Genomic DNA, 60,152 nt, shown 5'->3' on the forward strand with positions numbered 1-60,152 from the left:
TTCTTTTTTAATTTATGTGACCCAAACAAAAAATAAAGTTCAAAAAAATAGATAGAAACGTCATCATTGAATTGAGTCAATATTAAACGACCCTGGTATGTTTGGAACCAAAGAGAGAAGAGGGAAAGATAGCTGCAAGGATAGAAAGTTTTTGGAAATTTGGGCTTCCATAGTTTGGATGCCATTATACTGTAGCAAGGAAAGAATGGTTTTGGTGGGGTCCATGCATAGATTTGTTTCCGCACCATTAGCTATGGAAAGGGTACAGAAAGCTGAAAGTCTAACATAACCTTACCATTTTCTATTTTTTTTAATGAATATGACCATACTTTGCTAACAACAAATCAAAAGCATTATGTTTTTAAATGGCAAATCAAAAACATGTATAAATTATATATTTATTTCTATTTATTAATATATTCGTTTATTTATGTAATAGGTATATTAAAACAAATATTATATTATTTAATCAATAATGAAATCTATATTCACATATTCCATGTTTTTACAGGGACAGTTTTGTAATTTAACAAATATACATCTTTCTTTCCTTTAACTTTCCTTTAACTTTCACTTTTACCAAACAACCCAACAAATCATCTCACTTTCCATTCACTTTCTACTCACTTTCATTCCTTCAACAATCTTTCCACTTACAATCTTTCCTTTCACTTTCTTTGATCTTCCAAACAAACCCTATGTATAATAATAAATATAAATATTTCAATCTAAAGTTTTTTTATTTAATTTTTAAAGCTATTTTTTTGTTTGTTTGTTGAGGAAGTTCAATCTAATTAATGACCTATATTTTAAACAATGGATGAAATAGTATTAATAAGAATGAAATCAAAAATTAAAATGACATCGAAATATTTTTCGGAAAGGCCAAATCAATCATTTTATGAAAGAGGCAAGGGAGCTCTTAGGGGTCAGAGAAGGCCAAATCTATGGACATGGATTCCCTGCTGTAGCTGCAACACGCTGTTTCACGCTGTGGTAAATCTCAGTCATAAAACATTGATCCAACAGCTCATATTTGTTCTACTAGTTTTCACACAGTTTGATCTCAACCACTTATTTATGATCGGACGGCTCACACGCCTTACAGCATCCTGCTGTTACAGCAGGAAATCTGCTTCCCAAATCTATTACTATCATTTTCAAAGTATTTGACAAATTGTAATTAATAATAGGGTTTAATAGTGTTTTACCCCATGTAATATAGGTCATTTCTGATTTTTCCCCTGTGAAATATTTTTTTTGAATTTCGTCCTTGTAATTTGAAGATTTTTTGATTTTGGACCTTCATGGCAAATTTCGCCCCTTGTGAGAAAATTTTGATTTACCCCTCTGTAATTTTGATCCACATGCTTTTCCCTATTTTTTTATTTTTAGTAGATAAAACACATATAGCACACACGCGCGGTAGCAACTGCAAGTGTTGAACATTTTTTTTCAGCTATGAAAGTTGTGAAGAGTAACCTATGTAATAAAATGAGTAATCAGTGGTTAAGAGATGCTCTATTAACAATTAACAATGATGTCATTTTATCTCATTTTCAACAAATGGATATGAGATGATTTTCATTGTAATGTATTGTATCAAACTTTAAGGTAATAATATTTGTCGATTAAAAAAAATTGTTTGTATTATTATTTATTTGAAATTTTAGCTCCACATGTACCTAAAGTCTGGATCCGCCCCTGGTTTACGCCCTTATTAATTTGAGAAAATTTTGGTTTACCCCCTGTCATATCTTCGATTTTGTACAGTCAAAATTCTTTAAGGTCCAAAACCAAAAATCTTCAAATTACAAGGACGAAATCCAAAAAAAATATTTTACAGGAGGGAAAATCGAAAATGACCTATATTGCAGGAGTAAAACACTATTATCCCTTTTTTATAATTAGCAGGATAAAACCCTGTTTTTCTTTTCAATTCCACTTGTCCTAATGTACCTCTATGGAGTTATCTTGAGACAAAAAGTAAGATCTCCTGAGAAAGCAACCTTCATCATACATGTAAGATATCTACAAAATGGTCCTTGTTAACCAATTTTTTTTTTTTTTTTTTAATATTGGGATATGGTGATAATTTCATTTATATATATTTGATTGGTCTACCTTTTGAATTAGTCGAAAGCCATTAGATATCTATATATTAAATTTTTTACAAATTTATGTTTTGCATTCGATATCATGTAAACATTTATAGAAGTATACGTGATACGTTAGCCAACATATAAGAAATGCTTGCTAATTAACTATCCACACTTTTTGTCATATACTATTTAATTTAATTTTATATTAAATCGTACCAAAACATTGTACATGAAAATACGTTATCTCCATTAAAAAAAATGTTTTAGCACTTAGCTTTCTTCATTTGTGTATCGTGTTATTTACTTATGAAGTGGTGATACGTGAATCGTCATAGATGGCACACACTTCTTCTATCATCATACATAAATGCATCACATAGTCATGTGACCCTCACCACCCCATCTAAGACTCTTTTTTACATAAAGTAAAATTACTAAAATATCTTTTCACATATGGTATATAATAAAGTAGAGAAAAAATAGTGTCAACATAACATATTAACATTATTATACTTATATTCTAGTTGACAACATCCAAGTCTAGGCACGGAACAACAATAGATAAATACTCATTTCATAGACTAAAAATAAAGAAAGATCACATACAAAGTTATTTCAGTTATTTATTAAATTTAATTTGTATATATATAATGTGAGTCTTAACCACTAGCAATTACTCCCTCCGGTCTCAAATATAAGAAAAGATTCCTTTTTTAGGTTCATTGAATAATTAATGTATTTGCTTTACAATGTAGACTAGATACATTAACTACTCAATGAACCTAAAAAATGAATCTTTTCTTATATTTGAGACCGGAGGGAGTACTTAACATTATTGATATATATCACATTATCATATCATTTTTATGGTGTGTGTGTGTGTATAAGGAGTCTACAATTGTCCACTAATCTTTTCCCTTTCTTCTTGTAAAATTAACCTTTGCAGATTGCAAAAGTAATGAACCAAATGGATCTTTCCCATAACTTTTTATCCCGTAGTTACCGACCTAAGTCAATGACTCCATGAACCGCTAGCCGCCACCGATATATCCGTAGTTACGTGGGACCCATGAATTTGATCATAACATCTGAGGGAGTATTTACACTATGACGTGGCGCCACCATTTCATGCAATCAATGAATAAAAATATGGATGGCTTCATGGTTTTTTCTAGATTACCCTCTCTTGTTTAGAGGGTATTTACCCCCTCATGATATCAACCAATCAAAATGTAATATACATTGGCAACATTAAATGTCAATAAATGAGTAATTTTTTTTCTATAAAAAAAATCAATTTTAGGCAACTTTTAATACTTTTAATTTTTATTTAATTATAGACAAGATTACATTATAGGTCCTTTATCTTATTTATTTGTAACACTTTGGTCCTTTATCTTTATTTTTTTCCGTTTAGGTCTTTTATCTCTCATAAAAGCACATATACATCCTTTTTTCTCATTTTTTTATTAAAAAAATACATAATTTTATTTTTTAAAATATATTTTTATGAAAAATGAAAAAAAAATCCAGAAATATGATGAAGGTGTACATCATCTCCATCTTCTTTCTTTGAATCTTCATCATCTTCATTGAATCAGAAAAATTATACACAAATATATCTCCAAATATCATGAATTAATGTTATGTTCACCTCAAATCTTCTTTTAAACACAAAAATCAAAACCCTATAGAAAAGAGATTTAGTTTCATCACAAAAAAAAAATTAGTTATATAAATTGTCACACCGTATATTATTATTATTTTCTAACTCAATATTCAAACCCGGCATAAAAATAACCCCAAAATTGAGAGCAGCTTTGCACATCAATTTTGTTGTTTCCAGAACAATCTTAACTTTTGTAAAGCCTAACCCTTCCGTCAGTGACTAAGCCTCCACTATCCTCCTTGCAACATTTGTGAAATTAAGGTTTTGATTTTTGTGTTTAAAAGAAGATTTGAGGTGAATATAACATTAATTCACGATATTTGGAGATATATTTTAGTAGAATTTTTTTTATTTAAAGAAGATGATGAAGATTCAAAGGAAGAAGATGAAGATGATGAACATCTTCATCATATTTCTGGATTTTTTTTTTCATTTTTAATGAAAATATATTTTTAAAAATAAAATTATGTATTTTTTAATAAAAAATGAGAAAAAAGATGTATATGTGCTTTTAAGAGAGATAAAGGACCTAAACGGGAAAAATAAAGATAAATGACCAAATTGTTACAAAAAAATAAGATAAAGGACCTCTAATGTAATCTTGCCTTAATTATATTTAGGTGTTCAATCTTAATTAATTTACACTACAACACTGGCTTAGAACAATTAAAATTTCACATCAAATTTCTTTCATCTGAATGTCCTTAAATTTATCGGTTACATTCATAAAATTTCTTCTTCCCATTTTGATTGTTCAATTTTGTTCTAAACTGCCGCATTTTTCAATTTTCGTGAGAATCATCGTCGTTCGTTTGATTCCAAATATCGTGAGAATTACTGTTATTTCCAGAACCACGTCAGGTATGGTGAGTTGATTTTTCTTTTTGATTTGATTTTTCTTGGTTGTGAGGTAGTTAATTATAACAATTGAGTAAGTCATCTGTTATACTTTAAGGATTGCTAGCAGGTGTTGCCGCTGTGATGTTTTGGGAGTTTGCTAGCATCTTTTTCGGTTGCTGCTGAAATGGTTATGTCATGAGGCTTTTGTTCTTTTGTTTGGACTTAAAGGCTTTGGCTGATAGGCAGGTCTATGCGTGTTAGCAGATTTTATTAGGTTGGCTGCTTAAATAAAAAAAGTCACGATACCTGACGCGGTTCTAGAAACAACGACAATTCTCACTATAATTTGAACCTGCAGCAGTTTGGAATGAAAAAATTGAACAATCAAAATGGGAAGATAACGGAAAAGAAACAAGAATTGATCGATAGGGAAGAATAAAGAAGAAATTTGAATGAAGGAGATGTTTTTGTTCTCACGTTCGGGGTTGTGGAATGGAAGAAATTTTATGAATGTAAGTGATGAATTTAAGGACATCCAGATGAAAGAAATTTGATGTAAAAATTTTATTTGTTATAAGTCTTGTAGTGTAAATTAATTAAGATTGAACACCTTAATATAATTAATAAAAGAGTAAATTACACTCTTCTCCCCTCAAAGATTCTTGAATTACACTCTCATCCCCTCTTATGTTAAAATATACACTCCTCTCCCCCCCTTATTCCAAACATATTAGAAAACATTTCATCCCCTCCCTTAAGAGAAGCTTGAATTACATTTCTCTCTTTTCTTATGTTAAAATCTACACTTTACTTCCTCAATATTTTTTTTTAATAATCTAGCAAAAAAAAATAAAATAATCTAACACACTTAAATAAATAAAAAAGTACTGGGGGTCTATTTTAACATAATCAAAATTTGAATACATATTTTTCGCTATTTTTTATTCACAATTACATTAACATATAGTTTTAAACCCTATTATAAAATATGAAACAACCAAAAAATAAAATTACAATAATTACTAAATACAGTAAAATATGGTTATTTAAAAATTAGTTTTATATTATAAATTATAAACTTAATAGCAAAATATTTAAGTTTAATTACCATTGATATTTAAATTATAAAGAAATGAATTTATTTTTCTTAAATGGTGGTTCAAAATTAGTATATATCATAAAAATATTTATTTATGTTAAAATAGATTAAAGTGTAGTACATATTTAATTATTAAGGGAGATGGTTGTAATTCAAGCATCTTATAGGGAGAGGAGTGTAGATTTTATTTTTAAAGGGAGGGAAGTGTATATTTTAACATAAGAGTGGAGGGGAGTGTAATTTACTCTAAATAAAAATTAAAAGTATTAAAAGTTACCTTATGATTAAGATTAACTTTTTTATTTTTAGAAAAAATTGATTTATTTATTTGACATTTAATGTTGTCTATACATATTACATTTTGATTGGTTGATATCATGAGAGGGTAAATTACCCCTTAAACAAGAGAGGGTAACGTAGTTCTCACCATGGCTTCATTCATCAATCATCATCACAACACACAAGTAGTCACAAACACAACAACCCTATAACCCCAATAATTAAGGATGTGGATTCCCTGCAGGCAAGGGAATCTCACATTCATTTTATTTATTTTTGGCCCCATGGCCATGGGTAATAAATAACACACTCAGCTACCCAAATATAGATACATTTTTACAGCATCAAATGATATCATCATGATACCATATGTATAAAAAGAGAATTAAATCACTTTCTCAACTGGCATCTAACTTGTTGTCAGGAATCAAAATGACTTTGGTGCATTCATTTATTCCTCTCTTCGTGCCTAGGAGACAACGAAAAAGAGGCTTCAAGAGAATGGAAACAGCATGAACCATTCAATTTACCTGCCACTTGATTCCTTTGCTTCAACTTAATTAACTTAACCCAGTGAAATCAATAACTTATGGAGTAATACTCACTCCTATCATGTAATGTATGTATCTTGCGTGGTCCTTGTATATATCTTTGCGTATTGTAACGTTATCTTACCAAGCGTGATAATAATAATAATTCTTATCCAAAATAAGTGTGCTACACATTTAATGAGAAATATTATTTTTAGGCACAACTCGACATCAAAAATGTTTTGGTACATATAAATAAATAACAAAAATGATATCAATAAATTATTTACGGTATTTTTTTTATTTAATTATGTTTGCAAGTAATTTTTATTTGAGATTGTGCACCTATGTAAAAATTGCTCTTGAAGAAAGTATTGTGTAGACACAACACTTAATTCACGTATAAAAAGGAAAAAGGAAAAAACAAGAAGTTGAATTTTCTTTATTTATTTCCATTCATGAACAAATTCAGTTCAATCAATTAAAGACTAAAAAAAAAAATACTTTGTTATTTCTGGAAGAAAGAAGAAATTTCTGGAAAACAAGCTACGCCCCTAAGTCCATCACTTTTTTAATCTAATTTTTAAATAAATATTCTAATATGCAGCCAACACAATTAATATTATTTAAAACACAGAACTGAAAAAATAAAATAAAATAAAATAAAAAATACGGCACGTTGATTTTGATCGCTAGAGCTGCTAGGTTCTTCCAGCGATCCTCTGTTTCACTTCCAATCCAATGAATCCAACCAACAATAATATCAAAAAATGAAAGAAAGTAAACAAGATAGTATCTTATGTTGACATTGATTAGCTAGCATGGATTTTGATCATGATGAGATGAAGCAATGAAAAGAGTAGAATCAAGTTTAGCTCTACAAACAGGACAAATAGGTTGTTTAGAAAGCCATGTATCAGCACATTCCAAATGAAAAGCATGGTTGCAACCTGGAATCACACGTGCAGTTTGTTCTTCTGTTATGTCATCGAGGCAAACTGCGCATTCGGGGCCGGCTGAAAGGTCTTTTCCGGTGATGGTAGGTAGTTTTTGAAGGTCGGATGGAGATAGGCCGGTGTTGATGACAGGTTTGAGAATGATGGTGATGGTGGAAGGGTGAGTTGTGGCGTACCAAAGAAGACACATGTAGACTAATAAGATGACACCCATGCCTATGCAAGGCAGGAATAGTGCCATCAGTATTGCATCTAACATCTCCAGTTTTGCGACCTAATGTCTTTGTTTTGTTGTTGCAGAATGAATGAATGAATTTGTGGTTTCTTCTTTTATGCTTCTTCTAAGTGTATTTGATGTGCAAGATGGTTTTTCTTGGTTTCTTGAGAAAGATTGATATTAATTAATTAATTAACTGATTGAGGTTTTTGGATTGTTATTGTTTATTGAGTGTGGAGAAGAAAAGAGAGGGTGTGCTGTGGTATGGTATGGGAAATGGGAATGATGGCTGGGATGGATTGGGTTTGTTTTTTCCTTTTGTTTTCTAGTAGTAACTTTGGTCTTCTTTTAAAAGCAATCATATACATATTCAACATCTCATTTTCCTTTTACCTCTCTTTTTTCTTTAGTGGTAAAATGGTTTTGGCTGATCAAGAATTATTTTCCTTCTTTTAATTTGTGTGTGTATGTATGTAATGTATCTGTGTGCGCTTTGAGTTTTGGCAATATCCTGTTTCTTATGGGACAAGGCCCTACACTCTGCCGCATGTTACTCTCCTTCTATAAGACCATTTACAATGGTCACCAACATTAAACACCCTTCAACACCCACTTTTTCAATTCCCAACACTCCACATCATCTTCTCTCTCTTAATTCAACACTCATTCAACTTTAACATCTCCAATGGTTTTTTTTCATTCAACACTCTACCCCACCACCTTTTATTTCTTATTCTTATTTAATTTTATATTTTTGTTTTTATAATTACATAAAATTACAATTATCGATTATAATTAAATTAAAATAAAGAAACACTTAACATTTTTTTTTTGTAAAAACAAAATTTATTTAAATAATTTATTTTTATTTTCTTAACTTAAAATGCAATACAACAAACTAAGCACGCAACACACAAATAACTTAAAATGCAAGAAAAAAAAAAGCACACAACACACAAGCAATTTATTTAGTACGATACAAATCATCTTCAATCACGAAACATTCCAAACTTTGTCCATATGTGCTTCACTAGATCTGCTTGCAATTCGTGATGAACATTTGGATCACGCAACTCGGATCTAGCACGCACATGATTTGCAAAAGTGGGTAACACCTCGGTTGAGTATGGTTGCGGTGTACTAGATCCACTTCCCTCAGATTGCTCAAAATCGGTCCAACGTTGAGCATATGTATCTCGTTCATCCTCAACAATCATATTATGTAATATGATGCATGACCTCATGATGATACCCAAATCAGCTATGTCCCACAAGCGAGCTGGTTCACGGATGATTTTAAATCGAGCTTGAAGCACTCCAAAAGCACGTTCGTTGTCCTTCCTACAGCTCTCCTGTTGTTTTGCAAATAACTTAACGGGTTCACTTTGAGGAAGTCTAATCGATTTGACGAAAGTTGGATAAGAAGGGTAGATACCATCAGCTAGATAGTATGCCATATTATAGGGACGTTGATTCACAAAGAAATTCACCCTTGGAGCCTTACCCTGTTCCACATCATCAAACACCGGTGACCGGTCTAGAACGTTAATATCGTTCAAAGTTCCTGGACATCCAAAAAAGGCATGCCAGATCCATAGATCATGAGATGCAACTGCTTCAAGAATAACTGTTGTGGTTCCCTTATCCCCCCTAGTAAATTGACCTTCCCATGCTTTAGGACAATTTTTCCACTCCCAGTGCATGCAGTCAATACTCCCGATCATCCTTGGGAACCCCCGCATTTCACTAACATGTAGTATTCTTTGAAGGTCATCTTGGGTTGGTGCTCTCAGGTACACTGCCTCATACAATCGTATGATTCCTTTACAGAATCTATACAGCTCACGCTCCAAGTTTTCCAACATTTCTTTTTTCCTGTCATTGAGATGCTCTTGGGAACTTAACTTTACGTACAATTTCATTTTCTTCAATCTATTTTTCTCTTGTTGCACTGCAGTGTACTCTTTCATTTCTGCAGTGTACTCTTTCAAGTGTTCAATCTCTTGCACCTTCATTTCTTTGAATTGAACCCACTCATCTTTCACCTCCTCCAAGGCAACGTCCTTGCTTTGCTTTTTTCCTTTTTTTTAGCTGCCTCCCTACCCATTGGACGAGCACTAGATCCTACAGAGTCCTTGTGAGATCTCTTAGATCCACTACTTCCTGAGCCAACATTTCCTCCTACTTGACTAACATAACGTGGTTGATCACGGAGAGCGCGACATTCTTCCTTTAAAGTAAATTGAACATTCTTCCCACATGCATATAATTCCTGGGCTTTTGCCTCCACATCATCTTCCGACCAACCGCTTCCTTGCAAACGCTTAGCGGCATCATAAGCACCAACCCATTTATTTATTACTTTGTTCATGTAATTAAAACGGTTTCGGCATGCAACTAGATCACGGGGTGAATCAAATGAGCAATACTCATTACAATACTCAGCAATTTTACCCCAATATGTTTCTCCTCTCTGGTTTCTCCCAACAACACTGCTTGTTCCATATTTAATCCATGCACTAATTAGCACCAAATTTTGTTGAGTGTTCCATGCTGGTTCCTTACTTTTCTTGCTCTTAGGAGTTGAATCTTCTGGAGTGCCTTCATCAGCAACTGCCATGCCACCAGGAGTTATTTGTGTTGAAAATTCAGGAAATTGAGATGCACTACCACTGGGAAAATTTTCATTCTCCATTGGCATATAACCATGAAATGGGGGTGTTTGAGATGGATGTCTCATCATAGATCCATAATATCCATGAAAGTTTGGAACAGAGGATGACTGGTTGAAATTTGGTGTAAAACCAAAATTAGGTACGTTTTGAGGTATGTTTTGAGGACGTTGGTTGAAAAATAGATTTGGATTTGGATGATTGTTGGGATTTTCATAGTTAAATGGGAAATTAGAATAATTTTGGCTGTTGAAAGGGTTATTATTGGGATCCATTTCACAAAAAAGAAGATTAAAACTTCACTTAGTTTGCTAATAGAAAGATAATAATAAGATGAAGATAGTGAAAAACTTGGTTTTTTTTCTGTGTCCAAATCAAATGAACCAAGTCTCTATTTATAGAGGAAAAAAAAATCATGAATTTTGGTAATTTTTTTTTTTTAAAAAAATTATTTTTCAACGAAATTGTTGAATTAAATAATTTTATAGAGGAAAAAAAAAATCATGAATTTTGGTAATTTTTTTTTTTTTAAAAAATTATTTTTCAACGAAATTGTTGAATTAAATAATTAAAAGGATAACAATCTTCCCGACCAATCAGAAAGCGCCACGTCTGCAACGTCATCCAAAAACCAGATTCTCTTTCAACTGGCCTGCAGCTCACACGCTGCTGTCTGCGCGTGTTCTACACGCGCCCGTTTGGTCCAATGCAAGCGCGCCACGTGGCATCGGATGGCAGGTTAAATTTTGTTTAACCGGTTCATCATCTCTCTCATCCAACAGCTCCTTCAACACAGGTTCAACACACCAGAGTGGTTTTTCTTGTTTAATGTCAGCTTCAACAAGCCCATTGCACATAGTCTAATACCTTAGCAACTCTGTTTTAAACTAATCATGCATCTTTGTATTTTAATCATGCTTTAACTTTATTTTTCTTTCAAAAATGAAAAGTTTTTACTTTATTTTTATATTTATAATTTTCTTGTCTCTTTATTATTTTATATTTTATTTTAGACTCTACTTCAAGTTAAAATTTATAAAGACTTTCTCTAATCAAGTAAGGTTGAATTTAGTGAAAGAAATTTGACTCTCAGTACGTAATTAACTAATATTTGAATTTCAACTAAAAAATGTGTCCTTATTAACTTTTTGATGGTGTTTAGAGTATGATTACCTTGATTGGATGGAATCTAAGAAAACTTAAAAGAAAAATAATCATTATAATAAAAAAATAAATATAAAGAGTTTAAGTCGAGCTATCAATTTTGACATAGTCAAAACTCAAATGAGTTGTTGTGTTGGTGATCCTTTAAGTTATAAGACAAGTACATAATTAGTGTTTTCTTTTCAATTCTCTTAAATATTGGCCAAATCAAAACTCAAATCGATTGTCGTGTTGTTGGTCCTTTAAGTTATAAAACATTTACGTTGTTAGTCTATTTTGTTCAACTCTCTTAAAAAATGCTTTTATATACGTGGTTATTTTGATGTTGAGGTGACAAGTCTAAATCATCAAATTACAATTTTTTATTAAATTTGTTAAAAAGTAAAATCCCAAATATAAAATCTTACTGTTCTTTATCTTCATAATCTATATCATCCTAATTAAATTCAAAATAAGAATTTTAAATTGGTTCCTCAATGGCTTAATCATTCAAGAGTTAAAGAATCCTACATTTTTTGTTAAAAAAAAGGAATTTGAACAGAAAATAACTGCAGATATAAACATTTTATGGCTTAATTGATCATTGGATTGCAATAAAAAAAATGAAATACTAATTTATTGATAAATCATTGCGTGAAAGTTTTTACCTCTAATATTTTATGGCTTAATTTTGTGAAAGTTTCTCCACAGAAATACTCCAAAATTTTACTTTAGCAATTGAGAATTATGCGGTATGAGTCAGCGTCGTGTTGGTCGTTGACTCAAAGGTCCCACTTTTTGAGTATTTTAAGTATGTGTTAAGTTCGTCACAATAAATCATACAAAGACATTAGTCGTCCATAAACCTTATAGATTATGTCCTTACATTACCTTTCCAAGATTCACAATTTAAAAAGACTGAAGTGTACGTTGCTTAGCATAAAGTACATACATACCGATTGTAGGCAGATGCTTTTTTCTCAAAATGAGTTGGCTTTTGTTGAACATCATCAATTATGCTTTCCTTCTTTCAAGTTGCAAGTTTGGAACCTAAGAGCACTTAGATGAGACGGTAAAGTCTCACAACTTAACAAGAGGTTCGAGTTCAATTTCAATTCTAAAAATACAACAGTGTTAAAGCCATTGCGGTCACTCAAAATAGTAGTCTCTACAGTTGCATGCAAATGATACCCGGTTCGCACTAAGCTGCAACACTAATGCATGCAACTGGTAATTTGTTTAGTTTATCCTTGCACTCGTGCGTTAATTCCTTGGAAATTATTAACCAATCAAGTATCACATTCACATGTTTCTATGTGAAAATGCTTTATAATGAATGATACTTTTTCTATGCATCTGGTTTCATTTACGCCAAATGCTACTTCCACTTGCCATTTTGATCCATCAATTGTTGCTAGGAGCCGATGATTTTGAATGACACTGTGTATGAACATGAAACTTGTGCTGTGGGTGTGCATTGATAATATACAGGGTTGGTTGATGAGGAATCTGTTGATTCATGGTGCTTTGAAATAACAATAGTTAAGTGGGATTGGAAAATGTATGCTAGAAGAGACATCTCAAAAGTTTTAGCTGCGTTGACTAACTTGAAAAGATTGATCTTCATCTTATAGTGGGTGGAATGACAAATCTTTATTCCCGCATATCACTAATTTTATTGCAAATACTCAAATTACCAATAAACTAATATTGTAATTGTACAATGATATTATATGTAAAGACAATGTATTCCTTTTAACTAAAATAGTACCCTTAACTAAAATTTATAAACTACTTGAGTTGAACCATTTATTAATACTTTAAAACTATAACAATGTAATAAACCAACACAAGAAAAGTAACTAAAGTAAATACGACTAGGAGGGCAGGAATCAGATGATCATCAGGACTCACTTGACAAGAATAATAGAAAGACATAAGTTATGCGGGAAATTGAAGCACCAGAACTAGTAATGTGTCTCAAAAGGGTTTAGTGCTCTGCTTATAAAATGTAAATAAATATCTACAATTAAATCTGAATTATGCTATGGGCTATATATGCAAAACAAAAACTAATATGAAAAAACTAAACTACATACATAAGAAAATAAAAAATACATGGCAAAAGTTTCTTCAAGGTTCCCAAGTCATCACTTTAACCACCATGCGGGCATCATCATCCTGAAAACAATCATGTTTTACTCCCAACAGAGAGTATGTGAGAGTTGTTCCATTTGAAAGCATGGGTTTAGCTAAAGTTTGGTGCTTACGGTGTTTATATAGGAGTGATCTACAGCTTCAAGGGGTAATAGTAATGCAAATGTTGAAAATAAGTGTTAAGAGTGTTTTGGTAGCACATTTTTTTCATGACCATTTTAAGAAATATTACAACCAAGTTGAAAGAAACGTAAGCTAACTAATATGCAGAGTAGCTATAATGGCATTTGGAATCCCCATAGCACCGTCTGGGCTGGTTTGGAGTTTTTGGCACACCAAATCAAGCATCACTAACTTGACAACAAAGTAAAATATCTACTTTCTAACTCTCATTTGCATTGGAAATTAGGAATATACAATAAGATATATCAAAGGATAGTGATCAAAATATTCAAGAAGGCTTTCATTTTTACAACCGTGGAAGTTACTTAAGCCCAAAAAAAACCACTAAGTACAAAAGTCAAACATGTTTTCAGCTTTTAGCCACCAGTGTAAAAGCATAACCTAGTCCGGCATAAGCAAAAATTTTCCTCAGTCCAACTATGATCATCATTGCAGTATCACCTTTTTTTCATTCGTCTGATTCACTACAGAAGTTAATATCTTGAGTTTCTGTTAAATCCTGTCTCATTATATTCACACCTGCCTTAGTGAAATCTCTTACATCTTCAAGAATATATGGCTCAACCAATTTCCAGAACCAAGTTGTATTGCTTCCCAGAATACCAATCCAGAATACCTTTCCCTTTCCCTTGACTTTACAATCAATGGACATGGCTTTGAACTTTTTGACAATGTTCTCCACACCCTCACGACTTCCCTTAATCTTCAGCAAAACATCCCCCGATGAATTTCGATGCCCTCCATACATGTACCAGTATGCAAGAACACAAGGTGACAACCACCTATGAACAAGTTTTGGAATTGTAGGTTGACCATTTGGCCAAAACTGATCGGCATAAAAGCCAAAATGAGAGCTTGCAATGGTGCAAAACTTATCTGGTATGTTCTTACTGTCACCACTTGGCTTAGAAGTAGGATGTAGCCACTCATAAAACTGGCGATGTATATGACTCTTCAAGACGTAATGACTCACAGAATTTCCATCAAAATTGAAATGGATAATATAGTTCTTATTTTTGTCATCAGAATCAATTTGCAAACCACCTAGAAGCATCCCAATCAGTATTTCTCTCTGTTCTTTATTTAACTTCAGGCTCATTGGCTTTTTAATAATTTTCCTTCTCAAACTCAGGATGTATTCAAGTTTTTCCATTAATGGGGCATCAATTTCATACTTATTTTGGCACATTAAGTCATAGATCTTCTCTGCCTTTAAGTGATTTCCTGAATATAGGTATCCATGTAAGATGATGTTACATGATCGGGCATTAACACCAATACTTGCATCACGAAACATTTGGCTAAAGATATCTCCAGCCTTGTCAATTTTACCAACTTTCACCAAAGAATCTAAATATATACTATATATAACACTATTAGGATGGCATTTCTCGAGGCATTGAGAGAACGCCTCTTCCAATTTATCATGTGATTCCATATTGAAGTACATGTTTAGTAAATAAACATATGATGGTGTAAGGGGCTTCAGACCACTCTTGACAAAATCTGTCATGATTGATTCTGCAAATTCGGATTCTTGTGCTTTGCATAGAATCTCAATTATTTTATTATATGCTGCAACACTTGTCTTACCTAATTTCAACTTCATTTCTCTAAATATCTCCAAGGACTTCATAGGCATACCAACCTTAGAGTGGACTTCCATTTTGTACACAAAAGCCTGTGATGGGGGGTTGCTTTCAAACTGCAAAAGTTTGGACCAAGTTTTCTCTGCTTCCTCCACCTCCCCCTCCCTTGCGCAGGCCCTCAAGATCGATACTAGCACCTCTTGATTTTCATCAATACCAGCGCGTAGCATCTCTTGCCTCAATGCTTCTATTCTTTCTTTGTCTATGGAATCCTGATAGCTATGCAGCCAAATTAGGCCACCATAAATATCTTTATGCACATCAAGGCCATTTGTAACCAAACGATGATATATAAACTCAGCTTGCTTAAGGTACTGCTTTGAAAAGTTCCCTGGTTCGCTTATAAGAGCTTTGAAGAGGGAATTATGCAAGCTAAGACGCGGCTGGTATCCACCCAATTGAATCATTCGGTGGAATATGTCAAATGCATCATCCAAACAACCTTGAACAGAAGAACTAAGGTAAGCCACAATCAATATATGGAACGTGGACTCGCTGGGAACACGGCCTTGATTGATAATATCATCAAATACCTCACGGCACTTTGTAAACTTGCGCTCTTTACCCATGTAATCTGCTAGCCTAGTAGAAAGAGCAAAATCAAACCGATACCAACTGCGTTGCATCATCCATTTGTATACCTTTAAGCAGGAAAAATAATTAAATTTGGGAACAAATTACAGCTTAAGGTAATACTTTCTAAGATGTTCAACTTAAGCAATCAAACAAACAAATAATAGCAGCCATATACTAATTCCAATCAGTAGAAGGAAACACATAATAATCAACTAATACCTGACCTGGAGGGACAAAAGACTGATTTCATAATAAATTCAAGGTTTCTTTTTAAAAAAAAAACATAATAGATACTGATGCAAGACTAGCAATAAGGAAGCTTTATACCAATTCTGAAAAAAGAAAGGCATGCTAACTATGAATCAACCGATATTAGTAACTAAAACCTTTCCCTAAAACTTAAATTCCTCCCTAAGCTTTGTAGCATAAAGAACTATAAACCAAGACTTGGTTTCAACAGCTGGAATTTCACTAAAATTGCCAATTTCTTTCTTGAATATCTAGCAATCATATTAAAATTCTCCCTAAAACAAATTGAATTGAAGAGTACAATTCCAATCAATTCCCACAAGCAAAAAGACTAAGTCTATGTTTGGTTCCACCTTTGGAGGAGCCAGAGGTGAGACTTGCTTTTGCCTTCAACTCAACTCAATTTTAGTCAGAATAGTCTCACATAATCAATTCACACAATCATTTATTCTCACTGCATAACCAAACATAGATACCAAAATGTAGAGAAATGAAAGTGAAGGGAAAAGAGAATACTGACCCTAAACGCGGTTTCGTTCTCGCGAATCCGCAAACAATGCATAATGATATAAGTAGCATCATCCTGCCTCAACCACTTCCTCTGCCCATTCAGAATCCTAATCAAAGTCCCCGCCTTATGCGCCGGTAACTCCCTACAAAGCCAGGCAACTCTGGACCTCCGCCATAGCTCCGGCACCTCACTCAACTCCTTCACCTCAACCTCCGGACGCGGCAGCCGCTTGTTTTCTTCAGCCTCCTCCACCCCTGCGAAACGGAAAATATCGTTGTTGTCAGGAAGGTCTTGATGGAGAAGCCATTGTTCGACGTTGCCAACGCAGTTGCGCGGAAAGTGGCGGAGGTGGAGGAGGGAAGGGAGGGTGCGAGGTAGGTGGAGAGTGGTGAGGGTAAGATTGCGGAAAAGTGTGAAGGTAGAACGCATTGAAGAGAGGTTAGGGTTTAAGGAAAATGTTATGACTGAAGTTGAAACTGAAGCAGAAGCAACAGGAAGAAGAAGTGGTGCTTGCAACATCAACATTATGTATCAACAACAATATCTTGTTTGTCAAGTTCCCATTCACAAGTTAGCTAGCTAGATAGAACCCTTCTTGTTTGCTGCTGTCTAGGGCTTTCTTCTAAAACCTTCATATTTCTTACACACACCCACACCCTATTTATTTATTTATTATTTTATTTGCTCGCACCTCGTCAGCTTAGCTCAGTTAGTATGGACAATGCATAACATATAACATATCATGATCATGGATGTATTAGTCTCTTAACCTTCATAGATATATAGTTTGTCATTTTATTTGCTCTTGCACAAAAAAATAAAATAAAAATGATGAACTATTAAACACATTAACAAGTTTTTTTTTTGGTACAAAACACATTAACAAGTTATATCAAACTGTAAAGTTACATCAAAATTTTAAAAAATTTAGACCATACTAAAAATATATATTTATTGAAGTAAAGTCGTGAGACTATTTTTAATAGAGTTGTGTTATTTGAACATCTATTTGTTTGACAACATAATGGACAACCATATTTTTACAAAGAAAAGTATGTATTGGCACGAAAACCAAAACAATAGAGAGAGAGAAAGTAAAAATATAATGTGAGTATGAGAGAGAAAGTTGTCACAAAAGTTGTTATAAAATGGTTGTGCAAATATCATTTATCTTTTTAATAAGATCTCCCCTTTCAACCATATTGTTTTTGTATCTACAATATTCAAAGTAAAAACCATAGTCTAGGGATCATATTCCAATATAGTAACTCAAAAGAACTAAATGCGTGTTTAATCTTTCAAATATTGTACGTATAAAGAAATGTGCAATACGAGGAAGAAACACATAGAAAATTATATTTTTTATCTTTTGAAAATGAAATAATGCAAACTCCAATGTTTTGATCTAGTGAGAAAAGGATAGAGTTTAGATCTAGAATTTGTGGGTTCAAGTCCTGCTAATTCATTTAAAAAGATGTTGGTGTAAATTTATAAGTTAAATAATGCAATGGAATTGTTGGGGGTAGATTTAACAATTAATTAGGGAGAAAGCCCAACATTAATTAGTGAAAAGCCCATTGGTTGTAGTTGCATTGGTCATAGACTTTAGTCTCTGTTTGTTTGACAAAAAACGCAGTGAACTGTTTCCATCGTCTTCGTATCCCACACACCATCGTATTAGGGTTCGAAGAAGAAGAAGAAGAAGAATGACTCAAGACGAAGAGATGAAAGATCGCCCAACACCTTCTCAATCTATTCCTACTCCTTCCACATTGCAACGTAGTAACTCTATCTTCACTCAAATCAATACCACTTTCTCTCACTTTCATTTATTTTATTTTACTGAAAATTCTTTTTTGCTTTCAGATTTGAAGGATATAACATCGATCATCGAAACTGGTTCCAACTTGAAGGAAGTTCGCAAAATATCTCGTGCAGTGCGCCTTACTATGGCGTTAAGGTCCAAACTCACCGCTCCTGTTCTCTCTTCTTTCCTTGATCATGTTCTTCCTCCTCATTCTACCTTATCTTCTTATCTTCCCATTTCAAAGGTAATTAATTATTCCTTTTCTCCAATTTATTACTCACAATGTTTCAAATACCTTATCAAATGTCCTTAACCTGGTTTCAGCTTACTTACGAAAACAGCTTGTATTGTAGGTTAGAAATATACATAAGTTTTGTGAGATTGTTTGGGAGAATTTATGAAAACAGCCCATGACCATTTTCATAAGCTTTTTCAACTTATTTTCATAAGTTCTCCAATTTGGATTATAAAACCAACTTGTACCATATACAAAAACATTTTAATGTTATTTTATCTTTTGATATAAAAATCAATTATGCATGCTTATACTTAAACGCTTATCATGTTAAGCGCTTGTGCTATAAGCTGCAAATAACCTGTTTATCTAAACCGGCGCATAAGCACTTAGATGATAAGCCTTTATGCTATACATGGTTATGATATACTCAGCTTATGTGGTTGCAGAGAGAAGATTTGTAGATTATGTAGTAAGGAGAGTAGATAACTATAAGAGATAGAGGAAAACCTAGGAAAACTATAAGAGAGAGACTAATAAGAAAATAACTTATTGTTTATATGAAAATAATTTGATCTGATTTTATGTTTTTGTTATAGGAATATATACACACATATACATATACACCCACTTATATGAGAAACACTTGTGCTATACACACCTATGGCCTGTTTTGGATTGGCTTATTGGACTGACATAATCATTTGTGAGACTCTTTGAGAGAACTTATGAAAACAGACATGCTCTCCGAGATAACTGATTAAGCCTATGTTTGGCTGTGCGGTGCCATTTCCACATCAAGCCAAAATCCCGGCAGGAACTCACATTTGCAGTGAAGCTACATATAGTAGCTTTTCCAAATCACGGCAAAAAGGCTTCAAAACATGCGGCAGCCATTGCAAAACTCTAAACCAAACACATACTAAAACAGCTTATAGCTTTTATGAATTTTTTTTAGCTTTATTTCATCTTTTGTTACAGAAACAACTTATAAGCGTTTATGGCATCAGTGGCAAATTAAGTGTATGTTTGGTTCTGCGGTGAGAAAAATTGATTGAGTGAATTGATTTTGGCAAAAATTGAGTTGAAGCTAATATAAAAGTGAGTTGAACAATAAACTTGAATGTAAAAATCAGTTCTAGAATTAGTAGCTTCAAGTAGAATCAATTCTACTTTTGAGGAACCAAACATGTCGAAATCAATTTTACACCCCTAGAATCAATTTTGACTCCTCCAGAAGTCGAACCAAACACACACCAACTTGTTTATCCAAACAGGGCCCCCAATTAAGTTATTTATACAGAGACACAGTTCCTATCAAAAACGCTACTGGAGAGTTGAGATACATTTTTACTCTAGTTTATAATTAACTGAATGTGTCACTCACTGCCTTTGACGAATGATACTTTTAATATAGCATTTTATTTTATAGTTTATAGTTTCGTCTTCAAGCTTTGTTCTTTTCTATTGGGTGTATAGGATGGTGATCATGAGATGGAAGTGGACACCGCAACATCTGCAGCTTTTCAAACTCCAGCCAAGCACTTGTTGCCAGAGCTAGAAATCTACTGTTACTTCCTCGTGCTTCTTTTTCTGATTGATCAGAAACGATACAATGAGGTTAGAATGGATACTGTTTTCAAATATGTTAATTGACCTCTGATGATGATTGATTATATGCTGAGGTTGCTTTAATTTTTCAATTTAGGCCAAAGCTTGTTCCTCAGCTAGCATTGATCGGCTCAAGAACTTGAATAGAAGAACTGTTGATGTTATTGCTTCGAGACTGTACTTTTATTACTCATATAGCTATGAGCTTACTGGAGATCTTGCTGAAATTCGAGGGTGAGTTGGGTGCTTGTTATGCAATTTAAAAATGAATTCAGAGCTGGATGGTTATGCATATGTGTTTAGCAGAATACACAGTGAGATTTGCAACTGAATGCGATTTGACATATTTCTAACCAAATAACATCTTTATTTTCAGCACCCTCTTTCAGTTGCACCGGATTGCTACCTTGCGCCATGATGAGCTTGGTCAGGTTGGTGTTGACTTGCTTGGTGGTGCTATTTATAAAGGTTTTGGAACATATACTTACCTGGTGATGTCATGCAGGAAACACTTCTTAATTTGTTACTTCGTAACTACCTCCACTACAACCTATATGATCAGGCAGAGAAGTTGAGGTCGAAGGCTCCACGATTTGAGGCACATTCAAACCAGCAGGTATATTGTGTTGATCTTTCTTGATGATTCTATATTTTAGTTTTCATTTGGTTTAATTAATTGTTGGTCATAATCATTTTTTGTTCCTCTTTTCTTGACATGTCTACATTTGTTGCATTCTGTTTTAGTTCTGTCGCTATCTCTTCTACCTCGGGAAAATTCGGACCATTCAGTTGGAGTATACCGATGCAAAAGAGTCTCTCCTGCAGGCTGCTCGTAAAGCACCAGTTGCAGCACAGGGTTTTCGAATTCAGTGTAACAAATGGGCCATTATAGTTCGTTTACTTTTGGGAGAAATTCCTGAGAGGACTATCTTTGTCCAGAAAGGAATGGAGAAAGCTTTGAGGCCTTACTTTGAACTTACTAATGTAAGTTTACATTTTCATCTATACTTAGTTATATTGAAGTCCAGAGTAAAAGTGAACTTATTTTATTGGTTTAATCTTAAATGTCATTTCTGTAGCTTCTTATTTTGATATAGTTCTTTTAGTAATTTGCTTTTTTCTGATATCTAGTTGCTGTTATCCTAATTTATATGTCTTAAAGTTATGATGTGTCAGTTGAAAAAAATATTGATCACATGACTCATGACTGGTCCGGTGTAGCCAAACTTTTCGACACATGCACCCTCCTTTTTTTTTACCGGTGCCTTGCTACATTATTCCACCCTATGTACTCTTTATTTCTTCTTTATTATCTCTTTAATTATTAAACTCCAAAGCCTTAATTTTTACCGTATTGGCCAAGAAATCATTCACAGATGTTTTTTAACCAAAACTTTGACATAAATAGCAAAATTGTGAACCAAGAAGTTTAGGTGCTGCATTTAGACAGATTTCATTGAAAGAGGTAGTGTGGTCTTGCTCTGCCCTAAACTCAATAGTTCCTTTGTCGTTTGGCTTTGCCAGAATGTAGGCCAATTGAAACATACACCTTATTCTAAATATTGGTTGATGAAAGTACTCAATTAGAAAGAAATTTAATCTGGAAGAGTTCAAATCTTGTTGATATATTTCAGAATAAGCTGAACCTATGGGAACTAAATGTTCTAGTCAGTCAATTCTGGAAAGTGAATTAAAAAATTAAGTGTTGGATAATAGCCCCAACTGGTCGTTTTGTGATCCACTTTTTTATCCTTATCTTTCACGCTTTAACAATCATTGTACTGCATTTCTTTTATATAAATGGTATCATTTTGACTTCTTTCTCATTTATTGCCATTCTATTTATTTTTCATCAGTTGATTTACTTAATTAATTAGACTGGTGCTATTCATTCTACTGAATGAAGTGAGGCCTATTTTGTGCATCTTTTCATATAATATTTTTTTTTTTTTTTTTTTTTTTTACTATTTGACTATTATGAAATACTCCCTCCGGTGCTTTTTATTTGACTATTATGAAATACTCCCTCCGGTGCTTTTTATTAGAAACAAAAGTGAATTTTTTTTTTGTCCTTTTTATAAGAAGATTGACCAAGTTTCAAGTATGCTTGAAGCTAAATTTCATTTATGCCCTTATTTATTATGAGAGAGAATATTAAAAGAAAGTAAGTTGGTGGAATAAAAAGTAATTAATTTAGGGTATTCATGGAATTTTTTTAAATGTAGAAGTGTATTGAATGAAGATGACTATTTTCAATGTATTTTCTTGGTCTTGATGTTTTATGTCTTTTGTTTCTTGTATAAAGGACTGGAGGGAGTAGAATATACACAGAAATTTTGAATTACTCTCTAAATTGCAGGTGGCAAATTTCATTTAAGAGTTATATTACATCAAAGCAAAATTTTGTAAACAAAACTTCAAATTGAGAAATCAGATTGCTTTATTATGAAACATGAGAGAAGCTAATGACAAGCATCATTTCAAACATAATACTGTTGACTTTTGAATTACTCTCCTCACTGCAGTCATCAAATTTTATTAAAGAGTTGTATCAAATTAAAATATTATGAACAAACTTTGAATTGAGAAAATGTGGCTGATTTATTATGAAATTTGAAGCTAAATGACAGACATCATTTCTTACACAAATAAGGTTGACTAGAGCTTTAAACTAGAAAACCCACTTAAGTTCTATGTCATTTTTTTTTTCTTTTTAATATAGTTTAACTCAGTTTTTTTAGAACCTGGGACTCTATTTATGCAGCCAATTTATATCCTCATAAATATTTGTGTATACACTTTCTAAATTTAATATAGTATATTGTTGCTTTTAGTTTTGGTGCTTAATTACAAGTCACAGATTTGTGTTTAGTTAAACACAATGTCACGGTGCATCGTCCATGCTGTTGAGATGCACCTGAGGGTAGGATTTGGAAGTTGTGGCAGTTAAAATTTGAATTACCTGAAACAATTATCCTTTTGTTTAAATTCTGTAATAAAACACAGTTTATAAGTTATTTGTTTTCATTTTCTAAATCTTAATCCACTATTTTTCATTCAATTTTCCAAATCTAACATGAAAGTTTTTGATAACCATAATATATTATTTCTGTCTTGCTTCTTTGTGGTAATGTTTGTATATGTTGTGAAATTTCAGGCTGTTAGGATTGGTGATTTAGAGCTCTTTAGGAATGTTGCAGAGAAATATGCTACTACTTTCAGTACAGATGGAACCAATAATTTGATCGTTCGATTGCGTCATAATGTCATCAGGACTGGTTTGCGTAACATCAGTATATCATATTCTCGCATCTCACTGGCCGATGTAGCTCAGAAGTTGAGGTTGAGCTCTGCAGATCCCATTGCTGATGCTGAAAGCATTATATCAAAGGCTATCCGTGATGGGGCAATTGATGCGACATTGGATCATGCTAATGGATGGATGGTGTCCAAGGAAATTGGAGATATTTACTCTACAAATGAGCCTCAGTTGGCCTTTAATTCTAGGATTGCCTTTTGTCTTAACATGCACAATGAGGCTGTTCAAGCACTGCGTTTTCCAAAAAACACACATAAGGAGAAAGAAATTGCTGAGAAGCGGAGAGAGAGGCAACAACAAGAGCAAGAGCTGGCAAAGCATATTGAGGAGGAAGATGATGATGATGACTTCTGATGATGATGATATTATTTTTATCTTACCAATTGCTGTCAGGATCTCTCCATTTGCTCCCTTTGCTCATGTTTATCGTGTGGAGAACTTCCATAATACCATCTTTGTGAAACGTGGGTTTACCTTTTAGATGGAAGATCCCTGAAATATTCACTATTTATTTTGAACCATTGTGGAAAAAGAATTTACTCATTAGCCAAAAACAATGGAAGTACTTAATTATTGCGGACGACTAATCGAGTTTTCCTTTTTTGTTGATAAGATGACTAATTGAGTTTTCACTAATTATATATCGTTTTTATTGATTATTTGACGGTAGGTTTTTTTACCTGTTATTTTCATTCGTTCTAGAATTTATCGTTAAAACTCACACACTGAGAAGTAGGGAATTGCGAGTTTGAATATGTAGAACGTTTTTCCGTTCTTTATTGTATGATTATAGATAATGTTTGATACATTGAAAACCATATATGATAATATTGAAATGCTGCAATACGTGGATCAAATTCCTTTCCTTTCCTTTTTTTTTTTTTTTTTTTTCTCATAAATTTTCTCCAATATACCTAGAGGTAATATATTTATTTGCACTGGTTTTTTGAAGGGTATTTTTTTTTAGCACTGTTGGCTATTTAATGTGGACATGTTTTTCATTTGGGATTTAAACTTAGTTCGTCATGTAATGGGAGGTTGGTCTCTTCTTCTTAACTGATTGGTTTAAATCTTTTCTTAGTCTACGATAAAAAATAATGATTTTCACTCATTGGTTTAAATCTTTTTTTAGTCTACGAAAAAAAATAATGATTGAAGAAAATCATAAGATAACGCAGATCGATCATGTTGCATTTCAATTGTAATATACATATGTAAAACCTACGATAAACTTCGTTGTCACATGAATTTGCATGTCGGTGCAGGGATGGCCTAGAAGGACTCGTTTAGATCAGGCGTATATAGTGTTATGAATCAATATTTAGTGTCCAATTGAGTGAATTATTTATTTACTTGGATAAACATCTCTCTCAGATTGAATGAATAATCGGTGATTATTTTATAGTTGCTTGCAAACAGACAACTGACAATCTATATAGCTAAAATGGGACATGTGGATGTAGCTTACCAAAAACGACATTGTCATGCATTTCCATGTGACACAATGTGTGTGTTACGATCTATGCCTCTTGTCCCATTTCATAAAACTAAACCTATTCTCTCATTTTATCCGCGAATATCTATAAACTAAGAGATCTATATAGGACGAAAGAAGTACACTCGAAGAATTCATGTGTGGATGCACATTCATCACTAATAAATACCTCAGTAAAAAAACTAAATAAATAAATAAGACTAGTATTGAAGTTGTGTCTAATGTGAACCTCTAAAAAAAATACTTGAAAGATAGATTTGTACTATTTTTGGTAAAAGAATAATTTTAATTAAAAAATAGAGATTAAATTATCTCATTAAAATTTATTATGTATAGTATGGTTCACATTTTAATTTTGTGTATAGCATTTCATATAAAGTGAACACTTTAAAAAAACAGAATCGCTCAAAATTATGTTAGCAACAATAGCAAAGTGCACTGTTTTTTCAACAAAACTTTTTCAGTACCGTTTATATTATTGTAAATTACTCTCCCCTCCCTTTTAAGCTCCAACAAAAACACAACAACAATAGCAAAATGTACTATCTTTTCTGCTTAACTTGTTAAAAAATAAGAGAATATATTAACATTAAACGTGACGATGGCTGAGTGATGAACTATCCACAATGGAATGAAGAAGACGGAAGACATGAAAGTGAAAATAAGTGGGACAAAGAAGGTCATTTTGATAAAATAAAAAACTGTTTAACCAGCTTAAATAAAAGTTAACGAAAAAAGATATAAGTTCGGATCAAAATATATAATTTTGCATTTTTGGGGAGGATTGTGTACAGGGGTGGCCCTATGGGGGGCAGGAGGGGCGGCAGCTCAAGGCACCATTATTTTAGGGGGACCAAAATTATTATATTTACTTAGTAGTTAGTACTATATAGATATATATCTTTTTAATTTGGTTTGATTAATTATATTGAGAATATATTTTTAGAAAACATGGATTATAAATGTGATGTAGGAGGGTTTCCTTAGTAATTTTTTTTTTCAGCCTAATTTTATTATCTGTTTGTTTTGTTTTCAGTTTGTTATTTGCAGTTTCCCTATTTAAGCTTAACAGTTGTAGCTTATGAGATAACTTTTATTCAATCAATAATATTTTAGAGAGAGTTTCTCAATTTCTAGTGGATTCTGGAACCCTATTTTCACAAGTTTGTCTCTTGCAAACTTGTTCTTTTCTATCTAGGTTTAGCGCTTGCTAGCCTACGCTTCCGACTGCGTCAAAATGAATCTTTTGCAACAAAAAATATAAGAAGAAAACTATTGAAATAAATAAAAGGGCACAATGTTATTGTTCCGTTCAGGGCAGCAAAAATCTTAGGACCGGCTCTGATCGTGTATGTCTTAAAACATGAGAGGAGATGTTGTAATTTGTGATATATCACATTATTTTTGAAGGGAGAGTATAATAATTTACTCTTTATATTATTATTGTTTTAATTGCATGTTACGCTGAAAAATTATTGTTTGATTGGTTGTGCTTGTTAGGCAATAGGATAGGAATTTAGTGTAATTATAAATAAGAATTATTATTGTTAAGTTGACATTGGGATCTGGTATGAGCAAAAATTAAGGGTCGAAAATAAAATAGAGGACCAAATGGTGGTTGTGGGTTTTGATTCATTTACGGCTCTTACGTTGGCATGTGGGTTGGAAGACAAAGTCTGAAGAGAACATGGAAATAATTCAATAACCTTCAAAACTCTGTATTCTTGCACTCATTAATATATTAAAACTATCTCATCTTGCAGTACCTCACATGTGCCATCGTTACCTTAGACCCTCTATTCCCTTATTTAAACCCAAACCTTTTGTGGATTGAAATAACAATCATTGTAAATACAATTACAAATTCCATTTTTGTATTGTATCCTTCTACATTGGGTTTTAGGCATTCAACAAATTATCAAGATCAAAATGACCAAAGTTATGTTTATTTTGGGCACACTCATTGGATTATGTTGTTTCACAATAAATTCCTATGCCTTCAAAGCTTCTGGATGGACCAATGCTCATGCAACTTTTTATGGGGGTAGTGACGCAGAAGGCACTATGGGTAAGCCCTTGTCACACCACTTTTCAACATTTTATTTCTAGTTTTTTTAGATTTCTTATAAAATAAAATTTTCATGACAATAATTTGATCTGCGACATCACTTTTATTTGTAGTGATGTCTTTCACTCATGTGTAATTTTCTGTATATATATAATCATGTTAGAGTTAGTTGAATATTGTTTTAGGTCGTTACAAGTTAGTCATGATTAGTTGAAAATTGCTAACGATCATTTGAATATGTGTGATGCAGGAGGAGCTTGTGGTTATGGAAATCTATATTCAACGGGGTATGGGACAAGAACAGCTGCATTAAGTACTGCTTTGTTTAATGATGGAGCTTCATGTGGGCAATGCTACAAAATCATTTGTGATTATAAGACAGACCCAAGATGGTGCATAAAAGGAAGATCTATTACCATAACAGCCACAAATTTCTGTCCTCCAAATTTTGATCTTCCAAACGACGATGGAGGATGGTGCAACCCACCTCTAAAGCATTTTGATATGGCACAACCTGCTTGGGAAAAGATTGGAATCTACAGAGGAGGGATCGTCCCTGTCTTATTCCAAAGGTTAGAATTTTGATCTGTGCTACATTTTATCTTAGGTTTAATATTTAATAATGTAATAGAATCAATCCTCTCATAAAAAAGTGCAATAATATTAATGTCATTAATAAGATCAATGACATGTTATTAGTAGTTTTGAGGGAAAAAAAAAATGATATTTTGACATCAAATTTGAAACAATTTAGATGGTTAAAGCATTTTAAATATGTGGTTAACGTAGACCATTTGATGATTAATGAATATAACAAAGTGTCATACTTCATTAACCACCCACTCATAACAATTAACCACAATTTTAAACACCCTTAACGACGATTTTCAAGTATATATTTATACACAAATTATGTTTTGGTTAATGAGTATCATAATATATTTCAATGTTGTTTGATCGAGTAATATATGTATGTGTATATTTAATCACTTTAAAATCGTGGTTAATTTTATTCAGCTGATAGTTAATGTGTTGCGACACATTCTTATATTCATAAACCATCCATTAAACATAATTAACCCAATTTTTAAACTGTGTTAATCATTTAATTTGTTGCTGAAATTTTATGCAATTCTTTTTTTCAAAAAATAACATAAGTCAATTGAGAACCCATGCAATTTGTGAAAATAATCTATGTTTATTATGATTTAAATTTTGTTGTGTTCAGTAATTTAGTAGTTAGGTTCAACTTGCAATAAAATTGTTTTTATATTTTTGGGCAGGGTTCCTTGCAAAAAGCATGGAGGAGTTAGGTTCAGTGTGAATGGAAGGGACTACTTTGAGTTAGTGTTGATCAGCAATCTGGCTGGTGCTGGTTCAATCCAATCTGTTTCCATTAAAGGTTCCAAAACTGATTGGATGGCTATGTCAAGAAATTGGGGTGCAAATTGGCAATCTAATGCTTATTTGAATGGTCAATCTATGTCCTTCAAGGTCACAACTACTGATGGAGTAACCAGAACTTTCCAAAACATTGTTCCTTCCAATTGGGAATTTGGCCAATCTTTCTCTAGCAAGATCCAGTTCTAAATAACCCCCAAAAAGTAATCATAAGGGTTCTAAAGTTATGGGTTTTGGGTTTAATTTTGGATTCAACATTTTCACATAATCATTAGAAAATTTCTCAATTCGCCCCTGCTCAAAATAAAAATACTATCAGAAGCCTGCTTCCGATAAAATGTCGCATATTTAGACGGTGGTTGAGCAATCATCAAAACGGCTGAGGCATGCTTTTTTATTTTACTGGAGCAGCCCGCCACCCCTCTTCTGAATTAAGCCATATGGCTTGCATGAATTGTTATTCTTATTTGGAAGCTCTATCAAGCATGTAGAAATTAATAAGCATTTTTCAAGTTTCTAGATTTTATATATACTATAAAACTCATTGTTGTAATATGAATAGTACTATTGTTCTAGCTTTTTTGGATTTCTTGGACGGATATTATTGTTCTAGCTGTACCGCAAGAGTTGGGAAATTATTTATTTCCTAAGACTTTAAATTTATATAGTCTTGTTGATTGTCTATGTTTAATTTTTTATTAATTCCACCAAGCTTTTGAGATTGAGAAAAATTCTACAGTTGCTACATAATAGCGATTAACTGTGTAGAATAATTTCAGTGGATAAATCTATACAAAGCTTTGTCCTGATTTATAAATAGCCTCCGTAAGTAGACGTTGAGATCGATGCCCTCAGATTAGTCGATTCTTTAATAGGATACCGAGTTAAAAAAAGCAAGAAAAAGAAACTGTGTAGAATTTCTTCCTCTATGACAACACAAAACAAATCATGAAATTTGGCTAATGTTTCTTTCATGTGTGAAAGTTTTTTTTTTTTGTCAGGTTGCCTAGTGGCTGGAGCTCACACATTTTAAATGTGAAGGAGTAGGGTGTCTGGGGTTCGAACCCCCAACCCCTGCATATAAAATGCATTTGAATTGAGTTAAGCTTCCGGGGACTAAAGTTTTACATTTAAACAATAGGAAATTTTGACGATTTCTTAATTTACTCACGTCTGGACTGCATTTACATTTATTTCCTCTTAAAAAAACTTTTTTTTTTGAAAGAAAATGTATCTATTAACTAATGTGTGGTTGAAATATCAACTTATTTTATTATCCCTTAAGCTATACGCAATATATATAAGAAGCTGATTTTATCTGCACGTATCAACAAGGTATCTCTTAAAAAAATGTATCAACAAGGTACGTATTGATTTGTCATGTTTACTTAGGTCTTGACAAAACCAAATTTTAATGGTAGTTGTTTGATCTGAATATCATTTTTTTTGACTGTTAGTTGTTAGATATATGGTTTAACAATATCGTGCGAAGATCATGGGATTAGTATTACAGTTAGCGGAGAAAGAGAATCTAGAGTACATAGTACTGTTTTGTTTAGGGGTGGCAAAACGGGTCTGACCCGCCGGGCCGGCCCGTTTGACTCGCTATTTTTGGCGGGCTGAGTCGAAGTTTTGAACTCGCTTTCTATAGTTGGCTTGGCTCGTCTCGTTAAAATACGGGGCAGGGCGGGCCGACCCACTTAACTCGTTGAAAACGGGACGGGTACGGGGCGTGGCGGCCTGCTTAACTCGTGTTTCAATTTGTTATTTTTAGTCTTATTTTATGTTTTTTGATTTATTTTGGTTGTTAGATATATTTTGAGACTTATTTTATGCTTTTGGGTTTATCTTGGTTGTTGAGTTTATTTATTTTGAGATTATTTTATAATTTGGTTGTTGGATTTATTTTATGATTTGTTTTAGGGAGATTAGTCACTTTAGTCCCTGAATAGGAAATGATTCGTCACTTTAGTCCCTGAATACAGATAAATTGCAAAATAGTCTCTGAATGTAGACTATGTTAGTCAATTTAGTCCCTGAATGCAGACTCCGTTAATCAATTTAGTCCCTGAATGTAGACTCTGTTAGTCACTTTAGTCCTTGAAATTGACCAACAAAGTCTACATTCAGGGACTGTTTTGTAATTTCTCTGCTTTCAGGGACTAAAGTAACTACTCATTTCCCATTCAGGGACTAAAGTAACTAATTCCCTTTTGTTTTATGTTGCGCATTTGCCTTATTTTGCTATTAGTTTTTTTTTTTGAAGAAAGAAAGCTATTACTTATGATGTTGAATTCGAAAATGATAATTATCTTGTTTTTCACAAATTTACTTGCTACCTATTCTTTTATATTTTTTTACGATAAAAGCAACATAGTTTTTTTTTTTTGTAACAATTAAGTTGTAAAAAAATAAAAAAAAAAGTTTTTGTTTGGCGGGCCGGCCCGCCAACTCGCAAGCCCGTCACTAAACGGGGCGGGGTGAGATTTTGGACTCGGTCACAAAATTTGACTCGGCTCGTCTCGTTTTTAGCGAGCTTAGACTGGGTGGGCCTAAATGGGGCGGGCCGGCCCGTTTTGCCATCCCTACTTTTGTTTGATTAAAACTCATGAGATGAGTTAAGAAACAATAGACATTAGGTGGCACCGATTTAACCGATGTTGTTTCTTTGTTCAAACACCAACATTAATAGCTCCCAATCATTTATTTCGGGGTCAACATGCTTCTTCAGCAAGACTCGTTCTTTACTGCAGTGACTTTTTCCCTGTATAATGTAATTTGGTTTTGCTAACCGGTACCCCGGACATCAGTTAAGGATGCCAAAAAAGGAATTTATTAACATAAAAGAAAACTTTTTTTAACTTTTAATAAATTAATTACACAATTTCAATGCATTAACTACTAAATGATTTCCTTTTTATTATTTTTAACCAGTGTATCGAGGGCACTGGTTAGCATTTCATATTGTCGTGATTAATACTTGATTGATCTTAAGTATTAATTAACTATAATAATACTCCGATCTTCAGTTTTGTTAATATCAGAGTATTTACAAAATATTTGGTACAAGGCGGTTACTTTCAAAATCAATCTATTTACTTGACGTTTGCTTCAGAATCGCATTCCTACTTCTGATAACTTATTGCGGGCGAGGACTTATTCAAAATCATCAACAACTCTATGTGGGTGGTTGCGGCTCTAATGACGATATTAATTATATGTTTTTGCATTGTAATTTCTTTGGATCAATTTCATCTTTGATTCCTCATTGGTTAGGCTATGTCACAGCAATCCTTCTCACATTCCCAATTTGATCTTTTATGGCTTGCTTGCATTCGGGTGATCTGAAATGAAAGAAATGGAAGAATTTTCAATCACAAGGAATACACTATGACTCAATTGTTCGATAAAATCAAGTTACTAACATAATGGTGGTTGAAAACAAAATTTGTTACTTATGGGTGCTATAACTTAGTCTGCACATTTCTTTCTTAGCTTGTTGTTTGTTTCGTTAAGATCTTTACTTTGTAAACTCTTGTTTTTGACCCCTTCTTCCCGGCACGCCTTGCTCCACATATGTATTGGTGTGACTCCGTTTGAATTCACAACATAATTTGTCCAGACTTATTTTATTAAACATTTATTTGTGTTGCAGATTTTGTTGACTTTTATTAGGTAAAAAATCACTATAAACAGTTTTTTTTTTATTTTTGAAATACTGTAAACAGTATTTAGATATGTTATTAACATTTTTATGTTTAAATTTATAATCAAAGTGACAACACATCTCTACTCATAAAAAGAATGCTCTGTTTTTTGAAGATCAGAGTCATGTGTGTGGTTAGAGAAAGAAACAGAGTTGTGTTGAGTTGGGTTGAAAAACGTGTGAATGGATGAGAGATGAATGAAGAAGAGGAGGAGGAGGCAATGGCAGCTGGCATGGTGGGGTCTGTTGGTGGTGGTGAATCAATTGCAGTGTGTTTTGTTGTCTTTGAAGTGAGTGAGTGGGAACTACTGTTGCATGTGTGGTTTAGTTTAACTAGTAGAGATACTTTATTTGGAAAATGCTAATTGCATTATTACTCAATTCTAGAGTAATCTATACTTTATTTTCATGATTGCTTCATAAGGGTATGCTATGAATCACATAATTAGTATTTAGTATACTATATAGTCACAACAAGTAGATTGATACGTTTATTAATTAATGAATAACATGTTATATATATAAAATATATGAAGGGGTGTGATGGGTCTGTTCTGTTGAAATCAAAGGGAAAGAATAAAGCAGAAAAGGATGGACCTCCAAACATATCATTGCATGCATTTTATGTAATTGAGAACGCTAAGAAAGCATTGGAAGCAGTTTGTCCAGGGGTCGTGTCTTGTGCTGATATTTTGGCTCTTGCTGCTAGGGATGCTGTCACTCTGGTAAGTCACACATATTAATCACATATTTATGTTGTGTCAACCATTTACTTCTCGCGTGAACATTAGTATACGATGTGTCATATTTGTGTCAAAAGTTATGTTTAAGTAACATTTCTGTTTTTTTTTTTACTATATGAATTATGATAATTTTGGTCAAACTCACTAACCTAACTACATGATTGATTTGGGCTTAGGAGTTTTAATTTGGGTTGTCCTCGGACATGTATAATACTATATAAGTGTGAATTTAATTATAAACAAAATTAATTAATATGGATGCTAACAATACACTTTTTAACAAATTATCTTCTATTACTTAAAAAATTAAAATGGATTCCACTAACTAATTTTGAATTGGGTTGTGAGTGGCATTAGTCTGGAGGGCCAAGTTGGGAAGTACCAAAAGGAAGAAAGGATGGTAGAATCTCAAAGGCTACTGAAACCAGACAATTGCCAGCTCCCACTTTCAACATCTCCCAATTACAACAAAGCTTCTCTCAAAGAGGACTTTCCTTGCAAGATTTGGTTGCTCTCTCAGGTACTATTTTCTTAAATTATCAAATAAACTTAACATTTTGAAATATTAAAGTATTATTATTATAATGATGATGATGTTATATTTTTATGTAGGAGGTCACACCCTGGGGTTTGCACATTGTTCATCCTTCCAAAATAGAATCCATAAATTCAGCCCTAAACAAGGTGTTGACCCGTCCTTAAACCCATCATTTGCAAGCAACCTCCAAAGCAAATGTCATATTAAAAACAAGGTGAAAAATGCAGGGTCCCCATTGGACTCAACTGCCACATATTTTGACAATGCTTATTACAAACTACTACTTCAAGGAAAAAGCATACTCTCTTCTGATCAAGCTCTACTTACTCATCCAACCACTAAAGCATTGGTTTCCAAATATGCTCATTCCCAAATGGAATTTGAAAGAGCTTTTGTCAAATCCATGATCAAAATGAGTAGCATCACCAATGGTGGAAAAGAGATCAGGCTCCAATGTAATCTCGTTAGATGATCTCTACAGTCTCTTCTAGCATATCATATCATGTTGTATTTAAATGAGTGTGTAAGTGTTGAGTGTGATTTATTTTGTTTATAGTCCAATTAATCTTCAATCAAAATGTGTAAATTCAGCTTTATATCTATTACTCTACAATCTTCAACAAAATTTTATAAATAATCGCAGTTAAACTCACAATCTTCTTAATTTTATGAGTCTAATGATCATTTTGCAAATAAAAAAAATCTATTTACCAAGAACAAACAATGTATTTTGGTATAAATATAGAAAAATAGTTTATTTTCCCCCTCTTACATTGGTTATTTATACCATAATACATTGCTATCAAATTATATTGAAATAAATGAATGTTGTTGAAATGTATTGACCTAGAGTTATTAATGGGACATTTTTAGTAATTTTTTTTTAGGTGTTGAGGAAATGGATGCTTATCATGTATTGACATTAAGATGATTCATAAGAACATCCTCTAACATATTATTTAGATTCTCCCAATTTCTTGGATCATAAATATCACAATGAGAAATTTATTTTTCATAATCATCATCAAGATTTTCAATATTAGATGCATTTGATACATCATCAGTAACACTTGAATTATCATTAATTTTCTCATTTTCATGATCTGAAATTTCCAAGTTTTTTTTATGGCTCACTTGATAGTAAAATTTAAGGCTGAAAACACTTGCTAGGGGGTATATAGCAAAAATATCATTAGGGCTGACAATTTTGTTCATGTTTGACCTAGTGCATTTTTCTAGACAAATAACCTATAAAAACAAGTTTTTCTATATACACCCCCTATTAATAAATATTTGGGCCCTGCAAACATGGCCCCAAAGGCATCACACCTCAGACCTATGCTAAGGGCCGCCCCTAGTCACATAGAGGATTGTTGCTCTTTTGACCCCTCCCCTTATCTGCTCTTTATCGTGAGAAACAACCTTTGAGAGTTATTTCCTGTAGTCTTTAAAAATATAAAATATTGTTCAAAAGTTATCTCTTGAACCGTTTACATATGTGGGGTCAAAATAGTAACCATCCACATGGAGATCTAAAGAGCAACATTCAAATAGTTATCCAAAGACAACCCAATCCCAAAAATAAAATCTCTAAAATTTATCTACACGTAATAAATGCTCCAAAGAGAATGTGGAGTTTCTCTCACTAGAAAACTACAGCCCAATATATAGCTCCAAAAGATATAAGAAAATAACTCTTCTTCCAACGAAAACGCTCACTTCCATACAAACTAACCAAAATACACCCCACGTGAGTTAACTCACGTTCAATAAGCCGAAGTATAACCTACATGAGTTAACTCACGCTGGGTTATAACCTATGTGAGTTAACTCACGTGGGATGTACCAATGTAGCGAACGTGACTTAAGTCACGTTGTGTTTAACACCTGCGTGACTTAAGTCACATGGGGGTATTTTGGCCAGTTTGTATTAAAGTGAGCGTTTTTTGTTGGGAGAAGAGCAATTTTCAAGATATAAACACCAAACGAAAACTCAAATATCCTCTCAAACTTCTTCACAAAACCTAATAACCTCTCATACCTTTTCGCACCTCTGCCGCACAAACAACTTGCAAGGTGCTATCACCCATCTCTAACAACTTTCATCAGGTGATATTTTTATTTTTTCGGTTTTCAATTATTCAACAAAAAAAAATTATTTTTTCGGCTTTCAATTATTCAACAAAAAAAAGAAAGAAAAGCTAGCTTTATATATTCTTTTTATTGGAGCAACGACAATGGTTATTTTAGTAGGAAAAAGATTGGTGAACACCCTTTTGGTGATACACCCTCCTACCACTCCTTATGTGGCATGGGTATTTTTGAAATTTCACACAACTTTCTCTTTCTCACCCTCTTCTCTCTCTTAGATCTCCCTTTCTTCTCCCTCTCACTTTGCCTCTCACTCACCTGCCACCACCACTGGCCGCCGCCGCATCCTTGCCCTTTGCCCCACCCCTCTCTTTGATGGCCGGCCGTTGGTCCTCCTCTATCTTTCTCGTCGGCCGCCACCACCACCACCTTCATCACTGATCACCATCATAACAGAAAATTTCTAATCTCTGAAAATTGCAAAGAGTGGTTCTTTGATAGTAAGTGGAAAAATTCTAAACCAAAGCTTTATTTTAAACCTTTATCCATATGAAGCTTCTTTTCTTTGCAATATCTAATCTCTGAAAATTGATGCAAATTTTGATCTTCTAAAAGAATGTATATTTTCAATTTGCAGGGATTGTTCTGAATCTTCTAAAAAATATTTTCAATTTGCAGGGATTATCTGGGACATACCTGTGCTAATTCTGGTTCAATTGGATTATTAAAGACATTCTAATTTTGCCAATTTTGAACGCATGAAAGAATTATGGTTACGACATTGACAAATTGTGGTTATGTTGTTCATTTATTTGGTTATTTTTAATTTACATGTGAAAAAAAAATCAATTCGAGCCAATTTGTCAGTGATACATTCAAAGTTATCACCATCCATGTACTTTAGATTACTAAGGGCATCATATTTTATGTTGTTAGGTCAGATATGAGAATGACGGCCAATTTTGAATGCAGGGAAAAAATGGTTACTCCTTTGACAAATTATGGTTATATTGTTCGTTTATTTGGTTATCTGTAACTTACATGTGCAAAAAAAAAAAAAATTCAAGCCAATTGTCAGTGAGACATTCTAATTTATGAAAAAATAGTGGTCATGCATATGTAAAAATGTGGTCATACAGACCATATATTTGGCTAGTTTTTCTTTCCGAGGTGTAAATAATATCGTTTTAGGCGAATCGAACGCATGATCTCATTTGATCACTGCACTAACAGCTTTCCCAACCATAAATAACCTGATTTACAATCGGCGAGTTTATCACTCCTAAAGACGGACAAGTTCTAATTTATGAAAAAATAGCGGTCACGTATTTGTAAAAATGTGGTCATACAGACCATATACTTGGCTAGTTTATATTTCCCAGATGTAAATAATTTCGTTTTAGGCGAATCGAACGCATGATCTCATTTGATCACTGCACTAAAAGCATTTCCAACCATAGATAACCTGTTTTACAATCGGCGAGTTTATCACGCCTAAGGATGGACAAGTTCTAATTTATGAAAAACACAACAAATTCTACAAAAGCTCGATTCAAAGTCAGATACAGCAAATCACAAATCGAATCACGGTTCAAAGCGAGAACTAGATATAAAACAATCCACAAATACATTTGTAGCGGAAGAAGAGTGCTTAACAAAGTGGAAAAAGAGCTCATAATAGAGATAAGGTGAATATGAGAATGAGTGAAATGTGAGGACTTAATTAACAGAGAATAATGAAAATGTGGGTGAAGTAAAGTGAGACTGATGGTGTTAAATGAAAAGGGAGGGGTTTGTCTATTTGTATAAATAAGGGAGCTTAGTGTTTAGTTAAAAACTAAAGGGGATGTTATTGTTATTTCAGAGAGAAGGTGAGTGTAATTTATCCTTTTTTTTAATGATTCGTCGTAAAATTCTTATGCAATAAACCTAAAATAAGCTTCAAAGTATGTCGTCTTTACAACCTCATGCTTGGAAGGTTGCGACCGTCATAAAGTTTTAGCCGAACACAATAACAAATTAAGTCTTAGGCCCGTCCAGACTTTGATCAACCCACTTCCACATACTCGAGTCACATCCTCAAGTGGTCGACTAGGCAATTCATGTACAATCAGTCAATTTGAACTGTACAATAAAAATCAATGGTTTTGATTTGAACCTGGACTTTTTACTTGAAAACAATTAAAACCCTAGCTTAAAATTTGGACTGTTTGACCATAGTGCAGTCTGGACTCGATCCAAATAAGTGTTTTTGCTGTCTAGGAGAATCGAAGGAAATAAACAAAAACAATTTCAAACAACAAGCACACGTGTCAAAATCACGTCCGTGATTTATTTATTTATTTATTTCCTCTATAATTACTTGTAACTATCTTAACTCATAAGCAATATAATTAATGTAACAAAGTTTAAAACATGTCTATCATATTTCTAAATTAATATAATTAATTAATGTTGTGATCTCTCTGTAATTTGTTGCATAACAAGTCTCCTGGATTTGTTAACGGTGAGAAAGCACAAGTAAACATGTTCTTCAAGCTCTTCCAACTGATCCAAAACGCTTGACTCTTGATCACTAATTTCACATTTACTACTACCAACATTCTTCACACAAACTTCAGCAACCATTTTTCTATGTTCCATTTCATCATTCAACCTCTTCACCATCCTACTCATAGTATCCAAATCATTTATCAATATAAAAACCCCTTTCGCAGCAGCATCAAGTTGTTCACATAGTCTTTCACTATTACTTCTTATTTTTATCCTATTTTTTATTCTCTTTATGAACAAACCAACAAAACAACCCACAATACTTGGTGCAGCCACCAACCCAACAACACTATGAAAAGAAACAACTAACAAAGCAATAAGAATAGCAGCATGTGATGTAACAAGAGCAATTCCTCCAACTTTCTTGCAAACACTAATCAATGTTAATCTTCTTTGAATTTTCCTTCTCTTTGATGTTAGTCTTTGAAGAAGTTCCATGTACCTATCATGAATGTCGTGGAATTGCATTGTACTAATAAGGGATAAATGATTGTTTTGTAATCTTGATGGAAATGAAGCAAGTTCTCTATTGATATCTTTCTTTGTTTGTTCATTTAGAACCCTTTTGCTTAGCTTAACAACTCGTGTGGTTTTTGTATAAGAAAGTCTTGTTGAGTGGATTCCTTCAAGGATTGTGTCACAACAATGACATGCTTCTAAGCTAGCTTCAAAATAGTCAACTAGAAGATGATGTACCTTAAAATTTTGTGTCATGTTTGTTATTATTTCTTGTCGGGGTTCGAGCAAATACTCGGTGAGATTAATGCATATAGGAGGAAGCGGAGGAGGAGATGTTGAACAAGAGATAGAGAGTCTTTTGGTGCTAATTGTCTTCTCAAATTGCCTTTGTGCTTTGTTGCATATTTCAATATAAGACTTTGTTCTAAATGCTTCAAAATATTCTTCATTTACATTTGACTTCCTACACAAGCTATCCTCCTTATCACATTGTTTCCGTGATCTACATGCTTAATTAATTTCCACAAAATCAACTCATCAATATCATTTGCTAGATAAAATTGGATTAACAAAAACAAAAAATCTCTAATTCATATTGCTAAGTGTTATATATCGACGTTAAACTTGATTACTAGATTTTTTTTATTCTATCTCTAATCTTTTGTAATTTACTTCAAAATTTTGTAATAGTAGAGTTGTTAGTTTATTCATGATCATCAAATATAAATTCATTTTCATAGTATACTAAAGCTAGAAGCATAACATAATGAAGAAAAATAATTGAAAAGAAAGACAAATTAAACTAGTTAAATGATTAATTAATGATTTGAACATGACGTACGGGGGGAGAAAAACGGAATTGAATACATATATAGTATATATTAATTATTACAAAGGAAGCTAAGATGAGAATTAGAGTTGTAGAAAATGAATAAACTCACCTGATCTTCGAAGAGAACAAAGCCACCCAGAACATGTCATGTAGAAAAAACTTAGATGTAACAAATTTGATATGCTTAGACTCGAACTTGTATAATTTGATGTTAAAACTGGAATAAGAAATCTTCTGAACAATATATAGAGAGAAAGAGGTCGGTGTATATATATAATATATGAGTCTAGCTTAGGGACAAGTACTACTTAAATTATATTATTAAGAGAAGAAATCCAGTTGGCAGTTAATATTACCACAAATGGGTAATGCAATAGCTTTGCACCCAAGTTAATTAGTGTATCTCACACGTTGTGTAATGTGTTCTCCCACGTAGACTTCAGGCATCAATGAAGCTCCTCCCACAAGCTCAGTCTATTACCAATCAATTAGTAATTTATTTAACTATAGAAATTATAATTAATTTGCATGCATGTTTTATAACGGTGCACTATATATGAATTGATTAATTAGTTAATTAGGTTCTTTTTTAGAGGCTTCCAATGCATGGATGTAGTGAGACTCGATTTTTGCCCCATTAATTGATATTAATGAACGCGCTTGTGTGTAAGATTAAGATTTCAATAGATATCTGTTGGCCACGTTGGAATCCTTAATTATGTTCCGTAGAAATTTGATCAAGCTTAAAGTTTCTGTTAATTTTGAATCCAACTCAAATGATGATTAAATGAACATCTAACTTCTCTAAGACATGACAAGCATATTGGGTTATCAAACACACATGCAGTAAAAACAAGTGCTCAGAGTTGTATTATTCATGCATATGTATTAATCTCGTAAATGGATTTTCTCAAGTGGAGTTCTTCTAACTTTTTTCGAATTGTTACATCTATACCATTAAACAAGAGAGCAAAAACAAAATATAAAATTATAAAGAAAAAAGGATATTGAGTATGTCGTTGAGACGTAACAATTTAGAAAAAATGAAATAATTATACTTGTGGGAACCATTTCCATTACAGTCCAACGTTTGATTTTTTTCATGCATTGAGTCACTCCAAACAATCTAACCTTTAATAAAGCAACAAAAAATATGATAAGATAACGGGACATTATTCTATTGTGTCTCAATGGTCATGATTTTTATCCTGAATACGAGATAAGTAAAAACCAACATGATAGTATGTATAAAAAAATAATTTACTCATTTACCTCTATGAAATATAACTTCAAAAAATTGAAAACAAATAAAATAAAAATTATATTTTTTATAGGCATCATTTACTCTCTAAAAATTATTTTTAGAGAGATCTAATTCAATTAACACTCTAGCATAGTGTCTAAACAATCTATTTTTTTCATAGCATCGTTCGGATAAATAAATAGGCGTTCCTATACCATTTACAATTAAAACAAAAAAAAAAAAAAAAGTTTAATGCCTCCTGTATATTTTTGGGCAGGTCAACAAGCCTAATCGACACTTGAGCATGTGCTTGCTTTTGAGTCTTGATGTTGAAATCATGGGACCATTGCAAGAGGTGCAAGATCCAAAGGTTTAACTTGGCAAGTTCTTATCACCCACACTTTTTGAAGATCATCAGGGTTGGATAAGCTGAATTCAAAAAACCCTCTACACAAAATCAGCAATTTCCAAGAACCAGAAATTTTTCAAAGGTTGGAGAGTTTTGCTTGAAGGTCATGCGTAGAAAGTGATGTTTCCCCTTTTGAAAAGATCAATCTTCCATGCGGACAGTTTTTTCTACAACTTTCGAGTTTATAGTTAGTTAAGAATTATAGACTTCAAATGTTCGGTCTAGTGGTAAAAAGATAAATTTTACAACCGGTGGTCTGGGTTTGAATCACACCCACTACTAGTGCCTCTTGTAGTAGGGGTATTTGAACCTGAAGGTTTTCACCTCCTTGCACAGGGGTCAGCCCAATAATCTTCAAAATTAAGTAAAGCCTAAAACAAGTTTTGTTATATGAAGCTTTTTTTGTCTCCACATGAGACCTTTTTGCTTATAAAATATAATGAAAAATATTTGTTTTGCTAGTAGGCCTAAAGCTAGAGCTTTAGTGACCTTACCCTTGGACCGACCCTGTTTGGGGCATCATCTCCTCATTCTAAATTTTAATATTAGCAACAAAAAAAACTACATAATTGTTAACTTAAAGTCTTGTTAAAAATAAAATAATAAAAGTTGGTATAAAATTCAATTTAATTCTTTTATTATTTATATTACATTAGACTGAAATTTTATTAATCAATTAATTTTTTTTATAGGCCATAACAGTGAGGCATCCACTTCATAAACCCACACCCATTCCATTGACACTACTTTCCAACCTAGAACATTTAGGAACTTACATATGAGCAAAATATTAGCAGATGACTCAGTACTAAGCCTCTGTTTGGGGGAAAATAAACAGACTCGAAAATAAAAAATAAGTCCTAAGCCTCTGATGGTCAAGAGAACTTTGCTTGCTTTATCAAGCCAAGAATGCATCAATCACCTTGATTTATATTTGGTTCTCAATACTCCATTGCATTATTATTCTATTTTCTGGATAGTTTACCAAAAGGACAAAAATGAATGTGTTATTTTGTAGTATTTTCCAATAAAAAAACAATTCTAAGCATTTCCCTAACACTTTCCAATAAAAAAACAATTCTAAGCATTTCCCTAACACTTAACCAAAGACCTATTTCTGCAATTGTTAACACCGAACTTTCTAGTATCTTGTGATATTAATTCCTTCTTTCATTAGTTTCATATGACATATATAGCTACAGATTCACAAGAAATAAAAAACTACAGTCATCTCCCACATCCAGTTGCTAACAAATCAGCCAGCAATAGCCAATTCCTTTACTATATATGCTACAATTCTAGTCATCATAGCCAGCCATATGTAAAATATGGCCAATTTCTAAATAAAAAAACAATAACATATCAGAAATAAAACCAAGACCAAGCTCAAACACTTTTGTAGCAGCTAAAAAAAAAAACTATTATATGCAAGAAAATAGTAATGTACACACAATGCACGGTGCTAGCAAGAGCTCATTTACCACCCAATTAACATAAGGCTTTTAGCAGTAAAAGGTCGTATAAACCGACCAAAAACTCTGACTTGCATCCAATTAAACTGTTTCAAGCAGAAATTTGCTAGTTAGCACTCAACAACACAAAACAATCCACAACAGAAACAAGGGAGACATACATCATATGCTAACATTATGATAGGAATTTGGATTTTTTTCAAGTTTCAAGCAATCAATAAAAACTCAATATATATCATACTCATGGTTTTACATTTTACCAGCATTCATAGAATCAAATAGTATATGATATAACTCCCAACAGATTTCTTTCATGAAAAACCAGACTGACACCATACAATATAATAAAATGAAAACTTAAATACCATGAATTCGTCGTTTTACACTAAGCAAATAGTATATGATATAACTCCCAACAGATTTCTTTCATGAAAAAACACTACATGTTCTTCAAAAACATGGCGTAATCATCCTCAATCAACTAAAAGTTTACATGTTGTAGAGCCCCTTGTGCATGAATATAATTTCAGTAACACTTGGCCCTTGTTAAGGAATAAATCTAAAATATGTGAAATTAGAATTTAAAAAGAAAACAAATCCTAAACATCAAAACCTGAATGATAAAATGTTGAAGATTAGGAAAATATGGGAGCATTCCTAGAATCGACCAGTCCCCCCTCTCGCATAATCCATGACGAAAAATAAGTTCCATGTGGGTCAAATTGTGAAACATGGGAAGTATTGTCAAAGTCTTCGCATAAATCTGCATGAGTTGCACAACATTATAAATGTATACTCTCTCTATTCCATACCTTGGGTAGATTGTGCAAACAGAATATGAAATTATTTAATTGATGAATATTCGTACCAATACTCAATGCAAAGAGAATAAATACAATACAAAATGTAGTTTGAAAATAGAGGTCAATTTCTGAAACAGTTATCTAGGAGAGTGATATTCTATTCATACCCGTTCATAATACAAAATCTTTGCCTTACAAAACAAAGTCATCACATTATCCATATCATAAAGGATCTTTACTTTTACCAAATTAGGTAAAGAATTCAAGTTTTTGACCGGATCATAAGGTGACTTCGGCCTACTGTATATATATGATTTTATACTCATATCTTCCAGATTAGGACAACTATGTAGAAACTTCACCAAATATTCAAGAGATGTGAAACAAACTCGATCCAAATGAAGAGTTTTGAGACGAGGAAAATCCACTTGATCAAAATCTCTCATTTTTATGTTTCCCAATTTAAGAACTTCAACTGTCTTAAAATTGAAAATGCAATGAGGTAATTTGATCAAACGCCTTTTGTTAAACATGTTAAAGTTAAGATTCGCGACTGCTCGTTGCATCACAAATTTAAAAATTCTGTTGAATTCTCTTTGGTTGAAACAAGAAGATTTGCCACATTTGAGGCTAAAGGAATGGATTGAAGTCTTTTTGTCCCGCAACGAGAACATGACTGAGTAAACAAATTTGCGAAAGATGTTGAAATCTTTGAAGGTTCTGAGGTCGAAGTCCAAAGCCAGAACTGAGAGCCACACCAGTTTCCATCTCTTAGAGAGGACGCTTGTGGTTGCAGCGAATTTGGTTGGATGGAATGAGAGAATATGACAAAGTATCGGATCTATATATATATATATACATAGGTTTTCTATTCTAACATGTCAATTGGGTTTTTCTTGTAGGTCAAATTTGGATTTGGGCGTAATATGTCAAAAGTAAATTTTATATACTAATAAATATTAATTTGTTTTTTTAGGAGAATACTAATTTATTTTTCATTCCTTCAAAGAAAATTGTTTCTTATCGTGGATTTTAAATTTAAACGAGACAGTATATTAATGTTGATTAATTTTCTATTAGATAGTTTACTTTTAGGTTGATGATGACTCCTCGTCATACCATGTATTATAGTGTTTTACAAGAGGTTTTTTTCGTAATCTTAGTTTAGGATTCTAGTTTATTACTAATAGTTTGAGAAAAGTATGCAATGTATTAAAAATGGTCATTGTAAGTCATCGTATTTCGCTAACCAAATAACTCTATAGGGTGTCGGTATCTTTTTGGTATAGATCGGTAGGTTGATCCGAGTAGATGGTGCTTTATGGAGGTTATTGAGGTAAGCAGGTTAATCACAGTGAAGAAATGAAGTTCATAATACTTTAGGAAATTTTGTTTCAAGTCTCCCAGTAACAACTCAAAGGTTAGTCTACATAAAGCTGACGAATTCGAGTTCATGATCAAAAGGAGCTTCGACCTTATGCTCCTCACGTCCGCCCATAGTGCGTGATGCACACTCCATACGAAAAACAAGGTAACTCTTAACTGGACTCTTGTGTGGCGAATGTGACAGGGTGTGTACTGCACACTAACCATAGGAAGCCGACAATGCATTAACGAAGCAATGCACATTGTGTGTAGATGGCTGTGTGGGACGTGTGCGCTATCTGAAAAAGTGTCTATAAATTGAACTCTTCAGCTAGAAGCAAGGGTCATTGCTCCAATATTTTTGTAATTTGAAGGCATATAAGATGTGATCCTAACAACCATAAGAGGCAATTTTCAACCCTTGGCAACAAGATTGAAAACTCGTCACTCTATTTGCATGTATTACTCCTTTGGTTACTATCACGAGTAGCTAAACTCATTAGATTATGATTGAATAATAAACATCTATGGTACTGTTTAAAACCATGTGATATATGAGTCCTCTTTAATGCGATCTATACATATGTTTATTCATTATCTTGTGTTGAATGATTTTTATTGTTTGATCAACTCTAAACTAATTTTAGAATACAAATCACTATTAACACTAGGTTTTGTAACTAGAACCTGGTCTATTTTGGTAAACTATCATGAACAGAGGAACAAAGTTGATATTATTTAGGATATCAAATTACCCAACAGGAACATAGAGGGATTCAGACAATCTTAATTGTTCGTCTTTATTCTAAATTTAAGTTTTAATTTACTTTCAAATTGTAAACCAACTTGGAATGCAAACCCCCGAAATTTATATTTATATTTATATGACTTATAAAACATATAAAATCATCCTTTTTTAGTTAAAAAAATAAAAAAAAAAAATACTATAAGAAAGGGACCAAAACCGATATATTTTAAAATGAATGACCAACTCAATTATTAAGCCTAAAAACTAGTAATCATAGATATTTGGGTTGTAAACAATCCGAGCAATTCAAGGATAGGATAGATAAGTAATCTTATTTTATTAAAATAGATAGACTGGGGTGGGGAGTATTTTTGAACTCAGTCTTACAACAACAAAAACACAATAACAAAATAGTAAAGGGTTTAGATATTTAATTTAAGGTGGCAGGGAAAGCATTAGCAATGTCAATGACAAAACGGTAACGAACATCATTCTTCACAAGACGCTCAAAAGCTTCATTGATTGTATCAGCTTTGATTAATTCAATGTCACATGTGATATTATGCTTCCCACAAACATCCAACATTTCTTGAGTCTCTTTTATTCCTCCTATGATTCCACCTTTTATGGATCTTTTCCCTGTTACATACAATTGTTCATCATCAACAACAAATTGCATTTATTTAATACTACTAATCTATTGAGTAATCAATAATAGATAATTAAGGTAGGTTTATTTTACCAAATATCAATGGAAATGCAGGCAATTGTAATGGCTTGTCAGGTGCACCAACGATAAATAGAGTCCCATTTACTTTAAGCAATTCCAATATGGGCAATAGAGCATGATCTGCTGATACAGTGTCCAAAATGAAATCTAAGCTTCTCTTTGCAGCCTGTCAACATAAAATAAAATAAAAAAATTACATAAATACAACTCAAATGGTAAAGGATTGCAATACAAAATATATGATGAGACACATATTCGAACCATGATTTCTCATTTATCTACCTTTAATGTGTGTGAATATAGCCGTTGTTCGACGTTTAAAACAAAAGCAAAAGCAAAACAAAATAATCATTTCTGCATTTCTTGGCCCACTAACCAACTAACGCCTAAACTAATCAAATTGTATTTTGGACCACATAGTAAATGTGACACACAACATTAGCAATTCACCATATGAAAATAAATCAAAATACACATGGCTATAATTTAATATGAAATATTGGTAAGGTAGGAAACCTGCAATTGGTCTGGATTAGTGCTGATTATGAAATCATCAGCTCCCAAACGTTCCTTAGCCTCAGTTTCTTTGGAAGGAGAAGTACTTATGACAGTAACATGGTGACCAAATGCTTTGCCAAATTTGACAGCCATGTGACCAAGTCCTCCCAAACCAACCACACCAATTCTTTTCCCTGCTGTTGCTACCAAACCGTGGTCCTTCAAGGGACTGAATACTGTTATTCCAGCACAAAGTAGAGGTGCTGCTGCGTCCATTGGTAGGCTTTCTGGAATGTGTACTGCATATCTTCACATCAAAATTTCATATTCTTCAATTAGTGATTAAATTAAAAAGATAAAAATTTAATAGTCACGCTGATTAATTAATAAAGAAATTGTTCAATGGCCGACATTTTTTACTGGTCTAACATGTCCTGAACCATGTGTATACTCAAAATATTAGAGTATCTCTTAGATTAATTTAGTAGAACAGCATCTATCAAAATAATAATAATAATAATTAGTGTAGCAGTGATTAAAAAAATTGGGATAAATTTTTTTTAAATTTACATATACAGTCTGTCTAGTGTATATCTCTTCTGTTTTATCTATGTTTAGTATAAAATCGTATTTAAAACTGGAATAATGATATATTTCAAGGAAACTTCTACGGTGCACTCACAAAGTGAGATGATTAAAAAAGACGACTTTTAGTATAAAAAATAAAAATAAACAACGACTTGTCCCTTACAAAAAGAACTTACAAAAAGAAAAAATTAAAAGACGACATGTGACAACTCATTGGAGCACAATAATAATAATTAATAATATGCCCCAGTCATATTCAACGACTACTGTTGTGTGCTTTAAACCATGTGATCCTCTGCTTTACATATTAATTTTAAACCATGTGATCAAAAACATTTAAACATATACTACTACTCTGTTTTTCTTTATCAAAATCCTCTACTTTACATATTAATTTTATTCAATTACATTACTCTTTTTGTCTTGCGTTAAAATGATCATGTTCATTTTTTGGGAAAGATGGTAAAAAATAATTAGATAACAGAAAGAAAAGAAGAAAAAAAAAACGTTACACGAAAATACAGTACAATATTTTTTTATAAAACATGAGATTGTGGGTTGTTATAAAATTTGAGCAGATCCAATATAACATAATAAGGATGATAAATAGTAATTACCTGTAATCTACGACCAACATTTGTGAGTAGCCACCATAGGTGATGCTACCATCCCAGAAAATACCATTGTATACAAACTGCAACTTCTCACAGTAATTCTCTTGATCTGTTTTGCAGTACTCACAATCCAAACAAGAAGCAGCCAAACACCCCACACCCACTCTGTCTCCTTCTTTGAATCCCTCCACATCACTACCAACCTTAGTGATAACCCCTGTTATCTCATGCCCTGGAACAACAGGGTACATAGTAATGCCCCAGTCATCTTTGGCATGATGAACATCAGTGTGGCAAATTCCACAATACAGTATCTTTATAGTCACATCAGTAACACCGTTCTCCCTTCTTTTGAAGGTGTATGGGGTAATCTTGCCGGAAGAATCATGAGCTGCCCAACCAGATACAGTTTGTGTGTGGTTAGGGGTAGTCTTAGCCATTGATATGATAGCTAGGGTGGCTGGGATATAAGAATGAGATGAAATGATATTATTAGAGGGGGGAGATTTGGAATTGGATTGGAGCATATAGGGAGTTGGGAACTTCGCATTTATTTATAGAGAGGATATGGAATACTGCACACTGTAATAAAATGGATTTATTGTTTTGTCTACGTTTACCTAAAAAAAGTCGTCAAATTAATACTCCCTCCATATCTCATAAATTCATTCTTTCATATTAAGAATTTGGACATATTTAGACAATGATATAAGGAATTGAAATAAATATTTATATTGAATTATTGATTTGGCATAACTTGTTATTTGATTTCTTTAACTATATAATTGGCCGCGTAAGAAACGTTAAATTATAGTAATTTAGAAAATGTTATTAGATCTTTTAAGATTAATTTAAAATATTGACAACAACCCAACTCCCACTGAAAAATATAGTAATAGTTTATAAAAAAAACGACATTATAAATCGATTTTCTAATTTTCTAAGGATGGGTTGGACCTAAAAATCTAATATAAAATATGACATAGCATAAAATATTTTAACGTTGATATTTCAACGCCAACTTTTTTATATCCATTCAACGTCTTATTTTATATTTATCCCTCTCTTTCTACCACATCAACAACTATCACAACCATCACATCATTATATTTTTCTTTTTTTCAATCTTATTTTAAAGGTGTATACACCCATATGAGGTGCACAAAAAACATTTTCTAAAAAATATTAAGGAATGAATTGAATATGAAACTATTATTTTAGTTCGTAGGAGTCTTTTCTTTTCTTCAAACTTTAGACTGAATTGCATTTTGACTTCCAGCTTTCACAAACTGATGATATTAGTCTCCTAAATTTTTATGGAAAAAGTATAAATATTTGTATATCTTAAAATTTCAAATATATCAACGTCTACACAAACTATGATAAATTCGTATATTTTATGAATCGTGATTCTATTAAAGGGGTAGGAGGTTCATAAGAGTGAGGATTATGATCTCACTCGTAACTACATGATATATCATTGTAGTTATAGAGGAGCCATACATACTCCCACCGTCTCTTTATAAGCACTTTTTTTTCCACATATATTAAGAAAAATAGTTAGTCTTTTTTCACATGTATTACAAAAAAATTGATATAAATCAACCTAGTAATTCGTAGTAAATTCATAAAAAATGCAAGATGAATTAGTATTATTAAAAAGCTAAGAATTTTATTTTGACACTGAATAAAAAGAAGCTATGATTAATAATCCTACATATACAATTTTATTTCCCGTAATTTTTTTAACAAATGAAAATTCACATATAATCCAAATCATCTGCCTCTAATTTAGTTATGTATTTATTTTTAATCAGAGTATGCATTCCTTTATTATATTTTTCTTATCGATAAAATGCATCTCTTTTTAGTTGTTGTTCTGTTTTTAGTTGTTGATAAGAACATGCGTCTAATTTATGAGCAAATAATGAATTTCATGGAAGAAACTAGGAATCTCTCCTAGTAACATCATAACGTGGTTCTATCAACATCAACATATACAAAACTTTGCAATTTTTTTCGAAAGGCGTTGCAATGTTGGTTGTTGTACGTGGGATCCCACAGATTATATTAAGAATTTGATCACTTAACTATATAGTTGTATGGAGAGGAGACTGCCCAGACAATTTTAAAACAAAATTGTTATTCGAACACAAGAAAGACAACATCATATACAATATGTCGACATCGTATAAAATACACTAATCATAAGTATGTGTGCATTTTAAGGTGGGAGAAAAAAGCAATTCGAGAAAAGAGAAAAAACTATTATTAAAACAAAAACCGTATTTTTATAAGATGTTTGAGTAAACTTTGGTGGCAACATTTTATTTTCAAAATATAGTAGTACTCACTTAAAAAAAAAAAAAATGGTGTGTTAAACTACTAGGAAAGTTTTCATCATAAAAAAGCTACAAGGAAAGAACATCGCAACATCGCATAGTTGTCTATAAAGAACGAATATTTCAGGTTGAAAGGTATATCACGAGGAACGTGAAAGAAGAAATTGACTTCTCTCATGCAAGTCATAAGTCTTTATTGATCAGTCCAAATTTTAAGTAGCTACTTATGTGAACGCACTTAACAATTCATCTTGGAGCATATATGCCACATGACCCACGAACAAGGTATTATATACATAAACATAAAAAAGGTATTGCATATACTAAAAAAAAATGTATTGTATATAGCATCAAATATTTGTCAGAAGATGCAAGTTAATACGACAAGTTTTGGGTGGGTGCTTTTTGTATCTAATTTATATTTATATTTGCGTACTCCTTTTGTACACAATGAGTGACAAACTTACAAATTAAGTGTAAGTAGGAGGTTGAATGGGGTTAGACGTGCATGAATAGGTTTAACGTGTTCAAAAAGTTCAAGTCTCAAATTAATATACAGTGTACTCTCAATAACTTCAAAAAATTTGTACGATTAAATTAGTATATGAAATTAGTAGGTTTAAGATGTCAAGTTTGAGCTTCAACTTTTTGAACATGTCACCATTATTTTCACCTTATAAATAATCTATGGTGAATAAATATTTAAAAAAAAGTTGAAACTTAAGCAGCGATAAAAATAAAATACAAAAGTTCTTCAGAAGAACCTCAATGTCCTTATGGTCGAGACAGTCATAACATTTGTGTCGATTCAACAAAAAAAATAATATGAGTTAAATTTTGAACATAAGTTTTTTTTTTATTATTTTTGTCAAACGAGATCGACCAAAACACCAACTCGGCTATGAGGATGGAAAATACATGAACTTTTACTTTCAAAAGATATATTACATGATTTGCCACACACATTAAAGTGATTTACTATAGAATTTTCTCAATAAAAGTAATGGTCTATTTGTTTTTTAAGCATAATAGTCTATTTGTTATAAATTTAAATAAAAGTGATTTTGATATAAATAACTTAAAGATTTTTTTTTTAATTTTAAGAATAGTTTGTTTTTATTGAAAATTAAAAAAAGAGATTTTATATTTACCTCTTCTATTAAAATTGTTTTTCTTCAAAATAGAATTTACCATTTTCAGCTCAAAAGTAATTTTTTTAACAAACTTATTTCTAAAAATAACTTACACACAAAATACATAAAACAACAAAATGTCATTTTTATAATCTTAAACAAACAAGGCCTAAAATGTGTTTGCCAAGCACTTTTGTTGTTAGCTTATGACAATTTTTCTGCTAACTAGGATATTTTATTTTTTGAATCAAAACATGGTATTATTGATTGATTAAGGAACACATCTCGTAGATGGGGTACTAATAGAGATTTGGAAATTGTCAAATCAGAGTGTTGGGCTTACTAATAGCCAACATAATACGGTCGAACCAAACATATTCTTTTGGGTTACAAACATCACTCCCGTAATTGCTCTTTTGGCCTCCATATTGTTGTGAGACCTTCCAGGTTTACCGGAAGATAACATTCGATGATGCATTTTTTTTACTCCTTTTGTCTATCGAAAGATATGGTTTGATGGTGTATTTTTCCCGTTTTGAACAATCCACGAGGCCTAAAGAGCAGCCATCCATCTTTCCATCATATCATTTGAATTCCTTTGTTACCGTCCCCTTGATCAAGTTGCAACGTTTTCGTTCAATTCCATCACATATTGCTCGAGAAAGGAAATTAGATCGCATAGCGTAGGAATATGATGACACTGTGACAATGACAAATTCTATTAAAGCTAACTTACTAACAACACTAAGGTTCTAGATTTCCAATTGTTGGAAGAGAAATCTTATCCATGATGTTGTTGAAAGTGCACTATGGCAGACCCTCACATATATTCTCAAATTACCAACCCAAAATCGCCAGCTTCACTATTTCAGTAGGGATATTCATGTGAAACTTATGGAAAAGCATATTTAGGTTTTCTCCAAGCTATAGCCTTTGTTCTTAACTCTTACAAAATACTTGATAGCACGAGGAAATTATTTTCACTTGGTCCAAATTGGTTTCAGCAAAAAGAATGAGAGGATCATAAATGGAACTCCACTCCACAACACTACCACACAAGTTTGACTTAGTATCACACTACAAAGAGAAATTGGACACCAATAGCTATTAACGAAGATAGATTGAACGCCCAAAGCTATTAACATTGGAGTTATGGCGGACGTTAATAAAAAGGTTAAGAATATGTCATTGGTTTTGTTGAATAACATCAATAATATAACAAATATAAACAAAAATATACCAAAAATATTTTTTCTTTTATCTTTGTTGATAACAACAATATAATATTATTATAGAAAAATTTGTTTAAAGATATAATTGGATAACAAAAAAGACAGTCCAAAATCTTCTATAATTCTCTTTGTGTGTGTGTGTATATATATAGCATAAATTAATTGAGAGTGTAAATTTTTTTAGAGTTAAATAAGTTTTTGGTTTTATAAATATTTTAAATTTTATTTTCATTCATCCTACAAAATGAAGGAATTTTATGTCTAACTTTTGGTACTCGTTATTAAGTCAATTTATATACATCATTCATATTTTTGAATAAATTTTTATAGACATGAATAGAATATTATATATATATATATATATATATATATATATATATCTTGAACAAAAATTTATATTTTTAACAAAATATAAAATAAATATGAATTTGTAAAAGCTAATAACTTAGAAATACATATTTTATTCATCCCTTATTAAAAGAAATTAAAATTTTGCAAGAAAAAAATTCTATAATGCATTAAACATGATTTAAAAAAATAATTCAAAATTTGAATTTCTTTTTTTGGTTACTAAATTTGAAAATATTTAGAGAACTAAAACTTGATGAATTTTTTGTTTTTGACAGGAGTTGATGAAATTTTTTAAACATATTAAAAAGCAAAATTTGATTTTTTTTTTGGTCAAGACAAAATTTGAAAATTTAAAAGGACCGAAAAGTTATTTAACCAAATTTTTCATATGTATCAAAATTAATCTAATATAACTAAACAAGTTTTTTTGCTATAACACAACCCCAAAGCTCTTCCCACATAAAAAGATAAAAACTCATTTCTTTTGACCAAACAGAAAGCTTACATGTGGATTTTTTATTAGCTCAAAAACATTTTACTTATATGAAACTAGTTTAGAGACCCGGCGTTGCCCGGGTTAGATATTAAATAAGTTTTATAAGTTTGTGTGCACGAATAACGTGTCAGTATATTAGATTGAATTTATTTAAATTTATAATTATAATAATATCATAAAAATAAATATAAATGATGAGATGAATGTTCAATGCAAGAATAAAAAGTGTAACAAAATCAATAATGAATTAGTCCAAGTGGTAAGAGTTTTGGGTCCCTTTAAACATGTGGTCATGGGTTTGTTTCGTGCCCTATGCGTATGAGAGAGAAACATTGATTGAAAGGGAAGAAAGTGGTTGAAATATATATATATATCAAAGTATATGTATGAGAAATAATAAAATTGGTGTTTGGCAAACCTGAAGAAGGAAAAATGTTAGATGAAAAGAAGGTTTGGGGATTCTGTTTGTGCTCAAAATATGTAAATATATGATTAACGAAAATTTATTTATATATAGTTAACATTTGCATTATAATATGCTGCTGAAAGATAACATAATAACTAATCGAACCTTTTTTTTATCAAAAAAAAACTAATCAAACCTTTTTTTCCTCAAAAATAAAAACTAATTGAATGATATAGTGCTAAAAGATTAGTAATAACTAAGTGAAGCTTCTTTTCCTAAAAACAAATAAACAAATTGGAGTGTTTTAATCATAAAATAAGATCGTATATGTAAACTTTGTTGAAAGTATTATGTGCAGTTTGTTGAGATATTTCTGCTACATAAAATATTAGAAATTCAATAAAAATTTAAAGAAAATATTGAGTGGATAAGATCAAAATGTGTTGGAACAAAATGTGTTTAACAATAAACCTTAAAGAGTTTTGATGATAACAAGGTATTAAAAATTGTAAATTGGACTAGCTAATATTTGTTCAAGTGTACAGGACCATAATTATAAAGTTACATCATCATTGGTTCTAAATGAGCAAATAAAGAGCTATGGAAACAACAAAAATTTGAAGCTTAAGCGCTCCTGAAGTCAAGCTGCTCCTGAAGAAAAAGCGCTCCTGAAGTCAAGCCGCTCCTGAAGTAAGCTGCTCCTGAAGAATAGTGTTTCTGAAGACAAGAGGTCCAGAAGCCACAGTATCAGAAGCCGCATCATCAGAAGCTGCAGAAGTCATCTCATCAGAAGCTGAACCATCAGAAGCTGCATCATCAGAAGCTGCCTCATCAGAAGCCATTTCACCAGAAGCTGAGTATCAACTGGATTTGCAAAGAATCAAGAATTGAAGAATTATCAATGCAAAAGCTGTCTATTGGATTCGAAAACACAAACAAAGGATTAGTGGAATTTGCAACGGTCATTTCAAAGATGTTTGAAGGCGTGTGTTTGCAATTTGGACGAAAGCGTTGACATTGTACTTTGTACGAATTGTACAACCACGTTCTCCACTACTCTGTTTTGTGTCTGCGCTTCAAGACAAGAAAACAGCTCCAGAATACGGTCTCGCCTGCATAGATGTTCCTTTGGATAAGGAATGGATTTCAAATTTGTTCTTCATAGGACAACAACCAAATCAGGCAAAAGATCATTGGTGAAAGATCAAGCTTCAACAACGACTCTTTGGTGTGCTGGCAATTTCACAACGTCTCTTTCACACCTCTATATAAAGGAGTGAAGACCTAGAGAATTGGTAATGCAAGAACGCTGAACGAAAGACTCACAAAGATTTTCACAAGTACCAAACCTCTGCTGAAATTGTTCTGCATTCACTTAGAATTTCTGTGTCTCAAAGTCATATCTTAGAAATTCTTAAGTCCATTGAGTCTGTATCTGATTTGTATTGTGAGCACCTCTGATTGTATATCAAGTGTTCAACCTTAAACAATTTTCTGTGTAATTTTGTTTAATTAGGAAGTCTCTTGCAGTTGTGCTTGAGCAGGAAGTCTCTTGATTGTGTTCTTGAGCAAAGGAAGTCTCTTGCTTGTGTGCTTGAGCATTGGAAGTCTCTTGCTTGTGTGCTTGAGCATTTGTAATCAGATATTACTCATAGTGAAATCTCCTTGGAAGTGCAAGGGGGACTGGACTACTTCCGGATTGTGGAAGGAACCAGTATAATTGCTTTGTGTCGTTCTTCTTCTCTCTCTCTGATTTTTTCCGCTGCATTTAGATTCTGATCATCACTTCAGAAGCTGTCTCACTTAGCTTCTGATCAGTGTATTCAGTTATTTAGAGAAACGAAGAATTTTTTTTCAAAACACAATTCAACCCCCCCTTCTTGTGTTTTTCTCACCTTCAATTGGTATCTAGAGCCTTGGTCTGTTGTGTATCACTTAACCGTGCAACAGTCAAAGATCTGAGAAAAACATGACTACTCCTCCTCCTGATGGTGATACTAGCTATAAAAATGTCTCACATGATTATAGTGATAGTAAGAAAACCAGTGTTGGAAAAATTCCAAAGTTCAATGGAGATGCTGAAGAGTTCTCTTGGTGGAAGACCAATTTTTACAGTTACATCATGAGCCTAGATGAAGAATTGTGGGATATTCTGGAAGACGGCGTTGGTAGTTTAGTCCTTGATGAAGAAGGAGCTGCTGTGGATAGAAAGAAACATACTCCAGAACTGAGGAAACTTTACAAGAAGCATCATATTATCAGAGGAGCTCTTGTCACTGCCATACCCAAAGCAGAATACATGAAGATGAGTGACAAATCCACTGCTAAAGCTATGTTTGCTTCTCTCTGTTCAAATTATGAAGGGAGCAAGAAGGTCAAAGAAGCAAAGGCTCTCCTGCTTGTACATCAGTATGAGTTATTCAAAATGAAGGATGATGAAACTATTGAGGAGATGTACTCAAGGTTTCAAACCTTAGTTTCTGGTCTACAGATTCTAAAGAAGAGCTATGTTGCTTCTGATCATGTAAGCAAGATACTCAGAAGCTTACCTGCCAGATGGAGACCAAAAGTGACTGCCATTGAGGAAGCTAAAGATTTAAACACTTTAAGTGTCGAAGATCTTGTTAGTTCTCTCAAAGTTCATGAGTTAAGTCTTAATGAACATGAGTCTACTAAGAAGAGTAAATCAATAGCTCTTCCATCCAAAGGCAAGTCATCAAAAGCTCTCAAAGTGGTTGAATCTGAAGAGGAAGAACAGTCAAGTTCAGATTCTGAACCAGATGCTGCAGAAATGGCCATGCTCTCAAACAGACTTCAATATCTGGCCAAGAAGAACAGAAAGTTTCTCTCCAGAAGGGGTAACTCCAGAAGCTCAAGGAAAGAAGATCAGAAGGGATGCTTCAACTGTAAGAAGCCAGGTCACTTCATTGCTGAATGCCCTGATCTTCAAAGAGAAAAGTCAAAGGACAAGTCAAAGAGGTCTACCTTCAAACCAAGCAAACTCAAGAAGCAGATTAAGCAGAGTTTAATGGCAACCTGGGATGATTTGGGTAGTGAATCTGGATCTGATAAAGAGGAAGCTGATGAAGATGCAAAGGTAGCTGTTGGGTTGGTAGCAACAGCAACTTCAGAAGCTGGATCAGATTCAGACTCAGAAGATGAAAATGAGGTATATTCCAAAATTCCCAGAGATGAACTTGTTGAGTCACTTAAAGAACTTCTTACACATTTTGAAGTAAGAACCAATGAGTTGAAGGATTTAAAAGAAAAATATGCTGATTTGGTACAACAGCAAAAATCAACTCTATTGGATCTGAAAGCTTCTGAACAGGGACTTAGGGGCTTTGACTTCATGTGTAAAACATATGAAGACCAGCTCAGGTTCTTATGTCAGAAGCTACAAGAAAAGTGTAATGAAAAACCTTTAAGTAATCATGAAATTGCTCTTGAAGACTTCATTATATCTGGCATTGACAGAAGCAGAGTGGCTTCTATGATTTATAGCATTTACAAGAACAATGGCAGAGGAATTGGTTTTCCAGAAGTGAAACTGGAGAAAACCAATCTAAAGTCTTGTTGTGAATGCATCAAGGAAGGTCTGAAAACATTCTTTGTACCAGAAGGGGCTGAGTTGGAAACTGTTGTTCAATCAGAACCTGAAGCTTCCAGTTTTAAGGCTAAGATTACTTCAAAGCCAAAGAACTCTAAGTCAAAGGCTATGATCAAATCTGATTCCAAAACTTCAAAGGTTAGGATCCTGAAAAGATCAGAACCTATTCCTCAGAGTCTGGTGAAACCAAAATCTGGGGTTCTGAAGTCTAAGTTTCAGAAGAAGACAGTTGCTGCTTCTGAAGTACCAAAACCTAAGGTGATGGTTAATCAGAAGCAACCCAACTCACAGCACAAGGTACAAGAAGTGAAGAGTAAAGCCTTAAGTACTAACCTTCCAGGACCCATAGAACAATGGGTACCTAAATCTAAAAATGTCAATGATGCAGGTATGTCTAAGAGCAGTGCCAAAGCAAAGATCATGGTACCTAGACAGCGGTTGCTCAAGACACATGACAGGAGACAAGTCCATGTTCCTCAGCCTAACAATGAAAGAGGGAGGAAATGTGAAATTTGGAGGCAACCAGTCAGGCAGGATCATAGGTACAGGAACTATTGGTAATTCCTCTACCTCAATTAATAATGTATGGTTGGTAGATGGTCTTGAACATAACCTTTTGAGCATTAGTCAATTTTGTGATAATGGTTATGATGTGCTTTTTGAAAAACCCAACTGTACAGTAATCAACAAGGAAGACAAATCCATTGTGTTCAAAGGAAAGAGAGTTGACAATGTCTATAAAATCAATTTTTCTGAACTGGCTGATCAGAAGGTGGTTTGCCTACTATCAGTGAATGATAAGAAATGGATGTGGCACAGAAGGTTGGGACATGCTAACTGGAGGTTAATCTCTAAGCTTAGTAAGTTACAACTTGTTAAAGGGCTACCAGACATTGACTATCATTCAGATGCACTTTGTGGTGCATGTCAGAGAGGGAAAATTGTGAAATCATCTTTTAAAACCAAAGACATTGTCTCAACCTCAAGACCTTTAGAATTACTCCATATTGATTTATTTGGACCAGTGAGTACTGCATCCTTATATGGAAGTAGATATGGATTAGTCATTGTTGATGATTACAGCAGATGGACTTGGGTGAAATTCATAAAGAGTAAAGATGTTGCGTGTGATGTATTCAGTAGCTTCTGCACTCAAATTCAATCTGAAAAAGAGTCAAAAATTTTGAAAGTCAGAAGTGATCATGGTGGAGAATTTGAAAATGAGCCATTTGAAGCTTTTTGTGAAAAACATGGAATTTTCCATGAATTCTCTTCTCCTAGAACACCACAACAAAATGGGGTTGTAGAGAGAAAGAATAGAACTTTACAAGAAATGGCCAGAACCATGATTCATGAAAACAATTTACCAAAACATTTTTGGGCAGAAGCAGTGAATACAGCATGCTATGTTCAAAACAGGATCTATATTAGACCTATTTTGGAGAAAACAGCATATGAACTCTTTAAAGGAAGAAAACCCAATATCTCTTACTTTCATCAATTTGGATGTACTTGTTACATTCTGAACAACAAGCTCTACCTAAAGAAATTTGATGCCAAGGCCCAAAGAGGAATCTTTTTAGGTTACTCTGAAAGGTCAAAGGCATACAGAGTGTATAATTCAGAAACACTCTGTGTTGAAGAATCTATGCACGTTAAATTTGATGACAAGGAGCTTGAAGATAAAACTTCAAAGCAAGGTGAAAGTTTTGCAGAGATACAGGTTCCTGAAGCTACTCCAGAACCTGATCAGACAGCTGAGTCTGAAGATAGTCCAGAAGCTGAACCCACATCAGAAGCGCAAGATGAAACTGCTTCTGATGAAGCACAAGATGGCTCACATCAAGAAGATCCTCCCAGAAACACATTCAAACACAAGTCTTCACATCCTGAAGAGCTAATCATTGGAAACAAAGATAGTCCAAGAAGAACAAGATCACATTTCAGACAAGAAGAGTCAATGATTGGACTAATCTCAATGATTGAACCTACAACAGTTGATGAAGCACTTTCAGATGATGGATGGATCCTAGCTATGCAAGAAGAGTTGAATCAATTTCAAAGAAATGATGTGTGGGATCTGGTACCCAAACCTCAGCACAAGAACATTATTGGAACAAAATGGGTATTCAGAAACAAGCTGAATGAGCAAGGTGAAGTAACAAGAAACAAAGCCAGACTTGTTGCACAAGGGTATAGTCAACAAGAAGGCATTGATTACACTGAAACGTTTGCTCCAGTTGCAAGATTGGAAGCAATCAGGTTACTTCTTTCCTATGCAGTTAATCATGGCATAATATTATATCAGATGGATGTCAAGAGTGCATTTCTCAATGGTGTCATAGAAGAAGAAGTGTATGTTAAGCAACCTCCTGGATTTGAGGATATTAAATATCCTGACCATGTTTTTAAATTGAAGAAA

The 60,152-nt window shown here is 32.8% G+C and overlaps 7 protein-coding genes and 2 pseudogenes across 9 annotated transcripts; 3 read left to right on the plus strand and 6 right to left on the minus strand.

Annotated features, from left to right (window-relative positions):
- Positions 1-7,050: 7,050 nt before the first annotated feature.
- Positions 7,051-8,117, minus strand: LOC146951688 (E3 ubiquitin-protein ligase ATL23 pseudogene; annotated as a pseudogene). Its single transcript, XR_015032044.1, has one exon. The product of XR_015032044.1 is annotated as an E3 ubiquitin-protein ligase ATL23 pseudogene (transcript).
- Positions 8,118-8,550: 433 nt separating this feature from the next.
- Positions 8,551-10,747, minus strand: LOC146951689 (uncharacterized; annotated as a pseudogene).
- A 3,322-nt stretch (positions 10,748-14,069) lies between these two features.
- Positions 14,070-17,469, minus strand: OTP51 (endonuclease). Its single transcript, XM_085754231.1, has 2 exons — positions 16,842-17,469; positions 14,070-16,137 (listed from the first exon to the last, which is right to left on the minus strand). Exons 1-2 carry the CDS (start codon positions 17,355-17,357, stop codon positions 14,296-14,298), a joined length of 2,358 nt encoding a protein of 785 aa, XP_085610357.1. The 5' UTR covers positions 17,358-17,469; the 3' UTR covers positions 14,070-14,295.
- A 997-nt stretch (positions 17,470-18,466) lies between these two features.
- Positions 18,467-24,440, plus strand: LOC146951691 (putative 26S proteasome non-ATPase regulatory subunit 3). The gene is made up of 8 exons (XM_085754236.1): positions 18,467-18,611; positions 18,699-18,883; positions 20,354-20,494; positions 20,583-20,719; positions 20,862-20,916; positions 20,991-21,101; positions 21,230-21,469; positions 23,643-24,440. Exons 1-8 carry the CDS (start codon positions 18,539-18,541, stop codon positions 24,156-24,158), a joined length of 1,458 nt encoding a protein of 485 aa, XP_085610362.1. The 5' UTR covers positions 18,467-18,538; the 3' UTR covers positions 24,159-24,440.
- A 2,696-nt stretch (positions 24,441-27,136) lies between these two features.
- EXPA11 (expansin 11) lies at positions 27,137-29,452 on the plus strand. The gene is made up of 3 exons (XM_085754246.1): positions 27,137-27,367; positions 27,618-27,939; positions 28,651-29,452. Exons 1-3 carry the CDS (start codon positions 27,229-27,231, stop codon positions 28,955-28,957), a joined length of 768 nt encoding a protein of 255 aa, XP_085610372.1. The 5' UTR covers positions 27,137-27,228; the 3' UTR covers positions 28,958-29,452.
- A 3,216-nt stretch (positions 29,453-32,668) lies between these two features.
- Positions 32,669-34,380, plus strand: LOC146951693 (peroxidase 64-like). Its single transcript, XM_085741428.1, has 5 exons — positions 32,669-32,764; positions 32,870-32,899; positions 33,011-33,199; positions 33,575-33,737; positions 33,830-34,380. The coding sequence occupies exons 1-5, from the start codon at positions 32,669-32,671 to the stop codon at positions 34,225-34,227; spliced, it is 876 nt and encodes a 291-aa protein (XP_085597554.1). The 3' UTR covers positions 34,228-34,380.
- Positions 34,381-38,156: 3,776 nt separating this feature from the next.
- Positions 38,157-39,963, minus strand: LOC146951694 (UPF0496 protein At1g20180-like). 2 transcript variants are annotated; one of them, XM_085754256.1, is made up of 2 exons: positions 39,800-39,963; positions 38,157-39,367 (listed from the first exon to the last, which is right to left on the minus strand). In XM_085754256.1, exons 1-2 carry the CDS (start codon positions 39,837-39,839, stop codon positions 38,295-38,297), a joined length of 1,113 nt encoding a protein of 370 aa, XP_085610382.1. In that variant the 5' UTR covers positions 39,840-39,963; the 3' UTR covers positions 38,157-38,294. The 2 variants fall into 2 exon arrangements, with proteins under 2 accessions (XP_085610382.1, XP_085610389.1); XM_085754263.1 differs by having other exon boundaries at positions 38,157-39,360; positions 39,800-39,918.
- A 3,688-nt stretch (positions 39,964-43,651) lies between these two features.
- LOC146951695 (putative F-box/FBD/LRR-repeat protein At5g22670) lies at positions 43,652-45,115 on the minus strand. Its single transcript, XM_085741429.1, has 2 exons — positions 45,048-45,115; positions 43,652-44,490 (listed from the first exon to the last, which is right to left on the minus strand). The coding sequence occupies exons 1-2, from the start codon at positions 45,113-45,115 to the stop codon at positions 43,779-43,781; spliced, it is 780 nt and encodes a 259-aa protein (XP_085597555.1). The 3' UTR covers positions 43,652-43,778.
- Positions 45,116-46,035: 920 nt separating this feature from the next.
- Positions 46,036-48,687, minus strand: LOC146951696 (putative cinnamyl alcohol dehydrogenase 6). The gene is made up of 4 exons (XM_085754276.1): positions 48,164-48,687; positions 46,977-47,265; positions 46,473-46,626; positions 46,036-46,369 (listed from the first exon to the last, which is right to left on the minus strand). Exons 1-4 carry the CDS (start codon positions 48,685-48,687, stop codon positions 46,161-46,163), a joined length of 1,176 nt encoding a protein of 391 aa, XP_085610402.1. The 3' UTR covers positions 46,036-46,160.
- Between the last annotated feature and the right edge of the window lie 11,465 nt (positions 48,688-60,152).

Source organism: Medicago sativa, chromosome 1, assembly GCF_051527215.1.
Source record: "Medicago sativa cultivar Bolivia chromosome 1, Bolivia_mono, whole genome shotgun sequence".
Taxonomy (NCBI): Eukaryota; Viridiplantae; Streptophyta; class Magnoliopsida; order Fabales; family Fabaceae; genus Medicago; species Medicago sativa.

Bases quoted from the DNA above. Each gene is read 5' to 3' on its own strand.
- LOC146951695 (XM_085741429.1), bottom strand. From the start codon at position 45,115: ATGGGCGGACGTGAGGAGCATAAGGTCGAAGCTCCTTTTGATCATGAA. The intron at 44,491-45,047 runs GTAGACTAACCT...TTGACATGTTAG, and splicing joins CTCGAATTCGTCAGCTTTAT to AATAGAAAACCTATGTATAT.
- LOC146951696 (XM_085754276.1), bottom strand. From the start codon at position 48,687: ATGCTCCAATCCAATTCCAAATCTCCCCCCTCTAATAATATCATTTCA. The intron at 47,266-48,163 runs GTAATTACTATT...TTTGATGTGAAG, and splicing joins ATGTTGGTCGTAGATTACAG to ATATGCAGTACACATTCCAG. The intron at 46,627-46,976 runs GTTTCCTACCTT...TTATGTTGACAG, and splicing joins CTAATCCAGACCAATTGCAG to GCTGCAAAGAGAAGCTTAGA.
- EXPA11 (XM_085754246.1), top strand. From the start codon at position 27,229: ATGACCAAAGTTATGTTTATTTTGGGCACACTCATTGGATTATGTTGT. The intron at 27,368-27,617 runs GTAAGCCCTTGT...TGTGTGATGCAG, and splicing joins TGACGCAGAAGGCACTATGG to GAGGAGCTTGTGGTTATGGA. The intron at 27,940-28,650 runs GTTAGAATTTTG...ATTTTTGGGCAG, and splicing joins GTCCCTGTCTTATTCCAAAG to GGTTCCTTGCAAAAAGCATG.
- LOC146951691 (XM_085754236.1), top strand. From the start codon at position 18,539: ATGACTCAAGACGAAGAGATGAAAGATCGCCCAACACCTTCTCAATCT. The intron at 20,917-20,990 runs GTTGGTGTTGAC...GATGTCATGCAG, and splicing joins GCCATGATGAGCTTGGTCAG to GAAACACTTCTTAATTTGTT. The intron at 21,470-23,642 runs GTAAGTTTACAT...GTGAAATTTCAG, and splicing joins CTTACTTTGAACTTACTAAT to GCTGTTAGGATTGGTGATTT.
- LOC146951694 (XM_085754256.1), bottom strand. From the start codon at position 39,839: ATGACATGTTCTGGGTGGCTTTGTTCTCTTCGAAGATCAG. The intron at 39,368-39,799 runs GTGAGTTTATTC...AAATTAATTAAG, and splicing joins TTGTTCTCTTCGAAGATCAG to CATGTAGATCACGGAAACAA.
- OTP51 (XM_085754231.1), bottom strand. From the start codon at position 17,357: ATGTTGATGTTGCAAGCACCACTTCTTCTTCCTGTTGCTTCTGCTTCA. The intron at 16,138-16,841 runs GTCAGTATTCTC...TCCTGCTTAAAG, and splicing joins AGAACGAAACCGCGTTTAGG to GTATACAAATGGATGATGCA.
- LOC146951693 (XM_085741428.1), top strand. From the start codon at position 32,669: ATGAATGAAGAAGAGGAGGAGGAGGCAATGGCAGCTGGCATGGTGGGG. The intron at 32,765-32,869 runs GTGAGTGAGTGG...CTAGAGTAATCT, and splicing joins TGTGTTTTGTTGTCTTTGAA to ATACTTTATTTTCATGATTG. The intron at 32,900-33,010 runs GTATGCTATGAA...AAATATATGAAG, and splicing joins TTCATGATTGCTTCATAAGG to GGGTGTGATGGGTCTGTTCT.